Here is a 72,089-nt window from a genome sequence, read left to right as displayed (position 1 = left end):
GGGGCAGGTACCTGAAATTGGCAGTAATAATTTTTTTGTTTATATTGAAGAAGAAAGCTTAGGATGCTAATGTAGCGTGATTTAACTCTCCAGTTAGATACAGGGTGTGATGGGACAGTGGCACTGCTTCTGGTGTTTATGGAGGATGTGACTATTGACACAGTTACAAGTCCTTGCACAAGGTGGGTTTTCCTACTGAACTGTGTGATTTAAAAACCAACAACACGTGCATCCTACGCAGGACAGATCGTAATCCAGAAAGTATTTTATCCTTTTTCTCATAGGAACAACCTCCTAATATCTCCCTCGCAGAAGATTTCGGGGGCTCTGCCTTGTGTTGTTGAAGGCTGCTTTTTGATACCTTTGGTTTTAATAAGCAGCATATTATCTCATCTGTGTGTGTACAGCAGCATATTTCAGAACATAGGTATGGGAGGAGTGAGCAGAGCTGGCAGCAGATGAAAGCAGGCTGCAGTGCTTCAAAGCGCAGGGGCTGACAGCGCGTGCGAGAAAAGGGTCTGGTAGGCATTGGGATGGGAAGCTTTTGAAATATAGATAACCTACAGCAGAGATGAGCTCTGTTCTTCTGGCACTAATAATTACAAAGATAAGAGGGTAAAAGTGAAAGGCAGCCAGGAGATGTGGACAAATTGAGGATAACCCATCCTTGGAAAGATGAAGAGATAGAAATTTTGCTTTGGAAAATGAGAGTAAAATTAAGCTCAGGTGGGAAAAGTAAAAAACAAACATTTTTCTACCTCTTGAAACATTTGTAGTGAACTTGGAGGCATAGAAATTTAGGTCAAACCCAGTTGTGTTTAAACACTTGGAGGGTGTTGTAACAAGATTCCCCAAAACCCTGCAGGACGAAAGTAATGGCTGTAACACCAGACAGAGGATCCTGGGAACAGGAGAACAAGTGGCACCAGTGACCCAGAAGCTGCAGGAGACCCTGAAAGCCCCGCTCACTGCAAGGTGCTTTGTCCCTGTGCTGGCTGGGCTGCAGCCAGGTCCCAGCTCTCAGCGATGCACAGTAAGATGCCATGGGAAGATCATGGCATGGGTTGGCACGACTACATCTGAGCTGTGAGGCAGGTTATAGAGCCAATCCAAAATGGTTGTAACAGATCTGAAAAGGAGAACAATCAATGTGCCTATGGAGGAGCTGCCTCATAGTGAGGGAGATGGTTAAAAGGAAGCTGTTAAAAGGAGTGGCTGAAAGAGGAGCGCGTTTGTCGGCAGCTCAGATGCTTTAAAAACAACCACTAATTTTATTACTAGGCACAAATATGCCAGAAATAAAATACAAACCAACATACAAAAGAGCTATTAGCTTTTTTTTTTCCTTTTTTCTTTTTTCTTTTTTTTTTTTTTTATATGAAAAAAAGGAAAAAGAGGCAACACTCAATTTGAATGTAAAAGACAAGCCAAACAGATTTTGAGCACTTAGTGAATGTGGAAAAGCTAATAATAAAAACTTATTCAAACACACCAGAGGCAGGAAGCTTGCCAGGGAAGCAGTCAGACTGATAGATGATCAAGGCATAACAGGAGCATTAGAGGAAGATAAGACTGTGGCAGGGAGTGAGATGGATTTGCACTGCTGTGTGCTGCAGCAGAGGTTAAAGATGGCTCTGTGCAAGGGCTGCTTTGGTAGGGACAAGCTTAAGGAGCCACCCCACATTAAAGCATTCACTTGGAGAGCTTTGAGAATAAATTGATAAGCAGTGAGAAACTGCTGGGGACAAACACACAGATGAAGGCTGTACAGATTCCAGATATGCTGCTCTGTAAAGCTGATGAATCTAAAGCATAGGCAAAATCCCAATTTAGAACAGTTTCAGTGGAGTAAGCTCAGAAGACAATTGCTATAATTATGCAAATTTAAACAAGTGAAAAGCCTTAACACAGTGTATACAAAATAGTGGTTTAGAGGAATTAACTTTGGGAATTAGCAGAAATTGGTCATTTGTGTGTAATAATAGGAATGGGAGCTAATGATCCAGGGTGGAAGAGTTGTGCCAGTAGATGCTTAAGCTTAGATAATCCTGTGTTCAGTACCTTCATACTTGTAGTTGTTTTGGATTGCAGCCTGTGCCAGTGTTATCGTATTGAAATTCCAGTCACTCACCAGTTCTTAATTAGACAATATTCCTGATACAATAATCGTGCCATTAACAGGTGATTAACTAAAGTCTATATCATAATAAATAACAAAGTTACTGAGTATAGCATAAATAGCACAAAAGCAACATAAATGTTCCCAAATTGGCATTATCACACGGTGGCCATGACCCAGAGTCTAAGACATTTACATTCACTGCTGTCCAGTCCAGTGCTTCGAGTCTTTACAATTAGCTGCCGGTAGGAGAAAATTCATTTTGTTATCAAGGTTTTTTTCCAAGCTGGGAGATTTGAGATGTCCTGTCAGAACAGTCGGCATTCTGCAGGGCTGAGAGCTGATCAGTTGTCTTCTACTTTTTGGGCTGCTTCATTTTTGATGCTTAAATCAGGAACAGTACCAACAGAGTCTGTATGCATATTTATGCTTGGTGTCCACTTTGGTGTTGTAGTATATAATGTATGTACGTCCAGTGTGCTCACCTCAGTAATTGAAAAAGAATTATTACACTGGATATGTTTATCAATATATATATATATATATATATTCATTGCCTGTATCCTAATATTAAGAAAAAACCCATTGTACGTAGTATTCTCATGGCAGAAGCTGATAAAATGTGTTACTTATGTTGTGGAATTGGGGACCTTCTGTGCCAACCACAGGCAGCTCTCTACAGACCCAGCCCTTCTGTTGTCGCTCCTGGTTTAATGAACCAGCAAAAGTGAGCTTTAGGAATAACCCCCTGGAAGGTTCAGATTGGATGTTAAAAAGAATTTCTTCTCAAAAATGGTGTTAGGCTTGGAACGGGTTGCCCAAGGAAGTGATGGAATCACCATCCCTGGGGGTGTGTAAGGAAATGGTTGGTCCAGTACATATGGACGTGGTTTTATGAGCAGTTCTGGAGGTAGGTGGATGGTTGGACTGGATGATCTTAGAGGTCTTTTCCAACCTTAATGATTCTGTGATTCTGTGAATAGCCCCACCAATGACAACTGCCTCTCACTGTCCTCCCAGTCTCACCTCGTGTCCTGCGCTCACCTCCAGTGCTCAGGGAGGAGCCCCATGCTCCCTGAGTCACATCTCATTAACCTGCCCTGGCTTTAATGTAGGCTGAAGTGGTGGGGAGAGCCAGAGGACTTGTTATCGTGTGACAGGGGTAAGGTTACAATTTCACTGTCAGAGCTGAAACTCAAGCTAATTAAAAATAATGAGAGTGGAGTTACCTGGTGGTGGCAGCTGCCTACCCAGGAGCTGCTCGGCTGTGGTGTGATGGTTCAAGAGGACTCATCATTTCTTGGCATCTCTTCCTTTTTTTTGGGGTGGAATTTGCATTTATCGTGGATGAGCTCTCTGTGTGGAAGAAAGGAAGGGGAGTCTCAGCTGTGTTAAAGCACAATTCTATTGCTGTTATTTTTTTCAGTAGGGCCTGCTGTTCTTCTCTCAAAATGATTCTTCAATTTGAACCGTTTTTCTTCCATGTTATGATATGCAGCTGACCCAGTGATGTCTCAGCTCTTCATCAAAACAGGGGCCTTTATTCATTGCAGTCTGGTTAGATGTGGGGAGCTTATTTGGGTTGGAGCTAAATCAAATGTCAGAATCCTTCCAGAAATGCAACATCTGTCCCCCCACACAGCTGTTGCCCAAAGCAGCCAGAAGTGCAGCCTTTCCAAGGTTTACCTGGTAATTTAAGTTTACATTTTGCAAAGGTAAACAGGAGGCACCGACCTAGGTGGGTTTATTTGGGTTTGGGAATCTCTTTATCACCCCGGCAGGTCTCAGATAGCTCCAGCTTTGAACTTTTTTGGCAGAGAAATGGTAATTGCTGACTTTTGAACGCGTTTGGCAGTTGGGTGGTCAGAATTTTCCCTGCAGTATTTTTTACTTCACCAATATCAGAGAAAACAAAGCCCAGTTTTGGAGTGGGAAAGACCTGTAATCCTCAGCTTTTTCTTCTTCCACCCTGATGAAGCCATGGCTGGTTGTGAATGTTCCCTTTCTCCTTTCTCACTCTGTAAAGAATCCGCAGGCGTGGCCGCTCTGTTATCCTTGCCATGTGTAGCTGATGCCAGTGGCACCAGCTTTATTGGGCTTTGTTGCAAGAGACTTTTCCTCAGATGTATGTCATATTAAAGCCAGACCTGTAATTATGGAGGTTAGATTCAGTGGTGGTGTGCAACAGGGTGAGATCCTTTCCTTTCTTTCTCCAGCCCTAATGAGCTTCAGGGTGTGTTCCTTGCTCCTCCTTACCTGGGTTCAACATGTTCTGATATGGCCACTGCTCCTTGCTGAGGGCTTTGCTGGGAATGCCAGGCACTTCCATCTGACAGAAGAGCATTTCAGAGAAAGGAATTCAGCTTTTCCTAGCCGTGCAAGAAATAGGTACCAGCTTTGGTAGCTCATCTAAGGGAACATCAGATGCTCATCATTCAGCTTGCTTTTCTCTTGAACAAATCATGCTGTACTCCCAGGAACACACATATGTGCCAGCAATCTTCATGTACACTCAAAGAAAGCCCCAAATGTCCCAACCCTAAAATTCACTCCAGCTATGATTTCTGGGAGGGATTTCTTGCTATTGTTACCTTCTGTTAACAAACAGGTTTTATTAAAGCCTTCAGGAGAAGGCATTCCACTCCTGTCTATACAAACAGCTACCAACTGAATGCATTTTAACAACTTTTTTCCAAGGTATTCCATTAAAATGTCAACTTTTGCTTTCATATACTTCATGATTCTCTTTTTTCCTTCTGCCACAAATATGTTGTTGCCAACATCATCATGACACAGTTTGCTGCCAAGCCTCGGCAAAGTTAAAAAAGGAAAGAAAAATGAATTTCGATCGGCTCTTTAGGTAAAATTCTTCCAGCACTACAGGCTGAGAAAGCAGTCAGAAATATCCAGAGTGCTGCAGACGAGTGTTGGAATGCCAAAGGGATGGCAGAAAAACCTGGAAGTAGTACCAGGGGGATTGATTCAGTGTGATGAGTGATCAGCCGTGGACATTTCTGCATCCATCGTCCTCTATAGATTTCACATGGCTCCTGTTGATGTGCTGTGGAGATGAGGTGTAGCACTGTGAGCGTGCACACTCTGGCTTTCAGGGTTTTAGCAGAGCAAGTCAGCTCCTGCCTGCAGGAAGCAACGTGCCTTTTCCACCCAGCAGCCTCTGAAGGCTCTGTGAGATCCTTTGTGACCTCCCGCACCCCCCAGGGACTCTCTTTGAAGCACATCAGCCTGCTGTCACTCAGAAGGTCCCCAGGCCCAAGTGCAGCCAGGTGCCAACCATCTGCTGCTGGCTGCTGGCAGGAGGAGCTGCTGAAAGGAAAGAAAAAACCCTGAGTTTTGCTTTGAGAATTGTCAGGACAGGTGGCTGTGTTTCCTGCTCAGGTGCCTGAACACCTAACTGATGACACAAGCCTGGCTTTGCGTGGGTAGTGTCCCCGTTCCAACCCTTCAGCAGTGCAGGTCCTCGCTGGAATTTCATTCTTATTTTTGCTATCCAATGATTACGCTTGGCTGGAGCTCCCGAGCGGCTTGGCAGATCTGAAATGAGCTCTATGGTCTCAGCAAATCTCTTTGTGGCCTTGTGCAAATGAAGAAAAGCAAAGGGGAGCTGTGCTGTCAGGGGGGGATGTGAGTGCTGAGTGCCCAATTACAGTTTGGAACCAGCTTAACAAACTTTGAGTTCCTGGGTGATGTCCCAGTGATTTCCTGCCTTCCTTCCCAGGCACTGGACATCATGCTTTGTGTGCAGCTGGTTGAGTTTGTTGTTATTATTAAGCAGCAAAGCATCTCTTTCTTGGGATTTGCTGTTTCTCAGGTGTTGCCCTCACCCCAGAGCTGTTTCCTCTTAGAAGTGATTTGATTTCTCTCTGTCTTCTCATAGGCCACGGCTTGAATTTGCCTGTGCTCCTGGTTGTTAAAGCAGTTTTAAAGGAGAGCCAAAGAGCTGCTGAATGTAGCTGTTTTGTTTACATTATGTAAAACTGGGAATGTGCCAGAAGAGAGATCCCACGCATCCCATGCAGCGTTGAAGGCACACAAGGGTGTGGATGCATCAGATAAAGTGGGTGGAGTTTTTGAGCTAAGGCCTACAACTTGCCCAAACGAGTTAATTATACATGCTGCGTCTCACTTTCCCAATACAGAAACATTTGTAATTAAAAAATAAATAAATAATATATATATATATAAAGTAGTGTAATTAGGAATTGGCCTCAGGCTGTTCCAGCTCATCCCTGACTCTGGGACCCGGTCACGGTCCCATCAGCAGCAGTTCAGCAGTGATGCAAGCAGCACGGATTGTAACCTGACAATTTGCTTACACCTACTGCTCTAATTTAGTCTCTCATCTTATGTAAATAATAGTGGCAAACATTTCCCATATTTTGTGGAAATTCAGTTGATGGAGAAACAGCACACATGAAATAGATTTCAAGTTCTTTGAGTCGTATGTGGAACTCTGATTTTCTAGTACTGCCTCATGCAATGCATTGCGATTGTGAACTGCGTAGTGCATATAAAAATCCATATGCCTGTATTTTATTTTTAGTCCCAGCAGCCTCCATGTAGCCCGTTTTCTGTGTCACACGCAGCTGGAGTCAATGATTCTCCCATGTATCTGAGGCCATCAGCTCTCCCCGGTGGAATATTGATTTCCAGGAAACAATCTCCACGCGGCCATCCTTGCTTAAATATAGCATTAACTCCTGTTCGAAAACGAAGCACGTTCCGCCCCTTTTCCACTGGAATCTGAATGTGTGGCTCTGTTTAGTGAAGCATTTAGATTGTAAGGCAAAAAAAAAAAAAAAAGAGTGGCTTCATATTATGGAACATTTTACTGTTTACATCCCAGCTACCATACATGACTAGAAATTTAACGCTTCTGAAGCAGTTGTAACTGTGAAATCGAGCAAGAAAGCACAGGGCTAGCAGCTGTTTTAATGCACTGTGCAGCCAGGAAATAGTGTAGACTGTCATTGAACGTGGCCAGGGTACTGGGATGTGTATTGGTCAGAAAAGAGAGATCTTTAGAAAGCTGTCAGATCAAGAACATATTTTACAGCATCAAATATTTAATATTATCTAAGTAAATAAAAAATAAAGGGGGTCAAGGTTAAAATCAAGCTTTGCGGCTGGTCTCTTACACTATTAAAGTGATTGTAGCAAAGGTAGAGGGGGTTATTTTTCAGCCCACAAGAAAGTTGCAGGCTGCAGGTTCAGTTTAACCTTGCAACCTTGCTGCTTTGTGGCGGGGAGATTGTTATTTGTACTACATACGGTTTAATAATCAGGTAAGGAAAGCATTTAGTTCCTAATCATTTCATTGTAGGCTTTTTGTTTGGGGTTTGCTTTGGGTTGGCTATGTTTTATTTATAGATGCACCTTTTTTCCTGTAAAACACCTTGAGGTGAGTCATGTTGTTCGTGCTATTGGAGGTGCTGCAGAGCTGCCCTTTAGCAATGAAACATTTGTGCTTCTCCATCTCACTTCCCCTCAAAAAAGCATTGCTTATTTCCAGATTTTAGCCTGACAAACACTGCAAGTCGGGCCCCGGATTAAAACCCCATGGGGTTAAAACACCTTTTAATTCTACCTTATAATTTTTGCCTTGGAAGTGCTGTCTGAGACCTTTGCCCAAGGAGATGATGGCACAACACCACAAAATACAGCTTAGAAGGGTATCCGAAAACCATACAGGTGCATTCTTAGTATGTGGAGGAAATGCTTCTTTTCTCCTAATGTTCTTTGTTTCAAATGGGCAGTAGAGGTGGAGCTGGTTTCCACCTGAAGAACTGCTGTGCCAGCTACGTGGATAAGTGATTGCATATTTCTTACATACAGCCAGTCACTGTGACCCCATTTCTTCCTCCACATCACCATCAGCGTTTATTTATTGCTTTAATACATGGCTGAAAGTCTTAATAGGAAAGAGTAAAATCTGTAGGAAACGTGTAAAATCTGGTGAGGGGCAGGTGTGATGCTTTGTGCCCCTGCCAGAGAGCAGTTGAACTTGGCTCCAGTCATTGTTTTCAGTAGAGTGATTAAACTCAAATCTTAGCCTTGAAATGTGGAGTCAGCAGAACTTAGCAATGAACGGCACTTTGCGAGTGCTTTTGGTTCCCTTTTAGGTGCAGCTACCAGGTGTGCGTCCACACAACCTGTGCCCAGTGGCAAAGGTAAAAAAGAAAATATCATTTCTATTTCGATATCATTTGCCCATGAAAAACAGTTTTCACAAACTTATACAAAATGGGGCTATCTGACATAAAGACAACAATCCCGGTTCCAGTGTGATTAACCCCCTTCTTCCCCTCCAACAATGATTTTTTATGGACCAGTGCAGCTGCCGCAGCAGCCACCCATAAAAATTATCTACTGCTTAGAGAAATGCAAGACTAAATGACATATTTTTGGATTTTTAAGTGTCACTTGAGTGAAATGTACTTGTGTATGAATAGCTCCCATTTATTTTTATTTTTTTTAGGAATGGTTAAAAATGAGGAAATTGTGACAATTCTTGAACATTTTCAATTGCTTTTCCTTCTGTTGGTCTTGCTGAATGGGGAGAATGTTTTTATTTTTGGATATTTTAAGGGGAAAATATTCAGAATGTTTCATTTTTCATTACTTCACCTCTTTTTCTCCTTCTCCTATTTGCTACTGAAGAAGAAGAAAGATCAGGAGTGGGAAGGGAGGATGGAGGAGGAAGAGGGAGAGAGAGAGCAAGAAAACCTCAAAAGCAGTTAATTTTGATGGAATGATAAAATGGAAGGTTTTGTCTCAAAGTTGATAGGAGTGCTGAAGAGAAGGAATGAAGCACAAAGTGCAGACATTTGGGTTTGCTCAGGTTGAGGAGCAGGAGGAAAGCTCATGTGGGGCACAGTGCTCAATGGCCATAGGCAGAAGCATCACCAACACCTTGGTTGCCCAAGGAGGCTGTGGATGCCCCATCCCTGCAGGCATTCAAGGCCAGGCTGGATGTGGCTCTGGGCAACCTGGGCTGCTGGTTGGCGACCCTGCACACAGCAGGAGGTTGAATCTGGATGATCATTGTGGTCCTTTTCAACCCAGGCCATTCTGTGATACTGTAATCTTATGGAATCTTATGGAAGCATCAGGGCTAGTGTGGGAAGGAGATGAAAGCTGAGCCATGGTGTGCTGGAGGATGAGGGCAGTTCCAGCAGCAGGGTTAGCTCAGAGAAGCCATGGAGACAAGAGGGAGAAGAACAGATAAGCGCAGTATTCATGTGATCCAAGAAGAAAGTTTATAAAGCATTAATGAATCCCCCAAAAATGTCTTTGAAAATACCAACAACTATGTAGATAAGAGTGAAAATGCCGCCTTCTTTCAGTCCTTGTTTCAAAAGAGCCATAGCCACCCCATGACACAGTGTATTGATGGGGCTTTTTAAGTTTAAAAATAGCTTAGGAGAAGAGCCATTGAAATGGATTATGAGCTTGCTTACGGAGATGAAACAGAGGGTGTTGGCAAGAGGGGAAATTGAGAGAAAGGAAACAAGTGGGGTCAGTGCCATGGGCCTTGTGATGAATGGTGAATGCAGATGCCCTTGGTGAAGGTGAAACTTCCAAACAGGAGTGACAGTGCTGAGCCCAGGGCACCCGGCCGCCAAGCACAGCCAGGCGGGCAGGCAGTTCCAGAGCGCTAAAGCTAATTATGGAGATGAACATGCTATTCGTGTAGTTCAGCAGATGGCACCATGTTCTTAAACTCTTGAAATGAAAACTTTTATCTAGAGGATAACAGGGGTTTTGTGGTATTGGCTGAAAAGGAAACTTTTGTCAAAAAATACCATTTGGAAAACTGAAGCAAGGGGAACGGTGAGAGTTCCGGATTCCTTTTTAGGGTCTGAGTGAATCCCTTTGTACACTTGGCTGCTAGAAAATGTTCAGCGGCTTCATGATGTGATGATGCTCTTTAACGGGAAATATTGTGTGATCTTAAAGATGGACTTCATCCAACAGATCATTTCTACTCTCTTCTGTGACATGCATGAGATCTCAAAAGTTTGGTTGCCTTTTTAAAGTCCCCAAAATTCTCAGAGCAGCCAGACTGGCCAGGCATTTCATGAGGGGTGTTTTCTCCTCGTGTTTTCAGAGCCCTCGTGGTTCTGGACTCAAATGCTCTCTGAAGTGAGGCTCAGGACTGAGGCTGAGCTCCATGACTTGCTCGTTTCTTCTTGCCTGTGGTCAGTGATGGGCAGAAATGGAACTCTCCGTGCCCCACTGCCCTGGGCAAGTGCCTGGAACTGGAGATCTGCAAGAAACATGTGAGGTAAAAATTATCTGAGCTTTTCTGCAGACCTTAAATTTGTTTTAGCTTCAGCACATTTTGTCCAAACCATTCTGTCCATCTCTAATGCTGTGTAAACAGTATAAAGCAGTTGCTTTGTGAAATAATGTGATGTTTGTAGAAACGTATATACCAACTGGCTTCCAAAATCAATATGGTAAACCCTCAGTACTGCATTCTGAAGTTCATTTCTGCTTTGACGCATCTTCAGAGTAAGACATAGAGTCCATTACTTCTCATGTTTTTTAAATTTAAAGGCAGCAATTTAAGTATCAATGAAAATGTGAAAGTCGTAATCTTTATGAACAGCTTATGGAATCCGTTTGCCTGAAATCTCTGGTTGTATGCACTGTTCTGATTGCTTTTTTGATTTAGAAAAGAGTCTGTAAGTTTTTGTGTTCTTGGACAAAGCAAACGGCTGAACAAACATCTTGGAAGCAGGGACAGAGAGCCATTGCACATACTGCCTGGTGATAGCTATACAAACGGCATTGCTTGGATCCCTCTATGGCCTTGGCCGGTCCTCATCCCCATGGAGGTGCCCCATGCACAATGTGAAGAACACTTATATTTGGGAGGGCTCAGAGGTCTGACTCCAAGACTGCAAATCTAATTTAAGTGGTTTTATCGGCTGCTTTTTTAAATTGAACTTTTTTAGCAGTTCTCACAGACCTGAGAAAGAGAGAAAATAGATCTCAGCCTGCTATGCGGGATGGTATGTTCTCTAAATCTGTTATTCAGAATGCATTCAAAGTGCTTACACCTCTAGGTTTTCCAAAATACATGAAACCGTTCTTCAAAGAGAGCTTCTGATGCTTTTTGGCTTTAATCTGATATCAGGATCGCCTCTCAGCATGTGCCATGAGAGCAGTGGTTCAGGCAAGGACTGCAAAGACAAAATGGAGACAGAAGCAAACTTCTGAATTTCTCTTTGGCATCTCTTTAACCCAGGGTGTTCTACTGGATGGCTGATAAGTAATTAGAGGGAAGCCCAAGTTTTCACCTGTGCAACCCACTTGGCAAACCAAAGGCTCACAGTCGGAGCAGCCTCACTGCGGCTGTGCCTGCACTTGTATCTCTGCATGGTGCTGGGTTGTGCTGAACCTTGCAAAGGACTGTCGGCAGAAGTTTGCCTTGGGGTCTGTGTGTAAATCCTGTTACTTCACCACTTCATCAGTTCATCCCTTTCCCTGCTGTTGGAAAGTAATAACAAGCGGAGTTTGGGACATGGAGTGCTTGCTGCAAACTAAATTGTTGTCGGTGCTTTTTAATGACTAGACATTGAAAACACAGTTACTGTTCTAATCGGGATCTCCATTAATTTCTTCCTAGCTTTCAAATGTTATAACTGCATTTCTCCCAGTATGTTGGCATCTGTGCTGGTATTTATGAAGTTTTGCGTGCTTCGACTGCCATGCAAATTGTTCCTGAAAGTGCCCTCTGAGGAACTGAAGTGAGAGGGAGCTCAGCAGTCGTAATAATCCTGCCTTTTAAAAGATTATTTTGCAGTTTAATTTGTGATGTGGTTATAAAATGGCTGTGCGGTGACTTGCTGGCATCGCTAACAGACAAAGGAGGGTTTTGCATTTGCAAATAAATGAACAGTTCTGTTTCTCTGAACTCATACATACAGTGTTGCTTTGCATTCTGCCATTTCCTTTAGATTTGCCTACAAGCCTATCAAGAAGCTCATGTGCTCAGCATGGAGGCATCCAGGCTGGTGGTGGTTGTTCCGCAGGGAGTACATTCTCAAACTCATATCAAGCAGAATAATTATCAGCGAGGAGTTACTTAACAGAAGCAAGTGGGCTTTATGCATTCTTTTTGTATATGAAATATTATGCAAATTTATCTGTGCATGTTATTAATCTTCTGCATGTTATCCCACTGATGCTGATATTCTCATCTCAGATGGAACCCAAGCGGTGTGTGGCACCTTGCAGCTCACAGGCCTTCCTTATTTCCCCTCCCTGATCTCGTCTGTGGGTTTGAAAATCCCATTGGTATGTGTGTGAGAGCAGCTGCTGCTCTGGGAGGGGCAGAACCTGGCTCCTAAAGACAGGGAAAGGTTGGCATTTGGCTCACCATGCATCATGGCCAGCAGGTAGCCTGCGAGGGGCTGGGAGGAATGAACCTGTCACTGCCCCTCCCTCTGTTACTCGATCGCTCCCAAGCTGCAGATATTCCTTCTCTCTCCTGTTGTGAGCTCCTGCAGGCTGGATGGCATTCCAGTGCTCTGAGGTCTAAATGTATTTAAACCCAAACATTTAAGGATGAAATATGATCTATTTATTTTGCTTCCTAATGTGTTTCTAACCAAAGAGATGTAGACCCGCAGTGGGGGTATGACTTCCCCTACTGAAAAAGGAAACAGGAGCTGGGGAAAGTTCTGTCTCTGCCAAGGTAATCAGGAAAAGGATTAATACAGGGAGATGTAAAACCCACTGCTGACTATCCATCATAAGGAAAAGACCAGAAGGCCCATTACTACTTGCAGCCCTCCCCATTGCTGAGAACCTGGCCTGTCCTTCTCTCCATCAAAAATAAATTTGCCATAACAGAATTAGGCCTGTCCAGCAGATTATTAGCCAACAGAATATATAGCTCAGTCTCTGAGCTCATCTGCTAAAATCACTATGAAATACTGGCCCCGACGAAATTGCTGGGAATTTTGCCATTGTTTTCAGAGGACCTCAGATGTCTTTGCAGGTATTTACAAGACTTTGAGGTTACTTCTCTAAAATGACCTGTTTACTTTTCTGTCAGTGGAATACATGTACCTCATGTACATTTATATTACCGTTCTGTCAAATGGCTCCAATCTATGAGCAGTTAGAAGTAGAGATGATGCTAAGAGGGTTCCATGTGTTCTCTCTGCTGATTAAAGTTTAAACTGTGCTTAGACCAAAGCAGATACATTAATGCATGAAAAAAAGTTGAATATTTAAAACCGAATACATAAACTGATGGCGGAAAACAACTCAGTGAAGAGATGTGTCCCATATCATTTATTACTGAGCCTTTTGGCACATCCCAGTTTGTGAAGTGCTGGGGAACCAGCCGTGTGTTTCACGACGAGGTTCTCTGCCCACCAGCCATTGCGCTGTCCTGTTGTGTGCTCTCCTGTTGGGAATGGTAGCAGCAGGGCCGTGGGGGCTGACTGGGGAAGTTGGGTATCCTGTCTGTGAAGTTCTTTCTGCTAGGAGTTAGCGAGGCGCATACATGATGAATGTAACCCAGTTGTGCCTGTGTATCTGTCAGCGCTCCGCTCAGATTGCAGCCTCATATGGTCTTAAAATAGCAATGAAAAGACATTAGTGCATAGCATATACCTCTATACCATATGCTGGGGATAAAGGAATCTAATTGGGGGCCTTTTTGTTTCTTATTTTTCTCCTTGCATGTATTGTAATGCTTCAGCTTCGGTTCTGCAGGATACTTTTTGCTTTCAACAGAAACTACTGAAATGTATTTGACTCCTGTTATGCAAACGGCGATTCTCAGCCTGCTTTTGGTTTGATTAATGCCCTGAACAACAAAGCTCAGAGGAAGTTTTATTTAAATCTTCAGCTATATATACATATGTATATATATGTATTAATTTTAAAAACTATTTTAATCATGGTATCAACCCTTGTGGAATGGGTTTGTCATCTGTTGAAATCAGATCTTTCTCTGCTACTGCCATCGGTAGAATTTTCTTTGAATAAATTCCATAAAGATAAAGAGGATATGTATCTGACAGAGCTTATCAGATGCTCTCGTGGTGAGCAGCCAGCACCCTGTTGACCACTTCCATGTGCTCTAATGCTTCCAGAACATACAGGCAGAAACGTGTGTGGAAAATGAGCTCGCATTTGTTCAGGCTTAATTCAGAGCACGTCCTTGGGTGCGGATGGGCAGTGCCACAAGGCAGGGCAATGCCATTTATCCCTGATAGCCTTCGCACAGCAGTGCTTTACATTTGTGTGTGATTATGTCCACTTAGAAATGTTTGCCCACTCGTCTAGGCAGGAAATAAAGCACTTGGATGCAAATTATGTGTCACACCGCTCTTTGACAGCACAACTTGAATATCAGATTATGCTTTTCAGTTAATCCAGAACACAAAAATCTGTCACAGAATGTTTTCTCAATTCTCTTCTCAGTTATAACTGTTATTTGAAGAAATGATCAAATATGAACAGGAAAATGATGAGCAGCATCTGCTTAGAAAATAAGCAGGGACTATCTGTGCCTCAGTATCAAATGAGTTCTATGTGGTTGGCCTTTTAGGCATTGCAATAGTAAACATAATTAAAGTAGCAAAGAAAAACACTCATAGTGCTTGAACAGTGTGTGAAATATGCATTCTCTTGCTTTGCATATAACATGTATGAAGCACCTCCATGGTTTTTGTGATGTATGTCCAGCTTTGCGTGCCCAGCTGGTGCACTGGAAAGAGCTCAGGGCTGGATCCAAGGGGCTGAGGCAGTGTGTAAGTCTAGGAGGGCAGTGGGCCCACAGCAGGCTCTGTTATGAGCCCTGCCTTTCCCTGCAACCTCCATGCTCCTCTCAAAATGCTTGTGATTTGTTCTTTGTTTTTCTCTTGTTATTTTTTTATTTTAATTTTTTTATTTGTTTTCTTTGTGTCTGCATTTTCTAAGGTGATGCTGTCTCAAGGTACACACTGTCTCGCGACACAGCTCTTCAGCGCTCTTATACCAATGCATTTACTCCTGCTGCATTTTCAATACAAGCCAGTTGCACAAGCAGAAGTTGCTGAGCATCCTAGCTTTTAAATGTTTCTGAGATGTAAAGCTATTGATCAAACAGCCTTAGGAGCAGTAGCTGTGGCTGAATCACGGTGTCTCATGGAGGAAAATCCTCATGCCTCGCACCTCTGGGGATCTCTGTCCTTATGTGCAGGAGTTTTGGAATCCTCCTTCAAACCCATCTGCTCTGAGCTAGCTGGCAAGTGAGAAAGCCAAGCATCTGCATGCCACTTGTTTGCGTGCACATCAAAGTATTTAAGCGGTCAGAAGTTCTGTCTCTGGTGTATCCGAATTTATTACTTTGTTCTGCTTTTTCGCTTCCTTACAAATTCCAAGTAGATCCAAAATATAATTGGGAACATTGTACATTTGTAGGGAGGCCCTTGTGCTGCCGGGTGGGTTGTTGTGGAGGCTTTGCTCTGAAGGCAGCAAGATCCCCTCATTGCATTTACCGCTGGAGCCGCCTCCTCTGATGTTCCATTTTGTCAAAGGCTGTGACAGTTTGGGTGAAGGGAGGAGGGTTTGGTGCAATGACCTCAGCCTCAGCAGGAAACGTATTGACTTGCCAGTTTGTGATCATCTAATTGACATGGAATGAATTGGACTATGTCTCTAGATATCCACCTGAAAGCAATGGTAACTGTCATTACTTTGAGCCTCAAGCAGACAGAAATTGAGACAATAACTGAGAGTGTTTCATTGCAGAAGAATGAGAGCTGGCTGCTTTGCACAAGCATTGCTTTTGGGGATGGAGGAGGAACATGCAAGGGCTGAAGGTCCCAAAGCTGCTGGGCTGCTGGGAGCATGGCGGCAGTGGGCAGCCTGGGCTCACTCACCATCAGGATGTTGAGCTCTCCCTTGCCCAAGGTCTGTCTAGAAAGAAAAGTGCTGTTCAGAGAGCCCTAAGAAAGAGGAAAAACCCACTCTTTCACGCTCAAACCCTTAGAGAATTTAAATGTAAAATGTTTTGAGCTTCTACACTTTTAGGCGTAATTAACTAAAAATACATTTACGTAATGACATTTAAGTTGAGGATGTTTTTATTAGATTTTATACTGTGTGTAAAGCTGTGATGTGTCTAACAAAGCTGAACTTACCCAAAAACAGAGCTGAGGAGATGGCAAGACGAGGGCGTTCCTGCTTTCCTTGCCCTGCTGGGTCTGGTAATGCTGATCCGACCCCAGCCCAGGAGCCTTTAATGCAATTATACCGAACAATATTTAAAGCTGTGAACAGATGCAGGCCCCCCGACTCCCGGGCACGTTTCCCCATCTACATGATCTCTCTGACCGCCTTTTGAAGTCCTCCTCGTCCTGAAGGTGGAATTTGTTTGGTATGAACTGGAAATCTAAATAGCTCGGCAAACACAATGACAGATGGCAAAATCCCAGTTGGAACGTGTGACCAGCAAACTGGCTGCGATTTGTTTTCACTCCAGGGTAGACAGCAGACATACTGTGTCTGTGCAACAGCTGTGACAAATATTTGATTCGAGAACTTTCTAAGAGCAGGCAGCATTTCCAGTGAGAGAGGAGGAGATGCTACCTGTGCAGTTTTATTTCAAAGAACGAGAGAGGAGAGCTCTGTTAGAGCTGGGGGAACAGGAAGGCTCAGGAAGTACAAAAGGAACAGCAATGTATATAATATTTATGCTCTCAATTGAGCGCGGTTGCTGCGTTAGTTTGGAGAGCACAAGTGGGGATTCATCAAGTCAAGATGTTGCCTTTGCAGTGCCAGAGAGATTTGTTAGTTTCCGAATGCTGAACAATGCATATTCTTAAGGGAATTTTTTTTTTAATTTATTATTATTTTCTAAGATATTTTTAATAAGTGACTTGAAAAACGACGTGCTCTCATATGAGTCCAAGTCAGCACTGTCTGCAGACCTTTGAGGTGATTTCTTTATCATCGTAATGATTTTTGATTCTTGGAATGAAAAATAAATACATGCAAATAGAATGAACGGAGACTTTTCCAAATGAAGAGAACAATCTGAGCAACTTTCCCATTTAAACAAACACCCAGTGTTTGTAGTAATCTATAACCTTTTGAAAGCAACGTGTGATGCATATTCAGCTTTTCCTCTTCTTTCTCACTGCCACGTTAAGCTTAAAATGAGCGGTTTGCTCAAATCCTGGGCCCTTTAAAGCTGATGGTAAATTCTACATGAGGGGAGTATCAAGTTTAAAGGACGGGCCCCCATGTCTATCATATCCTGCAGCCCTCTGTGTCTGCCTTGTTTTTCCTACATCTTTGTGTACTGCCAGATTCCTCAAGTATATTATTTTGGCTTTCAAGCCCAACTTTCCCCACCCAAGGCCTTAAAGAGCAGCGTATTGTATTTCAGAGCACCATAAAAAAAGTCCCAAAAGTGCTGTTCTGTGTAAGTTATGCAGGAAAGGACCGTGGTAGACTTTGAGGAAAGGTTTCTCTTTTTTCAAAGTACATGGATTTAATTGAAAGCTCGGTCCCTAAGAAGGGATGCTGAATGGGGATGTGTAAAGCTAACTCTTTTAAATGGAATGTGGATTGCCTGCAAAACTTGTTAGCACTAGCATGTGAGTGTGAAACAGGTTGTGTGTGTGTGTGCATATGCATGTAGATAGCTGGATAGATAGATGAGTATGGAGGAACGTATTTAATCCTTGGCTTCTTTTACTTTAATAACTGAGGTCCCAATGCAGAAAAAAAAGCCAACACCACACTAGTTCATCAACTCAAGTGGTGCATACTTATACTTCTGAACTTTAGTAATCACAAAGGATGATCTAGATCCTTCTTTTCGTCCTCTGATATGCAGCAGAAATAGATGAGAGTTATATGGGAATCCTCAGTAGAAAAAAGCTGAGTTCATTAAAGTATATAGGATCAGTGGAAAGGATTTCAGGCATATAGCGAAGTTTGAATAGGGATAAGTAAAACGAATCTCATGGAGAATGAAAAATAACTGTACAGCACCGGGCTATGGCAGTTTTAACCAGGATATTGATTAAAATCTGTTATTCTACAAGATACGTAAAAAGGCAAGTCTTTTACGTTGCAGAGAAACTGTATCACTCCTTTACTGCCGTGACTTTTTGTACATTAATTTTTTAAGCTCTTTTTATATTACCAAAGTGTTGGTTTTTTTTAGCTGTGATAAGGATAGCCACTGGAAGATGGTTTAAGAACAAAAACTAACACAACTCTCCCAAATCCTGCTGGTGACTCATTTATTCTGCTAATTGTTTCGTTGTATAATCACTCCAGGAGCCACGGCCAGGTCAGACCTGATGGTGGGAAAGAGTCCTGGTGTACAAAGGATGTTCTCTTCTTATGCATTCCAAAACAGAGAGATGGTCTTTTCAGAGGGAGAGCTGAGCTGGGAGCTCCTATTCAACTCCATGCCCACAGTATCTGGCAGACTGCTTGCGAAGTCTCTGTTTCCTAGGAATCCCCCATCCTATAAATACGGACAGCATTCTTTGTTCCTAGAAGTACACCCAAAATTTCATTGTGCTGAAATGAATGTTATTTGCTAATGCCAAGTCAGTCACTTGAGGCTGTATCAATGACCTCATTGTTCATTTAGTATGTTAAAGACATTTAACTAATTATTAATGAACCTAGTGAAGTTTATGTTCACTGAACTTTTCATAATATCCTTCAGGGAACATGTCCCACAACATGAGAAATTGGCTGTCCCTCCTGCTGGGAACAGGCCTGGGGAGGGATTCCTAGTGCCAGAAAAATACCAACTTCCACTTAGGGCAGAAACTCATAGAAATAGACTTTATCTCCATCTTAGCTGTGTATGCAGAGCAACGTGAGCATCATTACTCTTGTTGTTATAGGTACCTAAAATGAGTAATAGAGAGGTCAGTTACACCTCCAAGATGAAGGATTCTTTTAAGCAGTGAAGTCAAAGCTCAGTGACTTGTCTTCCTATTTGATTCTTTGCAAAGCAGGGATGGTAGATCTTTCCAAAGGACTTCTGCTTCAGATTAACAGGTGGTATTCTGTTAAAGGAAGCACACATGGATGTCCAGCAGCACAGCTTTCATGCAACACCTCACACTGGAACAAAGCATGACCAGGCTGCATGCTCTGTGGAAGTTTTAGGTAGTCTGAGAGCTGTGTGCCCTCAAAGAGGTTATAAGTTACACTGGGGCGATGCTGAGCTGTCAAGCCAGCTTGCTTAGAGGACTAGATGAGAAGTTAGTGTAAAATTGATTTTGTGTTCAGAGCTACCTAAAAAGAAAAGAAATATTCCATCTCAATGTGCTAATAGATGTGTGTCTAGAGAGAGAATAGATGTGTGCCTCAATGCTTGTGGTTTAGCACAGATGCGGAGACAAAGTCATGAGGCCACGTTAGGAGCAGATGTGCTGTGTGCTTTATAAGCCTTGGAGGACTTCTCAGTGTGCTGGTGGACATGCATCTGCACCTGCATCCATACCTAGTGATTTCTGGAGAGCTCTATCATGGATTTCCAACAGCTCCTTTGAGGTCGCCTCCTGTAGGTTAATATCCTCATGAAGGCACCTGCGCGGCAAGCAGAAGAATAATAGGGTGGCCTAAATATAGCTTTACAGAGAGGTATATGAGACAGCTGAAAAGCTTTGTTTTCTGGTGGAAAATGTAACGTTGGAGAAAAGTATCAGAACAAGCTGCATTGTTAGAAAGAGAAGAAGCTCAGTTCACTGAGGTTCAGTGTGCGATTGGAAGATGGGCAGCATTGTATAGGAATAGGAGCAGCCAAAGAAGTCCCACCTTGGCCCAGAACCTCAGTGTCCCTGCAGGTCTCTGCCCAGTAGTTCAATGATTCCAGCCACCTGGGACTCTGAACCAGCTTCTGTGTCTAAGAAATCATTTGGGAGATGCCGGGAGCAGCTTTTTTCCTAAATTCTTTTCCTCTCAGTGCAATTCCCAGTCTGTAGATAGGTAGCAGCTGTATGGAGGGCTGGCCACTGCCCTTGCACAGCATCCCATGCACTGGGACGCTTGTGCTCATCTCAGGCCTTTGCTATATATTCTGCAGCATAAACCAAGTCATCCCCAACCGATTGCTGCTCAGCCCCTGGTTAGTCAGGCATGCAAAGCAATTAATTAGTTATGTCAGTATCACAGAGTTACCTGCGGACTTGAATGACAATGTCATAAGCGGAGAGCTTGATGAAAACCTGGAGAGGAAGCTAAGTTTGTGGAATATGTAAATTGAGGTAGATGCAGACCTGGAAGTAATGGGTGCAGCAGCACACACGTGCAGTGCACGTTTTTCTCCTCAGCAGGGTGGTTGTTTTGCAGATTTCTTGTGGAAATCAAATCAATCTGTAGCTGTGTTTCTGGATGGATATCCTGAAGTTGTCACTCCTTCAGTATCTCAGCTCTCCCAGTGAGCTGCAAATTGTTCTAGATAAATGGCTGCATTTATTTTCTACCCATACTGTGTCCAACCACCTGCTTTTCTGTGTTGCTGTAGGAGCTCGTAGAATAACTCCACACTTCCTTGATTTTTGAACCGGAGCCCATAAACATGGCAGAGCAAATTTGGAGCTAATTCAACAGTGGCACAGGTTGCCAGGAGGGACCATTAATTAACAAAATCTTTGTCATCTACGATACAACTGATTAAAAGTTTTCTCTTCTAGATCTTTCAGATCCGTACCTTGTATGAACTTGCATGGTCTGAAATAAAGCTGAGGGGGCAGAAGGTGTGTTTTTCACCCTTTCATAAGTGCTCCAAGCTAAGAACTCTTCATTCAAACTTGGCAAACTTTGCTCATTCTCTTTTGCCTCACAGGGTTGCTTTCTGGAGGAGCAAAGTTTGGAGCGCTGTGACATTTGTGACATACATTAAGTTAACTGAAGTGTGTGGAGTTATAAATCAGTAGGTAGTATGGTATGCACATGCACTGCTTTTGTGCTAAGTATTAACTAAGGCTTTTCTTTGTGATTTACGTGCTAGAGAGTTTATTATTTCTCAAAATATGAAAAGTGGTACAGTTTCAAATGAGGATTTGATCCTGCTGTTTAAACCAGTCGTAATTATCAGTTTCAGCAGAGGATTATAAAAAATGTTTTGTTGGAATAAGCCAAAGAAAACCACTTTTGAGGCCTGCCCCTAAGCTGGCTGTTAGCTGTAGATACAAGTCTTTAGTAGATGTTTTTGCTTGTTCATGGTGGCAGGACTGAGACTTTCCTCGCTGCCTCACCACTGGAGAGGGCTTTTGCTGAGCAACACTTCATTCCACTCATTGCTCTGTTTCTATCTTTGCTCACATTGAAAAGGGCCTCCTTGAAGTTTGGAGAACAGTCAGATACGCAGCTTCCCTTCGAGCCAGATGCCATTTTGCAGCCAGGGAAGGTAGCAAGCAGCCACTCACAGGAACAGCTCTGAAGAGGTTCTTGAGATGTGTTACTGCAGCAAAGGCCTGCTGTAAAAATAAAGGCTTGCTGCAAAGTCAGAAGTTCAGTGTAGAGAGACACGTGGGAGAATCCAGCCTGTAAACAACCAATCCAGAATAACTCTTGTGATTGGAGAAGAGTACACCAAATCTTCAGCATGGGTTACAGTTTTACTGAGACCAAGCATTGCTAGCATTATATATATAACAGAAAGGAGATCCAATTCTATTTTGAGCAATTTCTGTTAATGGCTACTTAATTGTAATACATGGGGTTTTTTAGAATTTATCACTATTGTTACTCCCTTTCTGTGCAGACTTTTCCATCAGGTTGCTGTTATCAGACAGTTTGCTCATCAAATGACATCTCAAGTAGCAATTTTCCATTTCTTTAAAAAAAAAATCTTTCTGAGCTACCTTGGACTTAGAATAAATAATTGCCCTTTAGAAGAACCAGAGAATTCAAATATAAGCATGCAGTTGATTTCTGCAGGTGGACTGTTCATTGCTTTTAAGCATTTGAGAATTTAGGATTGGACCGTCATTTTATTGTTTCTTTAATGGTTGATATCCTTGGGAATAGTTTGCCCAAGGAGGCTGTGGATGCCCCATCCCTGCAGGCATTCAAGGCCAGGCTGGATGTGGCTCTGGGCAGCCTGGGCTGCTGGTTGGTGACCCTGGACACAACAGGGGGTTGGAGCTGGGTGAGCACTGTGGGCCTTTGCAACACAGGCCATTCTGTGATTCTGTGATCCTTATTCTGTGCTTTCTTCTAGTAAGTGACATGAAGATTTTTGTTTGGTTTCAGCTCATAAGCTTCATATGTTCGTAGCAGCTGCATATTAAATTCCTAATGCTATCTAATATTGGAAAGAGATTATTAAGTGAGATAAAGTGGGTGGGGGAGTGCCCACGTATTTCACAAGGTTTTGATGCTAGGTAATAAGGAAGGTAACTCATGTTGGAGTACGACTTTCTACAGCTCCTGCACTAACGGGAGAGGATAGCATCCCTTTTGTTGAATTGAACTGATGCAGAACGCTAAAAATACTCTCTGTTGAACTTAACAATTATGTTCTCTATCTGGCATCTATAGCAGACTTGCCCCATGTATTTAGATCAACAATGAGGGCAGTGAGAGATCTACTTTATATTTATAGCTCGTTATATTTAATTTGCTGGTGTGAGGTTCTCAGCTCATAATTGAAGTGGTAAGAATGACTTTTCACAGAAGGGTCCATCACTGTCACCCTGACCTCGCTGACATTTTCTTTCACATCTCTGTCTTCTGCTGTATTCATACGAATACATGATGAGACATATGAGATGTTTCCTCTCACTGTGGCTTTCTTTACTGCCATAGCACAGGAGGGTGTTGGGTAATGGTCCCTGCACCCAGCCCCAGCTACAGTTGTGGTCATCCAGAGCCCCCACAAGTCAATTAGCCATTCTATAAAGCAGAACATACTCTCTTCCGCTCTCAGAAGCATCTCTGGTAGATAAGCATGTTCAGGCTGCCCTGGGAACTCGCACAGCACTGGGTTTTATGAAGGAGCATATCCTCACTGCCCTGCTTTGCAGGATGCTTCTCACTTTTGCAAAGTTCAGCCAAACTCCTCCTCATCTTCTGACAGCTCTGGTGGTTCCAAATCAAATCACTTCTTATCTCCTTCCGTTCGTCTAATTCTACTTTTCTCCTTCCACTGACACACTTGTTTTGGCAGAGGAGCAAGCTCTGCCAGTGTGCCATCTGGTTCTCCCTTGTACAGCATTGCTTTACTGGAGAGACTTTCCTCCTCACTTCAGAAACTTCTTCGATCCTCACCCATCTCTTCCAGTGTTTGTCCACTCATCTGTTAATTACATTCTATCGACTCTTTATCTCCCTTGAGAACACACTCAGAGTATTCTTGGAAAGCAGCGAAAGTGCCGCATTTATTTTGTCATACTAAACTGTCAAATCAGTGACAGTTTTCCTAAAATAGGCAACAATTAAAACTCGCTATAAATGTACGTTCTTCCCATCCTTGTCATATGCAAAGGTTCCTGCAGAACTGCAGGCACAGCTGGATGGAGGCTCCTACTGTGGCTCCGTGCTGTAGAAAATTGTTGGTCTTTGTATGTTCAGTGTCTGAATGCAAACAATTAAATGTTTATAATTGCTTGCTTTGCTCTGAAGCTTTAAGAAAAGCTGTTCTAATCAACGAGGTGGTCTTAATTTAATGTCTGCGATTTCAGCAGCCGTCAAATAAAGCTCTGCCAGTAAATATTTACTATTGAGTTACTTTTAGAAATGCTTTTTTTTTTTCTGATTTTTTCTTACTCCTTAATGAGCACTTAAATAAAAGATCCACATAACATTAACTTCTGCTCTGTTACATTTAGGCAGTGAATTAAAAAGTACAAAGCAGAACAGAAATGCCCCTATTATGTAGAATTTGCTGGACCATTAGATATAGTTTGTTTAAGTCTTTCGACGCTGAGTTACAGGTCTGAAAGTCATAGAATCATATCATGGAATCACAGAATGGCCTGGGTTGAAAAAGGCCACAGTGCTCATCCATTTCCAACCCCCTGCTGTGTGCAGGGTCACCAACCAGCAGCCCAGGCTGCCCAGAGCCACATCCAGCCTGGCCTTGAATGCCTGCAGGGATGGGGCATCCACAGCCTCCTTGGGCAAACTGTGAACAGTGTGTCAAAAAACATTCTGTGTTAGTTTCTATTCTTTAATGTGCTTTAAAACTTTTCTACTAAATGACTTGGCCAAACTATTTTTAAAAGAGCTTGCATTCTGATTCCAGAAGTCTAGTTCAATGTTATAGTGAAAACGAAGAAATCCAGAGATACATTTATATCCTTAACTGCTAATCAGCTGCTTTCTGCTCTGTGTCACTGTGCAGCATCAGTGTCCTATAATGGTGATAAGTTTTAAGGAAAGGTTATCATCATACATCTGTCCTCATGGATTCACAGGATTCCTAGTGTGAACGAAGAAAGAAAATAGTCAAGCCAAATTCTCCTTGTGTTCTAAGTCTTGAAGATAAAACAAATGCTGCTGAACATACGGTTTTAAGGCCAAATCCAAAAAAAGGATTTTCAGTAAGGCAGACTTCAGTGCCTAAGTCCAAAACTGCTCAACCAAAATATCATCAGCTCAACTGTGGAGGTTATGAAATGTACCGGCCGTCCCCTTTACTCAGGAATTGTCGGCTTCTCAGTGTGCCCAGCTGCCTCAGCCTGCCGGCGGGCTGTCTGGTCTCACTGGAAGCTAGAAAGGAAGGGGAACAGCACGCAGATCCTTGGAGTGCATCCTCCCACGTGCTGGCAGGCTTCAGTCTGCACAGGGTTTGATTGCAGCAACTCTCTTCTTTCCAAATGTTACTGATGGAAGCAGTGGTTGGGGCTCTGCCTTCTCCATGACCTGCAGCCACAGCTTTAAAGAAGTGGAGGCAAGAAGTGGCTAACCTTGCTTGTTCTTACCCTTATGGGTGGATCGGTTCTGTGAAGCTTTTGTTGGTCTGTGAGGTAAAGCAAGGTGTGTTGCACTAGGGGTTAAAAAATACAAACATGGCTGCGGCTTCATCTCTACCATGTGTGGGCACAAGAAGAATGCCCTGTGGACTGGGCTTTTTGCCCTAAGGACATGGTGTTAAATGCATCAATTCTTGCCAACAAAGTCAGACTGAGACTTTAAGACATGATGTTGCAGAGCCCATTTACTTTGCACACTTTCTAGTTCTGGATCCCATGACACCTCCTTTCCTCTCTGCATGGCAGAATCAGAAAGCCAAAGCAGAGCATGCCTTCTCTCCAGCAGGCCTGTAGCACCTGCCTAGGGCACTTGGTTCTGAAGGAGCTCCCTCTGGCACTGGAGGACATCAGCATCTTTGGTCAGGACATCAGCATCTTCTAGCTTGGAAAGAAAACACTGGAAAGGTACTTCTAAAAGAAATTCAGCTAAGGGATTTCTGCTTCTCTTGGTATTCTCATTAGTTTCTTAGAGAACCCAGAAGGGATTTTCTTTAAAATGCTCTTGCAGTGCTAGTGATTGATTTCCTGTCAAACCTATGGGTTGTGTAGGGGCAGCAGGTGGAGATTTTTCCCAGAGGATGCCATTTGTTGTTGGGAGCTCAGATTCTGTTGGACTTCTGTTTGAAGAAGGAACAGAAATTGGGAGCACTACTGAGCCACATCCAAGTTACAACGTGATGACCTTTCAGCATCTCTGTGCTGCACTTTTTCTTTCTGAAGACCAAGTTCTGCCTCTGTCACTTGCTGGACAGCAGTTCTTCATTTCAATGGGGTCAAAATAAGGTAATGTTAAGATGTTAGGGCCTGAAACGTAATTACTTACATATAGTAGATCCACATCACACACCCCTGACTATAAAAAAAATTGCCCCTTCTTGTGCATTTACAAAGTCTGCTGTTGCTTTCATTCCATTTAGAGAACTGTGTTCTCAGTGCATGACTCGGGTATTTAGCTCTCCAGAAAACTACCTTTGTATTTTCATGTTGTGACCCTCGGGAAGCAGCATGCCCATGAACCAAGGTAACTGTCCTCAGAAACTACTTGGCCTCAGTTCTCTGAAGAACCATTATGTGCACCACATATCAGCAAAATCCCAGTTTTAGAGACTCTGTTTCCTTATTGAGAGATCACAGCACAGTGACCTTCGATGAATTTGTGCTAAGTTGACATCCATGTCAAGAATTCTTAAGTTTTGGTTTTCTTTCTCCTTGGAGAAACCTTCATAAGGAATTTCATGTATGAGGCTGATGTCAAATGAAATGAAATGAAAAAAACAAATCTTTTCAGAAGTGATTTATGTTACCTTGGGTATGTGTGTAAGGACTTGCTGGTCCTTTCCAGCAAATCCAGCTGCAGGACATTAAAAAACAGTACAGTGGAAACAGTGAGATTGCTTAATCCAAGAAGAGATAAACCAGACAAAACCAAACTAAATAGAAATGACATTAGATAATTTGCACTGTGCTTGGTATAATTAGCACCAAGTACATTTTGTCAGGCTTTGTCAGGAGCCTGTAACATTTCTGCCCACAAGAGACAACGTCTTATAACTGCAGGACTAGATTCCTTCAGGACTTTGGGATCTTGTGTTGCAGTAAATGAGAGAATGTCCATTGAGTTTGTCTGGAAGTGGATCAAACTCTGTATAAACATGGAATGAATTGGCTTTCTGAAGCCTATGAACTTGAGCCCAGTATTTATCAAGCCTGTGTCATATTCTGTGTTGAAATCAAGCAACAATTGTATTTTCACATGGTTTTGGCAAGAAACCAGGAGAAGCTTTGGGACTTCAACTGACTTTCTTGTGAACTGAAACCAGAGGAAATATTTTTACAACACCCTATAGGGAGAAATGTGGTAGCTTGGTACACCGTTGTTTTCCAGCACCTTTGGAAAGCAGCAGGGTTCCTTGCCATGGTGCTCTCCCTTTATTTCTGGTTAGCATCCTCATTGGTATTTCTGGGTGGGAAGAGCCTTCACTTCTTCGGCAGCAGGATAATAATACATCTGTCAGGTGAAATATCCCAATATATGTGGCTGCGGATTCAAAGTCCTGAAAAAGAAGTGGGAAAATGTTATTTTTCCCAATTTTCACCATGTCCCATTAAAATGGTGCGACTTAGAAGCTGAGTTTATATGAATTTAGTCACATATAATCCATACCCACAGTATAACCTTTATATTCACATGCTTACTGTAGTTGTATGCAAGTCCACCGAGATCACTACAGTCAAGCTAATGTAAGTATTTCTTTTCATCTGAAAATGTATGTCTCAGCTTTGTCTCCATTTGCTTTGGCCAAACACTGAGGCGTTCATTTAACATCAGGCAGCTTGTATCTTATGACAGAACTTATCAGTAAACCTGCTTCTTGTTTGTTTGGATGTTATCTTCCGCACGATTAATTAAGCTTCCAAAATCTATGCAAAGTATATATTGAAATGACAAGCTTTTAATCTGTCGGCAGTCAGTCAAGTGCTGGCCTGCGTGTAGGCATTTGCACGCTTCATAAGCTTCCTGTAAACTCATGCAGAGTCTGAGAGAAGACAGAGCCAGCTTCTGGGACGAACCACCACATTCCTGAAGGTTTTTAAACTTAAAAAGTTTGATGTCATTGCCTCAGTTTTGCAACAACAGCAGTGGAAGGGAAAGTGTGGGAACACCCACAGTACTGCTTGCCGGAATACTTTCAAACTGCCTGCAGGCAAATTCTGTTAATTAAGAGGAATAGGAAGCAGTGCAGGTCCCTGCTTCCGTGGGAGTTTGGGCATGTGTGGGGCAGGCGGGTTGGTGTGTGTGTGCATGTTGTGCTGTGTGCAGGAAGCTCTCTGAGGCTGGCTGCCCACCGGGGCTCCTTGGTTTCCCATTGTGGGTCTGCAGGCACAGCTCAGCCTTGGTGTGCAGAAGGGCAGGGAGATCAGCCAGCTTCCCTCTTGTCTGCCTCCTGCAGCCCCCTGCCCTTTGCGTTGGGGATTGTCAGCCCAGTGCCTGGAAACTCTCTTCTGTGTCTTCCTCTTATCAACAGAGAGCGGTGGGCTTATCTCCGCCAGCTTGCATTGATCTGGCTGCTGGCTGTGGTGGGTGCAGATCTGTGTGTGGGCTGCCCCGGGAGTCACTGGGAGCCGATGGCTTCTCCTCCTCTCATGGCACTCCCCCAAGGCGGCCCCAAGGCATGAGGCCTTTGGCCCTCCCGCTCCCCTCCTGCAGCTTTACCAGGCACCAGAAGCTCCAGAGAGGGGATTTTTATAGACTACATCGTCAGCATGCTCCTAAAATTTGGCTGTCCCTTTCCTACCATATGTCCCTGGCAACTTCCTTCAGCTGAAGCGAGCCCTCCTGACAGCCAGCACAGAAGCTGTCAATCACAACCACATCCATCTCGGCACTTGACAGGCCCTGGGACCACCTGCTCCTAGGCATGACTTCTCCCCACATCCCCCTGCTCCCATCCAACACCTGCTATTGCCCGGCTCCCTGGCTACTGCCACTGTTTTCTGCTATCCCCTTTCTCTTCTGACCTTCACTTAGAAAAAGAGTCTGTAAACGCTAACAGCGGACAGCCATTTACTGCCTGTAAATGGTGATAGCGCATGGAAAAGAAAAACTCTTTAAGTAGTTGGTAGTTCTCATTGCCCTCACTGGTGTAAGTGGCATGAGCTTTGAGCCACAAACCGTGTTGTTTCACATGTCTGAAGTCACAACCCAGATCTGAAGTAGTATTTTAAACTTCAAGGCATCCTCCATGTTTGTGAACTCCCAACGTTTGTATGAGGATCTTGCTGTTCCTTGGGGTCTGTAAGAGTTATTGTAATGCACTCTAAAACTTCGGATGTGAATGGGCCCTGGAGGTGATAAACACTGCTGCAAAGTGCTGCTGGTATTTTAATTAAAACTGAATTGATGGTAGATATCGTACTTACCTTCATTTCAGTGCCTGAGTCATTGGTTGCAGTGAAATCAAAGAACAGCCACTTCTGGGTCTCTGCTGCGGCTGTGGTTTTCTCTCCTTTGTGCATAGCTTAGATCTTAATGGTAAGAAATGGAAATTATTGAGGATATTTCAACCTGTCTTCAAAATTTGATTGAGAAACACTATTTTGATTTACCATTAAGTGGAAAAAGCATCCAACGCAATCTTGATGTTTTTAAATCTTCAGTTTCTAATTATGACTCCTTTTGTGTGTGCTATAATAATATTTCCTTTGGTCTTGTTTAAAATGGTTTTCCTGGTCATAGGTCAGATGGAAGTGAAAAAGTGCTATCAGAAGCAACGGTAGTAAAGCTGATACATATCTGCATCTTTTTGACAGGGTAACTGTTGAAAACAAGAGTACAGAGTAAAGCGTAACATTGATTAAATGAATTTGATGAGAAAATTAGAAGACTAAGAATTATAAATAGAATTAAAGGCCTTGAACACTCAATACTTAGAAAATAAAGCTGACCCTTTTTCTTCTTCCCAATCATAGTTTTGATGGTTCTCTGAAAAAATTATAAAACTTCTCTGGAGCATTTTGTTCCTTTTTAAAGTTCTCCACGTTTAAGTAAATCAAGATGCAGAGAGTGACATAACTCTACTCAAACATTTTTACCACTACAGAAAGCCATAAAACTCTGTTTTCTCATATTTTAGTAATCAATTTTTAGTTGATGCAAAGTAAATGAGCCTCATCAGTCCTCCAAAGTGCTGCTGTTGTCTTGTGTTGAATTGCCCTTAGCGTGATTTAGCCCTCAGCCTGTTGCCACAGTATCCTCTGATGGTTTGGTTTCCCATGTGATGCACTGCCGTTCCCCTGTCTTTGAGCATGGTGAATGCATGGTTCCATACCCTGCACATTCATGAGAAGATCCCGATTGATCCTGTGTTATCTCCTTAGCCTGGGGCGCGCGCCTGGCTGGCTCCTTCCAACAGCTTTCAGGATCTGCTGGAGCCATCCTGGGCCGTGGCACAATTAGGCATGGTTTGTCATGAGGTCTCTTTGGTGCCCTTTGAGAAGTGGGAAAAGGCAGCTCCTCATGACCCGTGTTGCCAAACTTAATATTTCTTATTGGTATATACAACAGTATGTCAAACATATAAAAATGGCCTTATTGTAACTCCCTCAATCTGCTTTCCTATCATGTAGTCTTGGCATACTATGAGTGAATCCCATGCCCCAGCAGCTTGTGTTTTTCCATTTACTTCAGTAGGGCCATAGCCTTGTCCTGGTTTTACTTGTTTTTATCTATCACGACCTACTTTTTACTGCGTAGACCCTGCGTGTATGAAGTTAGAATTCAGTTCTGACTCAGGCAGCCAGAAGAAGAAAATTAGCTGCAAAAACTGGCTGCCAAATCTTTGTTGTTTAGTTCTGCGTGACTTGGAAAGAATCCAGAAGTGGGGTAAGTTTGCACAGCTCGTATTAAAGAAAAAAAAAAAAGCCAACAAAAAAACTTCTTTACTTATGGAGTGACTTGATTTCATCTGGAAATTACCAAGATGCCATAAATATGAGAACCTACAGCACCAACTTTTCAGAGCCGCTTTTCAGAGGAGAGCTGCTCTTAAGGGAAACTTGATATTATAGCAGTAGAAACCGGTTTAGATTTATATTTAGTGACTTGCATACTTACTTAGTGATTAGACTCTTTTCCATTTTCTGGCATGGGTGAAATGGTATGTTAAGACAGGATATAATCCTTTCACACTCTGCAGGCAATGTCACAGTATGATGTTGGCACAATGTGAGGCTTCCTTAACCCCAGAACGTGTTGCGTATTCATTCTATTCTAGAGGCTAAAGGCAGTAACCCAGAAGTAATCTTATTACCTACAATCAAGTGTATCTACATGGAATGGGGTGCTGACTACTGAGGGAAGCGCAGTTACGCTCATTTGGGATTCAATTAAGAACTGTTGGTTCAGTCATTTCTATGTGTCTGAAGCAGATTTCTTCAGCCTCCTTCTGGAACTGACAGTTTCATTGAGAATTTTGTGAAATAACAAACACAGATTGCTGGGGTTCCTTCAAGACACCAATTACACTTTAAACAAATTTTGCAGCATGTTTATGTAGACAAATGTGAGCAGTGTTCCTGTTTATCTTGGGTAGCGGATGCTGTTTGGAGGTATTATTTTTACAGTCGTGATCAAAAGACTTATCTTTGAGAAAATATGCCTCCTTCCACCACTATATCATTGCTATGAGCTATTTCTGCAAGTTTATCTTCCTTCCCTCTTGCACAGCACAGCCCATCCAGTACCACTCTGTACATGCACACTAATAACTTGGAGATGGAGACAGGGCTCAAACCTTGTTGTGGAATAATAGCCTCCTCTTGCTAAAAAACTTCCCTGGGAAAGCAGAGCACTGTATCAGCAATAGCCACTGAAGCAAAATAGATTTATTCTGTGTCACCGTTCTGTTTAGATATCTTTATTTCTAAGCTATAAAAGTAACTCAGAAAGCAGATGTAAATGTTGCAGCTGCTACGTAGGTTTTGTAACAAGTTCTGTGTCAGGCAGTGTCGCACATCTTATCACCGCTGTTTTGGAGCACTTAGGTGCAGTCATCACTCCTAACAGATTAATCAAGTTCATATTTGAGCTATTTTTGCTGCCCCGAACTATTCAAGTCCATTATTTACTGTTATGTGTAATGAATCAATATGTGAAGGGAATGGGTCAAACTTTACATTCATTATGATTCACAGAGATTTTTTAGATAATTGCTGGTGTATTTTGCAAGATTTCTGCTGTTCCAGTTAACCACAGAAGAGCAAAATGTAACTGCTTGAGCCATAGGGGAGAATTTCGGTGACATAGCTGTTAAGGAATGGTAGGAAAAAGACAAAAGACATTTCTAGACTTCTGGCTCTTCTTGGGCCTGTCTTCTGATGTCAGTCCCAACAGTGAAAGCTATAAATCATGTCACAGTATTTCGCATGATCCTTAACCGCAGCCGATGTGTTTCGTGTGTGATGAGTCACAGAATGGTTTGAGTTGGAAGGTATGATAAGATAGAGTTGCTATTTCCTTAGCTAGAAGCTAGGAGAGAGTTTTTCTTCTTTATCCAGGCACCCTGTTTGCTTGTGGTAGTACAAGAGAATAAAAGTCAGTGAGATCCATCTTGTCTGAACTGAGTTATAACTGGAGGACCAGGTCCTTAATCTGCTTATATGTGTTGCATACGTGTAATCAGATATGGGGGTAAAAAGTAACCACAGAGAAACTGGGAGGTGAAGTGGTTAAGTTGTTTGCTTTGATGTTTTGCATTGTTCTAAATCACTTCCTGCTCCTCCTTTGAATTATGAAAATCAACAGAGATCCCTTCCCCCCACAGAACCTGGGCACAAAGGCATTATTTCCATCAGCAGATCTTTGTGTGGACTTTGTATCTGTGGGCCCAAATAAGCTGTGATTTCAAGTGCTTATGTGTCTTTGTTGTTGGTATGATGACAGATCTCAAATGCAGGAGCTCAAATTTGCAGTGTTTGGGAGTGGAATCTCTGGAGTCTGGTACCCAAAGCAATGCAGGGTGGGTGGGAGAGTTGGTGGAGCTGGACGCCCTTTGCCATACAGTGGTGTCCGTTCAGTTCTAAGCCATTTGGCCCTACCTTCTGTCAGTGTAGAGGGTTTTCTAGGCTGAAAATTGGAAGGTAAGATATGCAAATACTGGAAGGTCTGGATAGAAACAGGAAAGTTTTGTGATAGAAATAACTACCAGTGCAATGACTGTAGTATCGACATGGAAAACCTCTGCATCTTCATGTGATGTGACAACATATGGCCACGTACTGCAGTGCCCAACCTTGGATGTGTTCTCTTTTCACTTCAAAGTTTAATTTGGTTAGGTTTCGGTATTTGGGGTATACTAGATGTTGGGTAGATGTGTTCCCAGCGCTGCAGCAGGGCCACTGAGAAGTTCCAGCTTTGGTAAGCAAACACCTCTGGGTTTGTTTGGAGAAGCCTTGGTGTGAGTACAGCATCTGGGCTGTGTGGGGAGGACCAGACCCAGCATGCCCAGCATCTGTGCAGTGTATTGCTATGGGGAGATCCGTTTGTTTTATCGGAGCTTGAGAACAGCCTGAGGGGAAGGGGAGACTGGAAAACTCTGTTTTGTTCAGGAACATATTTCTCCCCTATGGAGAGTGCAGCTTGGAATAAAGTGCTCCCTGGGCTCTCACACTTGGATACCAGATGTGGTTTTCCTGTCTTTTCGAGTGCTAATTGTGTCCCAACTGGTGTATTTTATGGCTTTGCCTGTACCTGTAGCAAAACAATTAAGAATGCAGTGGTGCTGGAGGGAGGGAGGTGACAGAGGTGGGGAGGAGCACAGTGCCCCAGGGAAATGGCAGGAGGCATTTACAGGAGGCGTTACAGGGCACACTGCCTCACCTGCACTAATACCTGCACTGCATATGTTGTAAACACCCTGCCCAGACCACCAGCACATGTTTCCCTGCTCAAAAGGCTCCTTTTAATGCTGCTGGCATTGCTAATCTAAATCTGTTATGGGGAGGTGGATTATTGCCCTATGTTAGCGTGCACAAGCAGGGGGAGAATTCTCTGCTAACCTTCAGGGCTTGGTGTTTATCTCATCTGGGAAACTGATTCATTCTTCTGTTGGGATTTTGCAGGTAGCTGATACAATGGCAAAGTGCATGGGAACAGTGTGGGTCTGCCTTGTATGCATTAGTGCCACTGCCTGTCCCAGCAGTGCTCCCTTCCCATCGCTTGGCTCTGGTTTGAGCTGTGGGCACAAATGTACTGGTGTTCAGTGTTCAGCCTGGCTGGGCTGTAGGGACCTGAACCAGGTGTCTCCGAGCCACAGCTGTGGGCTGCTATATATGTACATAAAGAACCATAATTCATTACAGATGTGATGTGATGGAGATGAGGGCTTCTCAGCAAGAGCAGTCAGGCAGTGGCGTGGCTGCCAGGGAGTGGGGGGTCACCATTCTTGGGGGTGTCCCAGAGCTGTGGAGATGTAGCACTGAGGGACATGGGCAGTGGGCATTTGGGGTTGGGTGGGGATGGGTGTGGGGATCCTAGAGGCCTTCTCCCACCTTAATGATTCTATGGTTCCTGGTGGTATAATATATTCCCCTGTAGGTTAAAGTCAGTCAACAGGAGCATCCCCAAGAAGCCTGGTAGTGTAGTGATGCATTGCAGAAAAGCTTCCTTTTGTACCAGGTGAAACACCTTAAGGAAGGTCTCTCTGAAATCTCTCAGACTCTGTGAGTCCCTCATGCTCTCTGTCACAGAGAAAACTTAATTAACTTTTACTTTTAAGGAAAAAAAAAGAAAAAAGGAAGTCTTGGGGCAAGAATTTATGTCAGGCAGTCAAGAATGTTGTGTGTTTGTTTTTTAATATCTATCAGCAGTGAAGAGGATTTCTCAATACCATGTGTTGCATATGATTGCATAGGCTTGGAATTACTCACCCAGCCTTCAGGTCTGCTAGGCAAACAGTTACACGAACCAAATCCCAGAGCTCCCTAAAACACGAGGAGCGGCTGGAAAGGCAGTAACAGAGTTAGCAGAGAAGCAGCAGTAGGAATTTATCTGGGAGGTGAAAAATTGCCCTTTGGGTGCCTCCGTGATATTTTCTGACTTGAAAAAGAAGTTTTCTGCTCCCTCGGACTGTCACCTGGCTGCACAGGGAAACGTTTTAATACATTTTTAAAAGGAGGAAGCAAAAAACTGCTGTGCTCTGTTCTGTGTTGCATTATTAAAGAGGAGATGTTGGGTCGTTACTAATGCAGCCGAGCACCTGGACCTTTGCACTTTGCTTAAACATGCATACATTGGAGGGGAGATTACCGCGGGATCAAGTACAATATTTTTCAGACTTAAGTGAGCTCAGGTTGAAAAGAACCCTCTATTAATAATAACTAAAAATCACAAAAGCCACTTATTCCACTTGCCAGATTTAATTTGGGTTTGTTGACTTTGTAAAACCAAGGGCCCTTTCTCTGCTGTTGAAGATCTGTTGGTAAGAGGCAAGGCATGGGGTGAGCCCGCGCTTCTTGCTGCAGCCTGGAGCTACTCAGGGCTCTGGCAGCTCCTCCAGCTGCTGAAGCACAATTTAAGGCAGCGTGGCTGGCAGGGACACATTGGCCACAGCTGCCATGGAACTCAGCCAAAGCAATGCAAAAAATGCACAAAAACAAGAGAACAAGCAGCAGGAAGACTCCCAGCCCCATGGTGTTGCCTGCTGGGATCTCCTCACTTTTCAGGCACACTTCTCCATACATCTGCAGCCTGCTCGGTCTCCCAGACCTGTAAAGCTGCATGACCAAGGCTGTTTGCTGAATGTGCCCAGTTTTGCTGTGTAAACACAGATGCTGCAACCATGCAGTCAGAGGCACCGCGTTATTTACCCCTTCAGCACGTCACAAAACGTCCATCGCATTGTAGCGATTGAAATTCTGTGCTGAGACGTTCCCAGGCAAATGGAAAATGAACGTGCTCACCCAGATGGATAAAAGAGCCTCTGGTAATGACAGACTAACTGTATGACAGGCCAGGAATGTCATGCATGATCAGGTATTTCAGCTACAGCAGTCCGTTTTTTTTTTAATTCTCCCTTCAACTCTTTTGGGAAGGTGGGTTCAGCAGCTCAAGAAAAGAGATGCCAGAGTTTCTGACAAGTTAATTAAGCTTTCACTTCTGAGTATTACATGTATAGTGAAGAAAAGAAACTTAATTGTCTTTGCAGAACCTGACAAAAACCAAGAAAAATGCTTGCATATTTGCTCAGTTTTGTCTCTATTTTTGATACTTATTCAGCACGAGCATTATACTTTCATGGCTTTAATTAAAAGCAAAGTTTTGGAAGCTTCTCAACTGTTAGTTTTGGTACACAGATGTATGTATGCATTGAAAGAAATATTGATGTGAAATATAAGGCCTAAAAAGAACGAGAGAGGCTTTAAAGCAGATCAGCTGCTTCGCTTTGTAGCTGTTGTCTGATTGTCTCCCACCAATGTTAAGAAGCAAAAAGAAGTGCATACATGTAAGGTGTGATTGATGTGTAGCTCCCAGTGCGGCAGATTGGCTGTGGGAGTCATGGGTTGTTCACAGAGTTGGGACAGAACGATGGTGTTGAGTTGTGGCTGTAGGTGCAATGATGTGGTGGTGGTGGCTGGCTCAGGGCCCTGCACTGCCTGCTGGCTGTGGCTGGAGGGCACAGGAGGAGAGGACTGCTGTGCTCTTAGGTAAGGTATGAGGCTGAACTGAATTCATCATCACATCCAGCAGAGCTGCTTTGAGGTCTTCTAGTATTTGCATTGAAAGTGTTGGAAAATTCTTTGGGAGATGGTGGTAAAATGTTGAGAGATGATAGCTGCAGGACTGCGAGAGAGGGGAATGGCAGTGGTTGGAGGTTTAGTTAAGGGGATAAAAAGAATAACATAGCAGCAGCCCAGGTCAGATGGAAGCTTTGCTATCTCAAGTAGGAAGCAATGATTTAATTAATGACCTCCCTCAGTGGTTATCAAAGGGCAGTGTCCATGAACGTAATGGTAAAGGAAACTATAAAAACTTATAAATGTATCCGGAGAGATCACTTTACAGAAAGGGACTGCCTGTGGATGTCTGCTGGTGAAAGGGGGAAGGAGTAAGCTCTTCTTTTCCATGCAGAAGGAGGGTTTTTTCCTAATTGCTGCCGAGTGCTTCCTTATGCACAGAGTATTTGTGCTGCTCCGCACTTGAAGAGTTTTTCCTGGAAACCCCTGTTGGACCTGGTGCATTAAAACATCTGTGACTCAAAACTTACTGGAAATCCAGTTATCAGCCTCAGAGAGAGATTGAGATCTAGGGCACGATGAGCAGAAATTTGGCTGAGCCCTGAAGTAGCAGAGGCTTATTTTTAAGGAGTGTGTGTGTCAGCAGAGATGCTCGAGGCAGGAGGAAGAGTTGCCTAGTTAGTTAATTACCTTTGCCAAGCCTCGAAATCAGCTAGAATATTCAGCCGAATCCCAGAACAAGCTTCTTTCTCTCTATTTGTATATTATTACGTTCCTATTGCTAGAATGAAGCACTTATCCAGCCTCTCAGGCTGTGGCTGCCCGCCCTGGCTTCGTTGTGCCCAGCTCTGCTCCAGGCACCACCTATCGGCACCGCTGCACAACGCACTGCAGCTGCCAGCAACGCTGTGGCCAGAAGAAGGCTGCACAACTTAATAGATCAAATACCAGGCCAAAAATGTAATAGCTGGAGGGAGTTGGCCTTCGTTTTTATAGTACAATACAGCCCCGAATGCCCAGGATATTATGATTTCACCGTGGAAATGCATTATACTACAAAGTAACCATTCATAGCAGCAGACAGAATGCCAGGCTCAAACGATTTGCCTAATAGAAACGGGGAAGCCTTTACTGTTTAAAACTTCTGCATTGGAAGGGAAGCACCACACTTGATATTTCCCTTCTTCTTTTAACTCCTTCAGCCTTTTTAGAGAGAGGGAGAGCAGTGCTGGAACATTGCTCCTCTTGGCTTCGCTGCTTCCTGAGTGAGATTTTTGCATCATTAAAGCATATCAGATGTGCTACTCCCATGCTACAGGCACAGCTACAGATAATTTGATAAGGCGAACATGCATAACACAGGCTTCTATCAATAATTAATTTTTTTTTAATGCTGAGATTCTGGGGAGCCTGGGAACCTGGCTTTCCCAATAGCCCATCTGAGCGGCTGTCTAGCAGCCAAGGCTTCTAGTAAAACAAGTAGGCAAATGGCCTGACAGGAACAAGTCCTATCAGATTGATACTTCCCCAAATCATTTTGATTTCAGCACATCAGCATTTCCGAACAAAGGAGCATTTCATCAGAAACTCCTGGAACAGCTTTAGCTCTGACCTCAGTCGTACCTCCTCATGGCTGGAAAATGCCATTTATTTACTCTTCCTGTCACTTTTCCATCCTTCCCTCTGCTTCTTACTTCATGTATGTCCTTCATCACGATCCTACTCTGCCATCTCACATCGTGCAGGTTGGAGGCTGCACATACCCCAGAGCCACGCTCCTGTGAGCACAGCAGGCTCTCTATCTGAAGAAGGAAGGAAGGGAAGAAGAAGGACTGTGGCCAGTCCACATCAGCTCCAAAGCAAACCCAAGAAGATGTGAATTAGGCTTTAAAAAGTATTGATTTAAAACTATCTATCTCATCGTTTTGGGGGCAGAGAAAGAAGCAGCTGTGGTTTTTACATCTCTGAGGCCCAGTCTTTGTTGGTTTTGATATTGCGTGAAAACTCAGACGTTTAAATGGAGAAGGTGTAGGTGTTGTGTGTGACGTGTAAGGACTGGTTTGGTGCACCTCAGGAGTATCACAGACCAGACACTGCTGGATGTGAATGCTGCTTTTTCTCTCTGCCTCCCCTCAAACATGTCGAAATGCACTTAATTTCTAAACCTTGTCATCTCTTCAGAAATTAAAGACCAGCGATGCTGCAGGTATTTGCTGTCCCTGAAATCAGCATATGTTTCCAGTTACAGCTCATTAGGAGGGGTATCTCAGCCTCAGATTAACCTTTGTTCTACACAGTTCTGCTGTTGTGCAACCTTTATTGCTATGAATCAGAGATGCTGGACCATGAACTTGAAATTATATGAATTTAATAATGAAAAAAAAAAAAAAAGGTAAGAGATTAATTCCAGATGACAGTGAGTTTCCTGAGGAGACAGGGTGTGGGGACAGTCTGTCCATCCCCCGCTTCATGCAGTTCCCAGCATGAGTTATGGGCCCACTGAGAAGCAAAAGAAAGTTGGGCTTTAAAAGGAAATAATAACATATCTGTGTTGTTTTTTGAATCACACTCACATTAAATGCACACAGAACAGGGAGTGGAACATGTTTGGGTTCCCTCGTAAAGGAAGCCCACAATTACACACCTTCTTGTTTGCTGTCTCTCTGCTTGAAAGTTTTACAAATTATTGCTGAAGTTGCACAAATCTAATGTCTGCACTGGTCCATAGCCTGGGCTTCTCACATGGGAGTTTCATCCAGGGTTAGAAAGGGATTAATTAATATAATTACTTTATCTAGTGTGTACTGCAGCTCTGCCTGCATTTCTAAGCAAAGCTGTCTCCCGTTGGTGATACCTGCTGCCCTGGCCACCAGCAAGCACCCGCTACCTGCAGCCCCTCCAGCATGAGTTTGTCCTGAGCAATGTGTCCTTCCAACTGCAGGGGAGAGAGGCTGTCCTAAGTCATAACCAGCACTCATCGTCCTGTGCCTCAGTTGTGGTCAGGTGCCAGAACTTCTGAGCAGACAGCGAATGGACAGCTTAGGGTGTAGATGTTACTTATGTTTTATAAGGTAATATTTTCTTCTTTTTTAAGTTTTTGAGATAAAAAGTAGGAACCAATCAGTTCCAAATGAGATCTTAGATTTTTTTCAAGTGCTGTTGTTGTAAACGTAGGAAACCTCCCTCCAAAGAAGTTGTGTTTGGAGAGCACGGAGCTACCTGAGCAGGGGCACTCATTCCTGTGGTTTTCTCAGAGACTTTAATACTGTTTTCAGTCTATCTGGCAGTAAACTATTTTTAAGAGGTTAAGTGCTCATTAAGATAAGATGGAGCAAAAGATTGAACACATTGTAAGGGAACATTATCCATAAACTAATTTAGAGCTCAGTCACATGAAAGCCAAGCCCAGCTTTGCTCACACAGTACACGATAATGATATGTTTCAGGATTGCAGCTGAGAACAAATTTGACAGATCTGTGCACCATGCAATCACATTTGCTAATGTTAGTTTTAAAACAGAAAAAAAAACCACAAAGAAACCCACACCAATCCCAGTTGGAAGTATTTTCTTGGGAAAACTGAGAGTGTATCTCACAATTGCCTGGCAGTGGGCACTCATTCCGTAGGAGTAAGGCTTGGCCATGCAAAGACATAACTGCTGGTGGCCCTGTGATGGCTGCTGGGGATGTGAGAGCTGGGCCAGGAACCGCTGTGATCAGCTGCTGTGCACATCAGCTCGTAGGCTGGCTTGTCTCTCTTGGGAGCTCCCAGAAAGGGCACTGAGAGTGGCCAGCACACGCCACCAAATAGGGATAGTGATGTGCAGCAGCCATAACCTCAGCTTGGAGATCATGGAGAAGTCACCATAGCTCTTTCTGAGCTCTGTCATTGAATCATCATAGGATCATAGAATTGTTTGTGTTGAAAGGTACCTTTAAAGGCCATCTCATCCACTACTAGCAATGAGCAGGGACGCTTGCAGTCCCTCAGTCAAGTAGTCGGAGCCCCATCCAACCTGACCTTTAACATCTCCAGGGATGGGACACCCACCATCTCTCTGGGCAGCCCATTCCAGTGCTTCACTATCTCGTGTGATAATTTATCTCTGCATAGAGTTTATGGCATTACATAGGTTTAAAGCATTTTAGGTTTTATTTAGTCACAGCTGGTGTTGGAGGGGCAAAATCACTGCTCTTCCCCATGCCTTCCATTTCACCCACTCATCTTATTGATGGCAAGGTGTGTCTGGGAAAGCATTCCCTTGCAGGGCTTTTAGATTTTGGAACGTGCTTTCTCCAAGTCTGAATTTGATAATTTCTTTATATGCTGCAAGACATTTGTTGCAGGGGATTTTTGGATGGTGAGATTGCTTCCCATAGTGATGAGTGAATTGAAAGAAGCTTCCATAGGTGTTTTGCTGGCTGAGTTCCTGCTGGAATGATTATTTCAGTGCTGCTGGGATTTCATTATATCGTCTAATTAGCGAAGGTGTCAGGAAAATTCAAGCCTGAGATAAGCATGTTTTTATCATTTCCAATCTTTATGTGTAAATAAGCTGAGACCTTAGCATTGCAAGTGGTTTAGGGATGCTTGGAACTGGGACAGCTGGTTGTGTATCCCACCCTGTGATCCATCCTCCAGCCTCTAGGTCACTTAAACACACGTTGCTGTAACAGTCGAATTTTGCAAAAGTTCCTAAATCTTTACAGCGTCGTGGAGAGTTATGTAAGCTTACAAAACAGCTACAGATGCCTCATGCAGACAGTGTGGCTGTGTTTATGCTGTACTCCTGCCATCGTACCAGGGGAACTTTATGCTCATGAGCAGACTCCGTGAATCCTTGTGGTTGTTATTGGGGCCTTGGAGTTAATCAAGTTTTGAAAACATTATTTCTTTCCTCTTCGAAATGCAGGAAACAGAATTCTCATCTTGTGCTTTTCTATTTTGCTTCCAGTGTTTCAATTTTCTTTTACTCAAGTGAATTAATTTTCAAGATAAATGCAGCACCTCCTCTGGAATGCCAAGCAGAGGGGAATACTGCAGCACGTTTTCGTCTTGGAAACAAAATAATTGCTATAAAAATAGTCCTTTATTTCTTCATTTTATGATGCGCTCCCTTTAGAATCAATAATCATCCCTTCTTGTACTTGAGATACTTTCCCTCCCCACACCCACTCTGTCCTATCCCCTGAAAAAGGGAGAGAAGCTTGAGGCAGCCTTACTTTCATAGAAGCATGGAATGGCCTGGGTTGCAATGGACCATGATGCTCATCTAGTTTAACCCCCCCTGCTATGTGCAGGGTCGCTGACCAGGCTGCCCATGGCCACATCCAGACCAGCCTTTTGTTACTAGCACAGGAGTTTAGTATGATTTAGGGGAAGTTTATAAAGCTTTTTAGTAAGGTCTTAATGGGTTTAGCCTCCAAAGCCACATTAGGATGGGCCAGTTGGCAGCTCCTCAAGCAAGCAGTGGGGAGGGAGCGTGTGTGGAGCATGGGCTGCTGGTGGGGGCTCTGCTCCTGGTGCTTTAGGTGAGGGCATTCTGCTTTATGAACAAACCAGCCACCCATGTTCACCGTGGGTGCAGGGGTGGGGGAATTATGGGAATGTGAGACGCTCTGAAGTATCTGATCAAATAATAGAAATTAATTATTTTGGTTTCAGCGAGGCTGACAGTTGGGCGCTAAGTTGGCTTTCTGAAGCATACCTCAGCTATGACAAATGGTGAAAGCAGGTGGAAACAGATCCATCCAGCTGCTGCAGCCCAGGGGAAGCTGGAAGTAGTCTGAATTCAGCAGGTTGCTACATGTTGCACGGAAAGCGGTTGCTCATTCGGGTTGCAGCATTGAACGGCGCATATTTGCTTAATGCTCTTTTAATGAAAAAATCAGATCTGCGAGAACTTTCTCATTCCTTCTGTTTTTATATCGGCTTTCAAATGGTTCTTAGTTGTCTGGGAGGTCGCTGTAATGCTGGGCGATTCAGAAACATATGAGGCCCACTTAGAAAGTCTTTCTGGGGAAGGTAAAGGCTTTTGTTTCCTTATGAATGACTTTTGCAAAGGGAGTTCATTCTTTACATTCTGTTCTTTGTTGTGGCTCTGCCAAGTTATGAGTAAACAAAGCACTTAATGCACTTTTTGCTGTGCACGATTTGATGAGAATGACGTACAAAGTCTGAAGGGAAAGTTAAACCTTTCAGGGAGAATGAAAAACAAGGCTTAGCAGCGATGAATGCCTGATTCTGAACTCCTGTGAAACGGCGGGTTGTGCAACAGCTCTTGAAAAAGACAAGAAGAGAGGGAGAAGCAGCGCTTCTGTGTATTCGCTGTCATAGGAAAGGGCTTAGGAATGAGCTGCTCTCCAGCTGGGTGTGGAACGTCTCCTTAAGCAAACGCGTATCCTGTGTGTTTTCAGCCAACTTTCAAGGAAAATGTTTTCCGTCCGTTTCAGTGTCAGAACCCCAAAGAAGGGCTGAGGAAGGGACTGCGGAGGGTGATTCTTGTTCACCGCGAAATAAGAGGGGAAAATGGAAACACAGTTGAGGTTAATCAGCAGCTTTTTCGGTTTTTAGGTAGTTTCTGTCCTGTTCTGTCTTCGGGCATGGAGAGCTCCGAGGAGAGTCTTTGCTCTCTTGCAGCTGCAGGGGAGTGCAGGAAATCACCCTCATCACAGCTCCCCATGGGAGGTCGGTGGTGTAATTCAGACTGAGGTACTGCAGAGCACTTTGCTTTCTCTCTCACAACTGAGAGACAACAGAGTTGTTTCTTTAGGGGAGCAGATAATTCTCATCCCTCTTCATTTCCTCTCTCTGTTTTTTTTCCCTCTCCTCTGACTGCACACCGGTACTCCAGCTTTCCCCAGAAAGTGTTTTGTGGACCACTGCAATTGTTAAGGATGTTATAGATGCTTCCAGAATTAGAACTTTCTTCAAGTTTCTGGAGCCTGTTTTTCAGACTGTGGCAAATATTATTTCATTCATCATGTAAGCTGAGTGAGTTTTCCTAAGAAAAAGATCTGCCCTTTCTCTAAGCAGAACAGTGGAAGCTGTTGCATGCAGAATGCTTTGAGAAGTGTTGCCCCAGGGTTTAGTGACTGAAGGGAGCTCTAACTGTAAAACCTGTATGGAGAGACCAGTTAAAGCCACATTTGACCAGTGTTAAATCTTGGATTTGGCTCTGGGCAGCCTGGGCTGCTGGTTGGTGACCCTGCACACAGCAGGGGGTTGAAAATAGATGAGCACTGTGGGCCTTTGCAACACAGGCCATTCTATGATTCCAGTGTAATAAATACTAGTGAAGTGTGTACACCACTACAGGGCGGAGATCTTTTCTCAATAATTCTTGAGCATGAGTATCTACAGCAAAATAATACTCTCATTACAGCATCAGATAGGGTTTCTGGTTATTTACCTGTAGATCCCTGCAGAGTTCCTGTAGCTGTACTTAGTTGAGAGGAGACGAGCAGAGGTGTAAACTGGGCTAACTCTTAGAGTTGTGCTGAAGAAAGGGGCTGGCAGGCTTTTATGCTCAGCCTAAGTGAGCAAGCATCTGCTAAAAAAGATGCAGTGAGCTTGGCCAGCCCTAGTATCTGCAGTGCAGGATCTGGTCTGGCTCTCAGATACTTTGAGCAGCATCATGAAACCAACTATAAGAAATAAAGCTGAGAAAGTAACAGAATTTAAGAGTTGAACTACATCAGAAAAGAGCAGAGGGCCCATCATGATGTCATCCTAATAGTTCCTTAGGAGTTACTTTAGGTGTGACTGTGAGGTACTGAGAAGTACTTAATTATAGGGGTTTTTTTTGGAGAGGCCTCTGATGCCGTTGAGCTTTGGATGGAGCCAGGCTCGCTTGGCACTCACTGCCTTGGCAGGACATTGCAACAGCCTCTTATAGCCTTTTCTAAGGAATGCCTCCTTCACTCTAAGTGGTCTGAAATAAGCAGATTATAACTCTTATTCATGACACATTCATTTCGACTGTTTGTGGAGGGTGGTCACTCGCAGCAAAATCTGAGTTACTCTAAATAGTGGGAAAGATTGTGGAATAGGGCACTTGGTGAATCAGAAATACGGGAAAGCAAGGCAGACTTTTTTGCACAAAGAACAAGGTTCAACGTCAGCTAGAAATGAGCAGAACCGAGGGAACAGAGCTGAGCAATTACAGCACTTTGCAGAGTCAGAAAAAGCAAACAGACTATGAGAGCAGGCACAGTGCTCCTAGTCGTTCTCAGAGAAAGAGCTAGGAAACAACAACATGAGAAAAGCAAGAGGAGAGTTCAACGTCAAACTGGCAGACTCTACAGTGTCATCTGTAAAATGATATCATCTGCCAGAAAGCCTGCTGCCAATTCAGACATTTTTCTGCATTCACAAGTTACAAGTGTGCAGCTGTGAGGCTATTGAATTTCATGACTGTACATTTGCAGCTTGTGAATTTGTCAGTAGGCATTTCCATCTTGATAATATTTGTGGAGAGCTGTGCAGTACGTATTGCCTTTCTATTAGATATGCTTAATACAGTCTGCAAATGCTAATCTGAGGATCTCTGTTGGAATGCTGGAGAACTACCTAAGACCTGCTGTTTTCTTACTGTTTTGCATTTATATTTCTTGGGTTTCCACAGCTCTTAATCACGGCTGAAACCTCCCTGTGAAAAGAAGCTGAATACATGTATATTGAAATGGGAGAATGTCAGTTTTATTCACATTGTCATTATTTTCCATTGTTTTTTTTGTGTGTTTAGCTTGGAGGAAATATCCTCCCCCAGCCTGCAACACTTGAATATTGTTGAGCTGTTATATATGTATATACAATTGAGCTTTTTTGTTTGTTTTTTTTTAACATAAAGATGCTAAAAATACAACAGCAGTGGATTTTCCTGCAGGTTGATTCGTTTGCGGATCATAAGGGAAGCTCTTTTTTCTTTGTAAATGGAAGAAGCAGAAATGTCTGTTTGGTGGAGTTTGCTGAAGATCATATAGAAAATCTCAATTTTAGTAATAGCCTATAAACACATCTCTCTGAAAGGGAGTTTACTGGAAATTGTGGAAGAAAATTGCATTTTATTTGCTCAGCTCTGGAGGAAAGAGATGGCTGTGCAGGAAAGGGTAGCCCTAAGAAAAAAAGACTTTTTCATTGAGCGGAGTTCACTTTGTAATATCTGGGCAGCACACTTTGCAATGGGAAGGCTGCCAAAAGCCTGGTTGTGTAGTAAATAAACGTAGCAGGGAAAGGCAGGCTGAAAGAAGATGGCTAGCCAAGCAGGATCCTCAGCGTCTGCTTATTTATTTCTTTATTCATTCAGTCATTTTAATTCTATCCTTGTCTTTGACACCTCTATCTTTATATGGTCAGTGAATGACAGGCTCACCCGCCGGAATAAAAATGTAATTAAACAGCAACCTGCTGTGGTCAGCTCCAAAACCTGGGCTGAGGAAACTCTGCTGTCACTAAGAGAGTAACTCCAAGTCTCATTGCTGTGGCCAAACACACACTCCGACCTTCCCCTGTCCAGTGCCCCCAGAATCCTTTCTGCGGGCATGCAGAATGGGGATTTATGACTTTTTAGGTGAAGCTGACCCCAAAACGTTTGAGCTATGCTTAGTGGAAGTTGGGATCCCAGTGCACCAAATGGGGACATGCCTCTGGGAGGAGGCCAGCCTTGCTTAGGGCTGGAGGATGAGCAGCAAGGGCAGGAGGCTTGGTGTGATCAAACTGTGCCGTATGGTGATAAATCCTACCTGGAAAAGCTCCTCTGGCAAGAGCTGCCGAGTGTGATTTCTGTCCTCCCATATACTTCGTGCTGGTGAGCACAGCGCTTCTCTCTTAGGGTTGACCCGGGGCACCCTGCTGCACAGCACACAGTTACTGGAGAATGTGCTGAAGAAAACCAGATTGTGAGCTGGGGTTTCCCAGTCTGTCCCAATGTGTGGCCGCAGGAGCGGTGAGCTGATTCCAGCACAGATCTCTCTGGGATTATTTATCTCTTGCTGATGTGTCTGCAGTGCCTGAGGAATAACAGAACTTTCTCCATCTGAGATTTGCTTGCCGCAGAAGGTCCAGGTGCACCTCTTGCTTTCCACGGAGGTGAACCTTATTTCACTTTCCTCACCAGCGTAGGGAAGGTAATGATAAAAACCTTTCCCTGGCCACAAGTAAACAAACAATCTCTGCAGTTCAATCATGCGTAGCATCTTGCTTTTCCATAGGCTAAACAAACGGAGTGGTCCTTTTCCCACTATTTCTGGGCTTTTGCAAAACATTGCCAGTCGACAGCATAGTAGTAATATTAACACATGCCTGTTCAAAAACGTGATACATACTTTTGGGTCTTTGAGATTAGTTCCTCTGAAGTGCTTTTTCTTCAGCTGCCTGACAAGGTTTTTGGCTCCACTTCAGTCTGGTAAGGAGACAGCTGCTCAACTTCTGACACAAATGAAGCAAATTGATGGTATGCCATCTCCAAAATTCTCTTTTCCTGCCAGACACACTGAGATTGAGTACCAGGAGTCATTCAAAGCTTGGGGATTTTTATAAAGATGCTGGGTGGGGCCGAATGTGGGGCTTGTGCATTTGGCTGGGCTGCTTCTGCTAGCATTCAACACTTGCACGGAGTCTGCATCGCTGCGAACATAAACAAGTGTCAGATCGTTAATACTTACACTGCTAATATGGTGCTCATTTTAACTGCTGTTGTGTACTGAGCTGTCATTAGCATGGTTTTGCATAATGTCTTAGAAATTACCTCACAGAAATGCCCTCACCTGGCAGGGGAGGTGATGTGCTCAGGCAGGTGGTCTTCACAGGATGAGCAGATCCTCCTGGAAGGGATATTAAAGCATGTGTGAGTTGTGGAGGTGACATGAGACAGTCAGCATGGCTTCACCAATGGTAGATCACACCTGACCAGTCTGGTGGGCTTCTATGATGAAATGGCAGCACGAGCGGGCAAAGGAAGGGCAGCTGATGTTATCTGCCTGTGCATGTACTGGGCCTTTGACATGGTCCCCCACCCCATCCTTATCTCTAAATTGGAGAGGTATAAATTTGAAGGCTACACTATTAGATAGACAAAGAAGTGGATGGATGGTCGTAGTGAGAGGGCTGTTATCAAACAGCTCAGTGTCCAATTGGAGGACAGTCATAATTGGTATCTCTTAAGGATCTGTCTTTGGACCCGTGCTCTTCAGTATCTCTATTAGAGATGTAGAAATAGGATTGAGTGGTGCAGTAACACCTTGTCTTCTTCTGACTTGTAGTTACTGTTACCATTACTTCATGAAGAGACCTCAGGATGGTAAACGTTGTGTTCCTTAGATGCAGCAAAAGCCCTTATCTTAAGCAGGAACATTTGGCAAACTTGGAGAAACTGTCAGCACATTCTCACAGTTTTATATGTAGGGAAATGCTAATAAAGGTGCTGCAATTAGGTTTGTCATGGCAATAAAAGATGGCTGTCTGCACAGCTCAACTCAATTTTCTTCATTAGATGTGGAATTAATAACTACTATCAATTTTCATTGCTCTGTGCTGTTTTCACTTTGCAGTACCTGAAAGCTTGCTTGGGGTGGGTTACTCTGTTATACTGTGGAGATGGGGTGGAGGCTGTGCTGGCACACCATACACTTGGGCTGTGCTTACTGAGAGCCCCTTCTGACATTTTCTTCTCCAACAAGGCCGTATTTTTGTTGGAAGAGAACATGTGAATCAGGTTCTGTCCAGCAGAGCTTTCCCCGTGTGCTGGTTCTGTCTATGTCCCATACACTTCACCTTTCAAGAAAGTGCAGCTAGCTGCTTTGTCTCTTAGGCAACTGCAAAAATAACTCCATCAAGAATAAACCCGCAAACAAGGGCAAACATAATAATAATAAAAAGAATAAAATAGCAAAGCTGTGAAAAGAAATGAAATATATTGATTTAAATAGTCCTGTAAAGCCATTTCCTCCCCCTGCACCCTCTGAAAGGCAGTAATGATATGCTCTGATTCCTAAGCACAAGTCCTGACTTGCATAAATTTGGAGATTTCATCTGTATAGATCTGCCACTTGCTAAGATATTAATACCTGAATATTTTTACGGCACATCCTTAAGTCAATAGGCAAAAGGTTTCTGAATAAAAGCCTTAAAATTACCTTATGAATTATTAACTATTCCCTATATTACCTTTGAATTATAAAAGCATGGAAAAATGGAAAGCAGAATTGAAAAGCATCAATCTCAGGTTCTTTAAAAATGTAATACTAATCATTTGAGCAGTGTACAAATCTTTTATTAAAGATAAAGAGGAAGCCATACTTTTTTATTAACTTGAGGATATGTTCAATCCGCATGATTAAAAATCTCATTACTAACTCAAGTCAGGGAAGTGATTTATTGCTGAAACAAAATAGAAGGCATTCTGCCCATAGCTGTATTTACGGTGAGGAAAGCGCTCAGGTTGTATCTGCTTCGTGTTTCTAAGGGTGGATTCCACTTTTCTGGGAACAATGTTGTTTGAATGCAGTCTGTAGCTGAAGAGCCACCTTAAGAACGAAAGCCTGAACTGAAATTATAGGTACCAAGAGATCTTCTTTGCGCTCGTGAATCTAAATGAAGCAAATGATTTTGTCTGATTCGGTAATAGGATGTGCAGAAATCTAGCATTTTATATGGAGGGACTTGGGGGTGTAGTTAGTGCTGTGAAATGAGTATCTGACTGCGGGTATTGGTGTGATTCCTCACCTGTCTCATACTAACGTGTTTTATTGATGGATATACTGGGGCTGTGCTGTTCAAATAGGGCACTCCAACTGAAGTCTCCATTTGTGATTGTGACAGACGATGAACTCAGTGATGTTATTTCCAGAAGAACCATTCTACTTATGGACACGTATCCGGAGATCATACACATAATGTTTCTGTACTTACCAAGCCTTAAGCAGGTCAGGTAGTTTGTCTGAGTGTTAGGCAGCTCTATGGGTGTCTTGCACTTGAAAAGGGTATATATCTTAAAATATTGAATTATGCCCAGTATAAATTACAGTACTATTTATATTACATCCTACCATGTAAAATGAAGATAATACTGAATTTATTTACATCACAGCAGCTGTGGAAAAACTGTGTTATGAGCACTCGCGTATAGAGACAAGGCATTAAATGATGCCATCAATTCCTGCAAGCCAGCAGAAATAGCTTTTTGCTTCCTGATAAGCGTGCCTGGATGGCTCCCAAGGCTGAACGCAGCTTTTGCACATCTCCCAGGAAGTTTGAATTCTCTCCTGCACCGTGGGTGGAAAATGCCTGGTATTATCATGACAGGTGCAATAGGTATTGGAGTGTAAACCCTCCCCTGATCCCGGTAACATATTGCCAGGCCTGGGCTTTGCTCCAGGGGAGTGTTTGGGGAGAAACTGCATATCTCGAAGTAAAGAAACATTTCTGGAAATAGGTTGCTTCAGAAATTTGGCAGCTCTTCAGATGTTCAGAATGTTCGAAGCAGTCAAGACAGAGATTGAACAGTGGGTAGAGTCAAGGAAGGTTGTATAAAGTGAGGTTAAATGTATCGTAGAGCTGTGGGAGAGATGTGTTACACAAACACCGTGGTCATTTAAGGAAGGATCCATGTGACAATTAGTGTTCAATGCACCAAGCAACTTCACATTCCTCTCACCCATTTCCAGCCTTCGAATGTTAAAAATATAATCGGGGTGTCAAAGTATTTCCAGGTTCTCCACTTAAACCTGTGTACTTATCAGGACCTCTTTTTCCAGAGGATATAGGACAGAAATGTTTTTTGTTCCAGTGAGCAACAGGACCCCCCCTGTTTCTAGCAGGGTGCAATCGGTGCAGCAGGACACCAGCAGGCACAGCACAAGGAACACATCCCAGGTGCTGCAGGTGGTTTGCATGGCAGCAGTTGGCATCTGCCCTCAGTGCGCTGTGTAAATGATTCCTCAGTCTAGAAGTTCCAGGATATCAGAAAGCGTAGGAAGTACAGGAAACCCAGGTGGGTTGTGTGCTTTTGTTTCTGTTTAGCTTGTGCTAATTAGCCTGCATGGGGAATGGCGAAATTAAAATGCCACCAAAGCACACACTTCTAAAATCTCACTTAAATCTATCTCCAAAGTGGTTTTTGTTGTCACAGTTTTGGCAGTTGAGGGAGGATCCTCAAGAGAACAAGAACTTGTTTTCTCTGGAAAATCTGCTTTTCTTTCTTATTTTTCTCCAGTATTTGCACATAAGTGTTGTTATGTTTTCATTTCCATCTGGAAGGTACAATCTTCATCTGAAATCTTTATGTTGTAGCTTTATGAAATAGCATCAAAGTAGGTGATAACGAAGACATTAAACATCTTCTGATGATTAACAAGATACTTTTAAAATCTTCCTTTATCACATGAGTGTAAAATGGATGCATTTGCTTATGTAAATCCATAACGTGCCAATGTGTGCTCAGTCTGAATGCTTCCAAGATTTCTCCTGCTTTCAAAGGAGAGCTTAACTTTAGTTAAACATTGTGTTGGGAGTGTGTTTGTCTGCATTTCTGTGCTTAGTTTTGTACATAAAGCTCTTCTGCTCTACTGAGACGCTCCTGTTGGCCATCAGTGCTTGCTAGCATAGCTTAAGTTTCAGGTGCCATGTGCTGTGAATAACAAAGCATCAGTTAGACAACCTTAGTGCACTCAGCAAGTGGGAACTTTGTTGTGTGAATTTCATTGACCAGCAAAATTCTTGGCAACTAGTAAATGTTGGCCAAAGTTTTACACTCTGGATCTCATCTGCCAGGCTCTGGTCTTCCCTTTCATAAATCTCTGATGAGTTTGTATTCATGGTTGGTCTTAAGTTTATTTTCAACTTTACTGTACCTGTATTATATTATAACTGGAATGTAATTTATTATAAAATTATTGAAAAACCCGATTTTGAGAAGCTGTGGAAAAGACAACAGCTTGAAATAGGAAAAGGAAAATGACAGAGCTAAATCTGTACTCAAATAGTCTGTCTAGTAACTATCAAACTGATAAGTTTAGATTAGGATCTGATTTATGGCTTATATATATTGTAAGTTTTCTGCGTTTCTCATACGGTAGAATACCAAGTCAGTGTCAATGATTTGACACTGCTTTCAATAAGTACAATTATAGTATATTTCATAGAAGACTTATATTTCACAGTAGTCCTTTGTTATAGATGGCAATAAGTTTGACACAGCTTGGTTCGGAGATGAATATTTCTTTTTTTTTTCTTCTTTCTCAAAACGTCACCTGATAAGTCACTCATAAGACTGTAATGTATTACAAAGAAGCTGATCTATCCGAACAGTGTCTCAGTTGAATTTATGTGTATGTGCATGTATGTATTTTGTATGTGTAGGTAAGTATGAAAAGTGTCCAGGTAGGAAGTCAGTGCTGGAATATCCTCCAGACTGATGAGGTTTAACTCTGGTGTGTAGGTGATAACTCAAGAAATATCACTGCAAAGAGCCTAAAAGAATACCATGATGTTAGAAGGAAATTAAAATAAGTATATTTGTTAAAGCGTACGTTGTGCTTGAATAGAGCCCCCTAGACAAGATGTGGCCTCTTTGTGATGGGTAGGCTTTTCTTCAGGCTTTGCCTGGTGGCTTCTTTGTGGTCTTTTGTTGCATTTCAGGAGGAAATTGTAGGCATTACTGCCCCACTGCTTGGGATCCCACAGCCTGCAGAACAGCACACGTTACAAGGCTTTCCCAGGAGGCTGTGAATTAGCTCATCCTTTTGGATCTGCCACCTTAAAGCTGACAGAATATTTTGACAGCTTAAGTCAACTTCGCCACTGATCTAAGATTTATTTAAGGAGATACTTGATTACAAACACAAATGTTTTTGAAGAAAACAGTAAAAAGGAATAATGACATGTGTAGTTAATAGCATCCATAGTAAAAGACTCTGCCTGGTCTGCTTATAGCTTAGATACAGACAATCTGCCCCAGGTCTGGCCAAGCAAAAAGAACAACCCTAACCTCAACCCTCATCCTCACCTCTGATGTTCAGGTTGGTGTTCAGTATTCCAGGCTGTGTGACACAGGCTGTGGTCATGGTTGCCTGTCTTAGCTACTGTAGTTATGCTATCCTTGTGAGCATTGCAGAACACTCTTGCAAATGTAACACAGCTGCATACTTTAGTTTAACTCCACATGCCTCTGCTGGGAGCAGATTGGAAGAACTGTGCTTGGCTCAGCAAGAAGCTGTTTGGAACGAATGCTCAGCACTTCACACCACCAGTCCCTGGTGATAAACCTCATGTAATGGGCTGGCTCTGAAACCCAAAGTTTTCAGCTGTTCAGATTGACATACTGGATCAGAAGGAAGTTCTGGGGATGCTTCAGAGGCAGGGGCCTGACCCTACCCTGACTTAACCTTATGTTATTCGGTGATTCCTTTCAGGTTCCTATAATGGTATTGCCGTGGTGTAAAGGTGCTGGAGAATCTGGCTTAATGAAGTAATTGTGATGTATGCTACATGGAGGTTTAGAGCCCTCAGGCAGCAGTCTTAATATCATGGTCTAACACTTGATTTAAGAGAACATCTCGTATGTATTATTTACAGCAGATTTTAGACCTCTGCCAGTACCAGGGACTGCAGCCCAGAGGATTTATTAGAGCCAGATATGCTATTTATTTTGCAGAAATACCCAGTAATACTTGAAGCTACAAAACCAGTTTTGAAATAAATAGATCTTAGTATCATGTGAATGATGGATGAAGGCTAAGTTCAGACTTGCTCCCTGATAGATCGAGGCAAATTCTCTGCTGGATATTTAACTTTAATACAGCACAGCAGAGGATTTTTAGGATATCGTCCTCAGCCTGTCATGTAGAGCAGTTCTTCACAAGGCTTCTGGAGCCCTATTGCAGAGGTCTTCTGGACTTTGAGATACATCAGCTCTTCATGTTCTTACTTAAATAGACTTAGCTCTTTTTCATTTTCAAGTAGCCTTGAAAGCATTAATTGATTTCATTAATTGATAGGGCTGAAAGCTTAGGTAAGGATGGAGAACCACTTACAGCTGTGAAATGACATGACAGTCTTAGTGCATAGGTCTCAGAATTGAATGGGGGTTATTGAGCTGACATGGAAAAGGCAAATATCCTGCAGCCTCCCAGGAAGTCTTTCTGTAGTGGTAAGAGATAGTGTCTTCAATTGGGTTGTAGTTTTATCTTTTTCGTTGTTTCTCTGGAAATATTCTTATGCTTTGAGTTTGTTCCTCTCTTTCTCACATCGATGGGCAACGAGCAGCTTTCCCTTGTGGTCCAGAAAGGCTGAAATCTGGCCTCAGTGCAGAGTTTTGCTGGCATAGCTGTGTTTACTCCCATTGTGAAAAAATCGTGCCTGCAGGTGATACCACTGTGCAGAGGGGCAGGATGTGGATGTTTCTTACCAAGGAACTCTTTGTCTGCTTCAGTTATGTTGCTAAAAGCTGACGTTACTAAGCCAGCAGAAAAAATCCTTCCATAAGCACATGCTGCTGTTTACTCTGGGGGCTCTGTGTATATAGCTGTAGGGAGGTACAGAGACTTCCTTGTGCAGGTGAGGCATAATTTATATAGTAAGTATATTTTTCTATAAGTGCTTCAGGTGAACTTAGTACAAAGTATAGTTTTGCTGATGCTGCTGTTCTTAATGGTAGCGGTTTGTACCTCCTGAGCTGCTGCTGAGGCCAGTTGTTTCATAGTGCATAAGTGCACATGGCTGATTGTGAATTCAAAGCAGCTTAATTTCATAAAGGAGAGTGCAACTTGTGCATCATTTCTGTTCTCTGCTGTGGTCTTCCAGATAAAAAAAAGTACATTGTTAAGGTTGGGGACTAATAAACTCTTCTCTGTGATACCAAGGACTCCTTATGCACTGAATGACAGCATGGTTTTAGAAAAGGTTTTGGGCAAATACAATGCAGGTCTAAGCAGTTTTCTTTCCTCTTTCCTGGCTTTTAATTCTTATTTTTATTTTAAATTCATTTCTTTTCAGCACACGGGAGGAATACAGCCCATTGAGCGCCAGCTAACCAGCTGATTTATGGCTTACTTCCTATCCGCCCCAGTTTAATTAGGATGTTACTATTTCCTGCCCCTCATTACACAAACCCTGATCACTGACACAGAACTGGAAGCAAATGATTATGAAAGCACAGAGGAATACGAGCTGCTAATTTGTTTTGGTCTCTGCTGCAAAATTGAAACTGTACATACTTATAAAGTGCTTTACAAAGTATATTATGTGGCCTGACAGAGAGCTTGTGTAGCTAGCTGGTGCTTTTCAGAGGAGAAAGCTTTTGTTATATTATTAATTATACATAACTGTATGTATATCCATTATATTATCCCTTCCTCAAAGGAAAGAAAGAGGGATTCAGGTGGGCAGGTGGGTGGATGGGCTGCGGGCCAGCAGGGCTTTCACTGTTAGGCCATGGCTGTGCCTTGTGTGTCCCTGGAGAACAGTAGGAGAGCCATGGAGAACAGTAGGAAAATGCTTCCCAGAGGTTAACCAACACGTGTTCAGATGCTGAGAACACAGGTTGGAATTGTAGTGTCTGTCACCAAGCTGGGTTAAACCTTGGGTTTGGGGATTGCAACATTCACTCAGTATTTTGTTTGTCAGGAAGAAAAGGTGCCAATAATTACACGTATTCCAGCCCTCTGCATTATCCTGGGCTGATGCCTGTTCCTGTAGGATGTTGGTGTCCCTCCTCTCTGGTTCCAGATGATATTAAAGTAAGAGGGACCTTAGTCCACGTGCAGCACAGAATGCAGTCATGATACCCGCACAGATACTGGCTCCTCCACATGTTCAATGGACGGTTTGGTAATGAAGTTGCTTCCCTTTCCAGCTGTGTGACTGAAAGGGGATTTTCCAAAGAGGTGTTCAAAGACTTCTAAGTACCTGACCCTGAGTGATTTCTCCCTGATGCACTGCTGCTCTTTCCTTCTTGAGGTGACTCTTCCCCTGCCTGTGAGCTGCAGGGCTGCTAGGACAGCTGGTTTTTGACACGGTGTCTGAACCTGTTTTCAGGTATGAGCTAATCTGTGGGTCTGAATAGCACTTGATTTCATATTAAGAAGAAATCTGCCTTGAACGACTGTTTGCATAGTTTAGCAAAATCAAGCCCGTGCAAGAAAGGTAGGCTGGCAGAATTCCAGTTCTTGAACTAAGAAAGTTTGTGAATCTGGACTTGAGCATAATCACTTTTAAGTGAATATTGGCATTATTTTCTTTGTGATCTACCAGTGAGTCATACAGGGAGAACAGGATCTCAGATCCGGTTTGAGATTCTCCAGCTTGAGATAAGGAATAAAAATAGTATTCAGATTTACAGGAAGGGGTTGAATAATGTTTAAACATTTCTCCATCCTTCCTAGAGAGACCATGTGAACTTAAACAGCACTGGAAATGACAGCTGAGATTAAAACAGGTCGTCTCTTGCAAATGCTTTCACAATATCCCCACTTCTGTGACCCTGTAAGATGGAGAAAGTCTGCTGCTGGCACGCTGTCAGGGCAGAGCACATTTTGGAACGGGTTGTTTGCTGCTCAGAAGCACAAATGAGGACACTCTCAGGCTGTGGGAGCACACTGTTTGCTCGTGCTGATTACAAGAAAGCTCTTTTTTTCTAGGAAGGCAAGCCAGCCAAGCTGTGGCTTAGAGCTCTTGGTCCTGCTCTGTGCAGGATGGATGGTGGTCAGTACTACAGTCTGCAGCGTTTCATCCCTGAGTGCGTGCTAAATTCCTGTTCCTTCCCATAACTTTTTCCATCCTTGATCATTCTTAGGGAGCTGGTGCTGTGACAGGGCAAATAATAATGACATCAGCGACAGACCAGATTTATAGCTGCAGTCCTTTGTGCTGTTGTGAGCTGTGTTGAAAACATAACGAATAAGAAGGGTCTCAGGTTCCAGAACAGTTCACAAATAAATGTTTTCTTGGGCTTTAAAACACTGAACTTCTTCTAGAAACTTTGTGAGCAAAGTCAGGATATTTTCTATGTTCTAGATCTGTCATCATGGAAAGCAATAGTGTTAGACAAAAAATGTCTGCAAAAGAGATGCATTGTTCATTTTAAATTACACCCAGCATTCTTAGGGAAGCAAATTAAATCACACTTAACCAAAGCATACAGATAACAGTATTAAGTACAGCAGGACATTTTAATTACTAAATAAAACAAATGTACATGTCTGTAACTGTAATTAAAGTAGTGTTGTATTTGCTGTGCATTAAAGTGACTTGCGTGTCTGCAGTACAGTAATTGGCTTACTTCATCATTGGTTTACTTCATCATTATGGTTACTGTAGAAGAATTCAGTGCTGATGTGGGTATATGACAGGCTGTCTGTCCACCAGTGGAATTCAGATAGTAATTGTCTTCATCAAGACCCAGCCTCAGAGCTGCAGTTGTGCACTGGATAAGATGCTGATCACCTCTGAGCTCTCTGGTAGCTCTAGATGCCCTGCTAATGACACTGCAGCCCTGGTTTCTCATCCCTTGCTGTGAGATATGAGATTTCAGAGGCTCAGGGGCTTCCGTTGTGCTTTGGAGACAAAGTAGTGCCATCTTTGCTGAACTGAGGACTGGCATTGCACCTTATCCCTGTGACACTGTGTTGGGTGCAGGTAGTGACTAAGAGGGAAGCCTGAAGGAGTGATGGGAAGAATCTGAGAATGAAGAAGGTAAGCTTATTTCCCAAATCTTGTCTTTGTGCCATTTTCTTCTCTAGCTTCAAGATGCTCAGCAGCAGTAATGCAATCTTCAGATGTGTGAAATGCTGCTGTGAGAAGAAAAGAAGCAATCTGTTCTTGATGCCCCTTTTGTTAGAAGAGTAATGATCTCAAAAATTCACAGCAAGGAAGAGCTGGCTTAAAAAGTAAAGGAACCATTTGTAATATCAAGATACATAAATCCTGCAACCAATTCCCAGTGGAGGCTGTGAGAAGTTAATCCTTGAAAGTTTCAGGACAGGACATGGTGAAATGTCTCTTAGGAGCACTATAGTGGTGCTTTATAGGTGAATGTCTTTGGGTTTCTCCTCCAGCCTGGATCCTGTTATTACAGAGTCAGTGTGATGCAATTTAGGCAGCTGCATGGAAGGCAGAATCCCATCCTGGAGATCGCTTGGGGAAATCCCTCCTTAACAGGCAGTGTGGCCAGTATTGTGGGCTCAGATGTGTTTAATCATGACTTCTCCAAGATAAAGGAGCAAATCCAGATAGGAAATGATTCCTGGAGGCATAACCAGCTCCTGGTCTCTCCTAGGGCTAAGAATACATGGGGCTAATACAGACCTCTCTTATACCACTTCATTGACAGGCATAGTTTAAATATACGCATAGTAGTCAGAAACAGTACTTCACATTTAAAAGTACTAAAATATAGGAAACTAACCCCTTATCACACACACCTTTCACTGTTTCAGTAGGACAGCAAGATGGTAAAGAACAGCAGGTGCTGTTGGAGAGTGGACCTGTTGTTTTCTGCTTTGTCCTTCCAGGTGAAGATGGAAAATGGAGCAGCACAAGTCAGGATAGCTGCTGGTTAATAGTTAATGAACAGCCTTGGTTTGAATGCACATTCCAGAGGTGCCCCCGCTGGCTGTATTTAAGCAATAAAATGCAGCAGGCAGCGCTTTTAGAAGTGATTACAGTGGTCCTTGTGTGGTGTTACAGTGCACAGGGCTGAAGGCTGAGTGACTTTAATCACTGGAGAGCTGGAAAATTCACCGCCTGGTATTAGGAGATGAACTTTGAGTTAAAAAAAGGAAGTAGAGCAGGTAGGCCTGCCAATTTACCGAGCCTGATTGGCAGAACGATGACTTAATTGGCAGCCATTGGGAAATCACAATTGACAGAGAAGTACCGGCAAGATTTATATCAAAGGATAGATTATAGTTATTGTATAACCAAGTGATGTATTTATAAGTTTAATTACATAATGGTGGGGCTTTGATTACATAATGGTAAGGCATCCACCTCAGCAACATCGTGTGATAAATAATGTATATTTAAGATACCCTCACCTGTTAAGTTTCTGGGCAGCTAAAGTCTCAAAAGCTATGAATGATTATGAGAAAATCAGAGCTTTACTACCTATGGAGCTGCTTCCAGTGTACCTGGGCATACATTTCCAAGAGGTGGTAGCTGGGATGTCAAACAAGAGCAAACCATTCAGGTTGCTGAGGGAAGACTGAGGAATATGGGAACTTCCTTGATGTTTCACAGATAATAGTTTTTCTGGCTGAAGAAGAGAGTTATCTGAGAATTCTGCGGTGTGTAGCATGCAGTGCTGTGCCTGGAATGGGGATCTCAGCCCCACCAGAGGGGGCCTGAGCATCATGAGTCCATTGTGCGGCACGAAGAACCACCCCAACCTGAGTGAAAGGCTTCTCAGCAGCAGAAAGCAAAGGAGAGAGCTTAGCTCACAACATGAGATTTTGCTCCGTAAGCCTCTCTTCAGCGCTGGAAAATGTGTCATGGTTATCCAGCTGAGTTAGCGATAACGCCATTCCTCGGTGTACACGCCTGTGATTTGCTTTTATTTTCACTACCTCTGTGCTCTCGTTTCAAAACTTCTTGATTTTCTTAAGCTCAAAGAAAGCTGCCAGCTGTCTTGGGACATCACCCTGAGCCATGGAAATCTGAATGATTCATTAGCCTCCAAAGAGTGAGCTCAAAGCTTGAAACCCTTTTCAGATTCTCGGTAAAAGACATGGATTAGGAGAGATCTCAGTTTCCATCTCCCAGAGAGCTGCCAAATTCCCTTCCCTGCTCCTCCGGTTCTTATGCCACTTTTCGACATTGTGCATTAAATAACATGACTAATATTTGTTACTTGTCCTTTTGAGCCTTTATGGAGGAAGAAACATGCATTGTTTTGACTGGGTGTTTTAGGTTTTCTAAATCTAAACATATGTAACTGTGCATGTTAGAGATAGTAGGTAAAAGTGCATGGGGTAGAGTGTGGTTTGGGTCTGCATCGCCCTTCACTTCCAGAGAGAGTTTATTTCACTCTTGGGCTTATTCCAAGAAAACCTTACTATACAGAATTGCTCGGTCTTCGCTTTGTAATGAGCTTAAGGCTGAAGCAACAAATGGCGGGGCCCTCAGAGAGTAGGAGCAAGATTGTGCTGGGAGCCCTGCTGGCTGTATTTGGTGGCTTTGTGCTGTGGTTTGGTGCCATGGGGCGGTGCTGTTCTATGGGGATCAAGGAGATTCTGTGGGGTGTCTCTTACTTTTGCTTCATCTAGAAGAAACCCATCAGGGTAAAGCAAAGCTCTGGAAGCCAAGAGAACTGTGCTAAACCCCATTCCTTGTCTGAACTAAAACTGTAGTAGGTATGGCTGTGCTCCTCCAAAATGTAGAGAATCAGAGAACTGAAGCCTGTGGAGAAAGAAAAACCCACATTGAGTGCTTGTGCCCACTTCTAAAAGGTGTCATTGCCCCTAAGGAGTGTCTCAGTAGATGTTATTTATCAAATCCACCGTTGCTATTTTATTGCGCTGCGAATAAGAGAAACATTAAGGTTGCCAATTGAAGTTACCCTTCCATGTTTGCTGTGTGTGTTGTGATCTCTTGTTCTGTAAACTCATGGACACTGACCTTCCTCCCTGCATGAAGCAGCACATGTCTTAATGTGCCTTCTGTGCAAATTATTTTTGTTAGTTCAGCATGCCTCTAATAATCAGTCTCTATAATTTGGTTTTCTCCATTCATTGATTGCCCCAAATATGATTTTGTGATGCAGAGATCCCCTAGTCATAACTACAGAAATGACAGGCAGTACTTTTTGTAATCTCCATATTTGACGCATGAAAGAAGGCTAAATTCCTGTTTGAATAAACAACATAATAAGGTTATTGAGAATAAGACCATTACTATATAAAATTATGTCTAAGTGGCAGATATAATTAACATTGGATTGTAATTACACTAATTACAAGTCACATTAAGATACTCCAGTAATGACAAAGTGAGCACCCTATAATTGAATGGAATAAGCAGGGAAACATGCTGCTCACACTAATTACCTAAATGAGCTAATATGTCTTCAGAGTGACAGTCATGCTCAGTGTTATTACACAGGCGAGACAATTTTTTAAGTTAAAAAAAAATATCTAATTTCCTTCCTTCCCTCTCTTCAGGACCCATTTCAAATCATCAGCAGCTTCAGAATTTCTCTCTTGAGCCAAAAATAGAGAGATCCCAGAGTTTAGGCCTTTTCTAATTTTATTCAGCAAAATAGAAGTTTCAAGGCTACGCTGTGATTTTGACGTATTCCTGCTGCTTTGAAAGTAAAATCTGGCTTGTTCGGTGTTTATTGGTAGGCTCCTCTGACAAGCCAATCCTATGTGATTTCTTCACTTGTCTAAATTTGAAACAAACAAAATAATGTAACTTAAGCTCAGTGTGCTCTATGGCATAAAGCGTACTTATTTTGTTGGCTCCAGAGTAGCAAATAGGGCTTATAACAGTCTGGCTCCGGTTGTGCCCCTGAGAGTGGTAAAATTTGAATTATTCAAGGCAATTAGAGGGAGCATTGCAGTGGAACTCAAATTTCAGCTCATGCTTCTAAGGGTAAAAACTAATATAAGAATAGGAATTCTACATGCTGTGGAAAAAAATGGAGAATACTCTTTAAACACCTCCAGCTGTCTGGGTCTCTGGATTGGGAAGAAAAATAACACAACGGACCCTTTAACAATTTGATACAGTTTGCTAGGAAATAAAAATTAGAGCCAGCCTAATTCATCAGATTGCCATTACTTCAAACTTATCTGAAGAATATATTATTGTTATTTTTCCTTCTTGTGTGGTTTGATTTTTAGGGACCTGCAGCACCAGCAATTCCCATTTCTTTTGGTGATAGCCAGAAATGAGGAGCATATGGTTTCTTAGCAGTATGTCTGACTGTTGTTGCTTATTTTTATCCTGGGGTGTAGGAGGTTCACTCGCAGAGCAGTTTGATGAACTCTTATCCTATCATCAGGGAAGCTGTGAGTTTTGGGGAAACGCCTGAGAGAGGATGAAGAGGTAGTTGAGTGGGATGGTGCCCTCGAATATATAGATAAGTCAAAACTGCATGACTGCAAATGCCATGTATTTGTGTCTTGGAGGCTCAGCCTCCTCTATAGAGAGTGGGGTGAGTAAAAAAGGCGATGGAGGCTTGGAAGCAAAGGTCAAGGGAAAAAAGGGGAAAAAAAAGGAAAAGAAGTGAATTGATAGGTGGGCTAAAAAGAGATGAAGTCATGCCATTTCTTTTCAGATCAGGAAGAAGATGGAGAGATTTGCAGTCTTTGTAACCTTGAAAGGTGGTTCTTTGGTGGTTATGAAGATTTCCAAGCAAGGTGAGTTAGGGGGAAGAGATGCCAGGGAGAGAGGAAGGGCAGCTCCAGAAAACCCAGAAATAAAGAAGCAAAAAAGGAGAAAGGGTGATAGGAAGAGCACAGGTAGTTTTTAAGTTGACAGAGATGACTGGAACAAAAGAGAGCCAGTGAGGAAATGGGAGCATTCACGGAGGAGTAAACATGCTTTGCCTGTTGGCCTTAAAGAGAACAGAATTAGATTGGGTGTAGATATATGTGCTCTAGACAGTGAACTTTTATTTTTGCTTGCCAAGAATCACCAGTTCAGTGGACCCCAGTATCACCATTCATTGTTCTTACAGGCTTGTAATGGAAATAAAGGATAAAGTAAGAGGTTTGCTTAGACCTTTAGTCTGGAATCCACCTGATTTCTCTGTCATCTTATTCCTGATCTCTTAGGCATTTAATTAGTCACACAAGCACATATATATATTCTTTCTTGTGAAATACAAAGATGTCAAAGACATGACAGGTTGACAATACTGCAATCCATGCTACCTATGTGTTATGTCTAACTACTGTAGTGACTGTTGGAGTGATTCATTGATCTGCAGATATGATGCAGATATGTCTTACGACTTGCAGGATGACCTTGCTTATCTGAATTAATTCATTAGTGGAGCAAATAAGGAAGAAAGTGGTGTCAAAATGTGTAACAGCATTTAAAAAACCAACAACCCTCCAGTAATGAAGGGTTTGTCACTGAAAGTGTTATCTGCAAAGTTACCTGAGAATTTAAATTCCAAGGAAAATTGTGATCCAAATTCACAAAACCATCAAATGAATAATTTCAACAGATTCTCAGCTCTTCTTAAACAGATGACTGTGTGTTTGCAACTGAATGTTTGATAAATGAAAAGAGACAAAATGTTCTACTTTTCAGCACATTTTTATCCGCAGCTGGTGTGCAGACTGAGACCGAGTGTATGTTAGCTTTAGCCGTGATTTTTCAAGTTGAGGTTTACTATATTTAACTCTACATATATTTAGAATTGATGGAAGTAAATTTTTTAACTTCGGAAAATGTTGCTGAATGGAGACTTTGGTCCAGCTGAAAAATAACAGCGGCGCTCCCTGATCCTACCTCTCTGGAGCAGAGAATTACTGGTTCTAGGGACCCCGGCCAAACCCTGGGAGAGTTTTTAGTTGTTCCTAACGGCAGCAAACCCAACATGAGGCACATTCATTTGCTTCCCTGGTAGTATGTACACAGAAACCTGCACCCAGATACATCCTGTTTGTAGGCTCTGTGCTGTAGTACACGTATAACAGAAGGTACGTAACCATTTACTAGCATTGTATGGCACATTGGAGGCGTATCGTACCTGTTTAGGAGAAATAAAGATTCCTCGGGATCTGCTTAAATATTTTAATAATAGTTAATGTGTTAGAAAGTATTTAGCTTGGCAGAAAATTTTAGTGTATATTTTTCTAAATGGCTTTTTGCCGAACCGGTACAATAATAAAAAGGCAATTTCATATTCCCTTTCCTGTTCAGTAGGTGTGACTCTGCTTCCACACCTGCTGAAACATTCCTTGAGTCATCACAGTAATTACGAACATGCTTAATTTCATGTACATGCTTTATATATTCCCTGTAAAACATACCCTTAACTTTTACAGAAATAATTGCTATATAAGCTGTGCTAATGACTTAATATGTGGTTATGTAGAAGTCTTTCAATGTAGTGCTTGCATTCCCATCTGTAAAATGGGGGTAATGCGTTTTCAGCTGCTGATTGTGTTCTACTGTTTGTATCGATATTAGTTGAGTATTCTGAACTTGAGAACTGCTGTGCAAATTCTTGCTTATGAAAACATCACAATAAAGCTACTGATCAAAAATGTGATTTGAATGATTATAAAAGAAGCAGCTCAAGGCTTTTGCCATGCTAATCAAACACCGAGGTTAATTTAGTTGTTATTTACAATAAAAATTCATTCAGGTTGGCAAAAAAATAGCTCATCTGAGCTCTGTTGCACTGTATGTACAGTTGTCCTCTTGGCTTACACTCTAATTACATCTTCTTGGTGAGTCACTCCTTTCACATGATACAAATATTTACAGCTTGTAAAGAACATGATATCCAATCAAGGAACAGAAAGGGCCAGACTAGCTTGGAAAAGGCTGGACATCTGAGACCAGGGAACTCAGGAGATTGTGTTTGCTTAGGGGAATAGGAAGACTTTAATGGCACAAAACTTCTTCCAAAAGCAACACACTTTAAGAAGCTCAGCTCTTATATTAGAGAAGGTGGTGACATTTTAAAGCCCTGTGAGATGAAAAAAAATGTGCAGAAGTATTAGGTTTTTTTTTATTCAGTCACTTTGCATGGCAGTGTCTTAGTCCCTCCTGGGAGGTGCTGTACCTGAAATTCTGCGTTTCTCAGCCGAACTCAAGCTTGATTCTGCCTTTCTGATAGATGTGCAGTCATATGAGAAGCAACAACATGCTGCTCTGCCCATGCCCTCTGCCAACACCAGTCGCATTGCAGAGGACAGGACAGAAATCATGATTCAGTCCTCACCTGGTGAAGCACAAAGTGAGCTGATGTGTGCAGGTTCTTCCAAGCATTGGTAGAAATCTCATTCAGCTTTTAGGGTACGCAGAGATAGTCCAGCTAGTTAGTTCTGTGGAAGAAGGGATTGCAGTTTTTACCACTCCTTTATGTCAAAATCTGAAAACATTGAAAGTTTTCATTAAAGGAAAACATTGATTAGGAAACTGGTTCACACTGGGAATCCATCTGAAGGGCAATAGCTGACCAGTTCAATAATGTGTAGAACATGCACCTCCTCAAGAATAGATGGCTGCATGGTTAGAGCATCAATGCTGTCAGTCAGGCTTACAGGAAGCAGTGACCAAATGAGTTCAGTAAACACTTACCCAACTTGCTCCAGCCTCTTCTAGGGAGTTTGAAGTGTTTGTTCCAGGGCTGAAGTTGCTTTTTGGTAAGCGTAAACACAGGAGCCAGAGGGGATTCCTGCTTCACATTTCCTTTCTCAGTATAGAATTATACTTAACTCCTTTCTGTCCTGTGTGTATATATTTTCAGTATTGTTTGTCTTTTATAACTGATGTTAGCATATTATAAAAGCTTAAACCCGCTAAAACAACTCAACTCTTAGATTATATCCATATGCAATTAATTAATAAGGGTAGAAACTTGAGGCTGGAATGACACTGCATTCCTGCTGCTGGCTGTTTTGATAGATTTACAGTTAGTGATACATGGCCTGGCAGGAAACTTTTTATGGATAAACATCCCTGTGTGGTTGTGGGTTGCAAGTGCGATAGCAAAAGCCAGTATTCAGATGTTTCAGATAATTCAGGTAATTTCCCCTCAACTCCTAGAATTCCTTTGTACTTAAAAGTTAAAAATCTTATTTCTGTAAGTAATTGCATCTCTTAGGCTCATCTGAAATGTGCTTAGAATCCATGAGAAATCCAGAAACGTGGTGACCTGCTCTGAGTGTCCCTGCTAGAGCAGGGCCTTTGGACCAAATTATACCCAGTGCTCCCTGCCAGCTTCAACCCTTCTGTGCTTCTATTAATTTGTGTTACTAAACCAGAAATACCATTTGTATTGAATAGGGTTCTAGTTACATATGTTGTGATCACACTCTGAGATCTTGGTCCACTTATACCCAATCTGTAGAATTCCAAGACAAAAGCACTTTTAGGATAAAGCCTGTCAAAAAATGACTGTATAGAAGATATCCAATATTAATCTAATGAAATGAGACTATAAATCACGTCAGTGTGAAGTGAAACACTTCTGCTGCAGTTCTGCTGCATAAAATGGGACTGGAACCATCTTCCTCACTGCCACATGATGTAGCTTCTTCATTACAACAACAGCAGAGATGAGTAGTCTTTGGGAATTGGAATGAGTTCATAGGAGCACTTACATTATCAGGAAATAGAAGTAGTTTATTTATTTGTAGGACAGCTATCATCTTCTCACTGTTGGATTTTGATGGACACTTGGGTTGTCTCAATCCACTCAGAATTCACAATTGTTCTTTTGTGGAAGAGCGTTATGGCAAAAGCAATATAATTTAATTTGGTATAATGTCTTTAAAACAATGATGTTTGTTTTTTAGATGAATATTTTATATGTTGTGTTTAATTAAAATAAAAGTCTGCTACTGATCTAGGAAACGCAAAACAGACTTGAGTTCGTATTTATGAAGTGTAACAATATTGGCAAGGAACAACTTATCTTGTTTATGAGACATGCCTCCCATTACCGCTACAGATTGCAGACGTTTTATTGCTGAGTTTTACATGGTTTACAATTCAACAAATGTAGCGAAACTGTCATCATGAAAATAAGCCTATAAATGGAGGTTTGGAGGATTTTGTTTTTAAGGATAGTATTTAAAGATCAAAATGTGTTGCTGTTGTTGGAAGATTTTTTGCTTTTAAATTCCTGTAGAAACAGCAGTCTCAGTCCCTTTCAAATATGAATGGGAAATGGGGGACATTTTTGCATCTGTTTACAAGTTACCTATACATGACAAAGCTTGGCTTTACTCTAGAAAGTTAATCAGCATCAGAAGGGAAAGACTTGAAAAACCGAGCTGAGGTACTGCCTTGTGAATATTGAGATCATTGTGAGTCGGCATAGCTTTACTTTCTTTTAAGTGGACCTTCAAGCACTGATCAGGCCATCCCTGGGCTACGGGGAGCATCAGATTGAGCTGAGTTCCAGCTGCACTTTCCAATGGCTGTAGCAGTAGTTTGATGTAATTAATGAAAGAACATCCAGGTTGAAGTACGACTCAAAAAACGTCATTTTTCATTAAAACATCCAATGATATTAAGTACCTGCAACATCTAGCCATTTAGATGCATATGTTTCCAGGATACTCATTAGTGTGGCGGATCTGCATTTCAGTAATAATAATAACACTGTGAGAAGATGTGATTAATTAAAGCAAGACCCTTGTGATGCCAGCAGCTCTAATCCATTTTTCATAAGTAAAGATGTGAGGTAAGCAATGAAGCTGGATGAGCCATTCCCATGCCTTGCTGTGAGGGAACAGTGGTGACAGAAGGTTGTATCTTTCCCCTTCCAGACATGGGACACAGAAGATGCAAGTGCAGATTCTATGCTGTCTTCAGTCTGTTCTGAGGTAGGTTTTACACAAGATTTTTTTTTTCTACCATCCACATTAATTCAATGAAAACCAAATGAAGAGGAAGAAAACAATAAATTTCAGCTATGAAGTAGAGCGCTGCAGTGCAGGGCTGTTTTTTATGAGATCTTGTGCCTGTCATCCCTGCTCTTCGCAGCCTCATGCTGAGCATGTTCCACACTGCTGACTTCAGAGGTTTTCAGACTACTCAAAAGCCAGGCATTCGTTTTCCTCTGACTTCATCATTTTTCACGTAATAATATTTTGACCAGTTTAATCATCTGCATGGAGAGTGTGGAAGTCTTGGCAGCTACTTGGCATACTGAGATAGATTCCCAAAAAGACCAGATAGATAAGCTTCTCAATTGTTGGAAGAGGAGTGATGATGTATCATTTGCCTATTAATCTTCCAGGAGCACAGACACACGTCTTGACTCCTCGCTTCTTTTCTCTCTCTCACCAAACTCCTTCCTGTCAGGATCTCTGAATCACTTGGGATATACATTTATTCACTGCTCTTTCCTGTTTATTTGGATCCACGTGTTCTTTAGAAAGCAAAGCAAGAAAGGTTTCTTGAATGTTTTGCTCGTTTATTTGCTGTTTTAGTGGCTTTTAATTAATAATAATTTGAAGTCTGAAGTGTTTAATTCTTAAATGTCAGTAAGTAGTCGGTAGCTTTTTAGTTGCTGCACAGAAGATTTGGTTTTTCTTCAAAAAATACTGAACTGCACATTTAACTACTTTATGGTGTCTTTCTCTCTGTTATCCATCGTAAATTTGATGCTATTTTAACACCTTGTGCTTGTAAGGTGTTTGCTGAAACAAGTAAGAATCCCCTGCATTGTTGGATTCTTCTTGGTGGTAAATCTGGGAGAAACTGAGTTCATATCAGACAAAGTCAAATGCCTTTTCCATGTGAAATGGGAGGCGGTGTGAAATATCACAACATGCACAAAGCTCGATATTATGTGTTCTCTAATGTCTACACAGGCAGTGATGTATCAGTGCAGGAAGGGATTATTCCAACGTATTTCATATCCATATGTTTATTCTTCCTTTCTTACAAGATGGCAGCTTGCATGTAATGAAAAAAATGTGCAATAGGATTAGATCAGTTGCTGTGAAAGTGCAGCAAGGTTCTTAAAAGGGATGATCTTAATATTGGCCTGCATTAGAGTTGAGTACAATCTAACGTGCTTATCATAGAAATCTTCAGCACTGGGCACTGCAGATTAAGAGGAGCGCCATTCTGGACCGGGAGCAGACAGGTGGGTAATTGCATTGAGCTGGAAAACGTAAAGGGAGAAAGGAGATGAGACTATTGCAGTGACTGACAGGTGCTGTGTTATTTCTATCTTCCTAACTAGTTGCATATTGAGCTAGATAGAAAAGCACGAAGTACTGGATTGCGTGCCGAGATCTGCAGCCTGTTCTAGCCTGGCTCTTACCGGTGTCGGTAAATGCAAATGCCATGGAGGTGTGAAACATTTGTAGATGTGGATGGGCCAAGGGTACTTGGCTTTCGTTGATTCATAAGGTATTTTGTGCGTAGATAAGTGAACACAGATAATAGCTATCCGGTATAAAATGTGAAAACTATTATGGTAAGTGTTGTTCTCTGTACTGCATCTGTATTGATTGATTTATTAAATTTACAGGTATGTTATTTGGTCTACAGGTAGGTTGTAACGTAACCTGCTGGTAGAAGATAAAGCGAGTGGGTTGTGTTGTAACCTGTAACATAGCCTGTTGTAAAGAAGATGGAAAGCCTTAATGCTCACTTGGGAATTTAATACACCAGATCTGTAGCTTTCAGTTGAAAACACACATGAAATTGAAAAAAATATTTAGATCTTAGCCTATATATTGCCAATAACAGAAGAAATGAGGCTTTATTCCCCTTCCTTTGATAAACAGGTAGCAATTTTAACGTCACTTTTGTATGAACTACGATCAGTCAAGTTAAAATCACCTCAGTGAACCTTTTTATTATTACTCCTGTTCAAAAAGTGAGCTCAGTTATGACAGCAATACGTGGGACTCTTCATTTGTGACACTCCTCTAGTGCTTCAGATAGATACTGTACACTGCCAGAAGGTTTGTGATGCCGCAGAGGGGGATGAGAATTAATTGTTAACTGTTCTTTTATTCAATTGTATTTACTTAATTTCAACCTCTTCCTGGATTTGGATGTTGAAGTTTTTTTCAGATTTGCAGTTCTCTGTGGTTCATGCAACAGAAAACAGCAGGGATTGCATAAGCATCACCTAAGCAGTGCGTGCTCAGAGTTTGCAGCCATCACCTCTGACATCTGCAGACATGCTGGGTATTAGCAGACCCAGGAGCATAATGCAGTGTCTGGATACATCTCACATCCAGAGCCCATTAAGTTTTGCAGTGGCAGCTTTTTCTCCTAATGTAGCTCTAATCTCAGCTCTGGACTGCTCATAACTACCAGAGATGTCCAGGCGCTCCCTTCCCCTTCCCTCATTTTCTCCACTCCTGGTGCCCCCTCTTCATTCTCCCCCATCCTCAATCTTGGGGCTTTTATCGTCCACTGCTCCCAACTTGGGCTGCTCCCATCTTCTCTCCCCCCTGCCAAGTCATTGGCTCCAAAGACCAACTTCTCCAGCAAGAAAACCCATTTCCAGTGTCTGCTCTCCCAGTGTGCCTCCTACCAGGGCATTTTTTGATGACATTAACAGTGTAGGAGAGACCTGCTTTAATTTCGAACCCCTCGAGCCATCCAAAGATGCCTTGCTTTTATGTTAGCTGCTATGAGGGTGGGAGCAAAAAAGCTTTTACGCAGAAGAGATTTAGAAGAAAGGTCTCAGGGATGGTAAAGCTGTTCAGTTTTACTGGCACACAGAGTCACTTCTGCTAGCACAGCTCAGACTTTTGGCAGCTTGTTAAGCTGTGTAGCGGAGGAGCTCGGTGTTGCTGGGATGACTTCTATTACACTATGTGCATAATTATTTACTAAAAGGATTCTTTGTCTCACTTCCTAAGTCAGAGGTGCCTCGTTACTATTCATTCTGCAGTCACGATGCTGCCTTTGTGGACGTTTTAATGTACCTGGCTGGCAGATAAAGGCTTCAGATGATTTCCCCCCCCTCACAATTGGTGACATAAATGGTTACCTCTCCAAACATTTGAACATAAAGCAGCATTCAGATGTGGCAAGTACATCATATTTATTGGGGAAATAACCCTGAAATGTCATTTCAGATGTTTGGAAAAATTTACATTTGGCACAGTGCATCTTTGAGGTAATACTTACAGCTCAAATGCAGACAGTAATAATAAGCAAACCCTCCCACTTTAGTCTGTCAGCAACACTTACAACCATGCTGAAGCTACAGTAGCACACTGTTGTGCTTTCTAATGGCTGTAATTCATCACGTAAAGCTATTGGCTTGCAAATAAAATATTACTGCAGAGCTTGCAGATTGATAGCCATGGCTTGTTTATCGATTGCACTGGAAAAAGGAAACAGAAAGAAAAAGATGAATTTTTAAGCTGATAGCGCAATGATAACTGATTTGAAGCTTGCCATTTTTATGTAGTTCTCTATAATGTGGTGGCTATGTAGATACAGAAAATGCGGCGTTACGTTATCACACTGAAGCCAGCTTCACATCATTCTCCTTCCCAGATATTTTTCAACACATTAAATATTGAAAATAGCGTCATCACTCTTTGAGAATGAACCCACCTGCCAGCTCACCCCCATCAGCCCTTTCAGCCTTTCTCAAACTTTGAAGAGTCCTGACTTCTGTAGCAGAGAAATCATTTTGAAATGGGAGGTGAGTGCACTGAACAACATATGTGAAAGGACAGAGTGCCTTTTTGGCTGAATAAATCCAAAGAAGTCAGATTTTATCGCTTCACGTTATTCTGTGTGACAGAAGTGAGTCAGATTCCTGCTCCCTGGAGTTCCCTCTGCTGAGGGCAGGAGAAGCTGAGAGCAAAACCAAAGGCAGGCTGCAGGAGTGGGCAGTGAAGGCTCACATCAAACAAAAAATGGTGGCAACACTGGAACGGGTGCTCCAAAATGTGCTAGCAGCTCTGTTAATGAATTTGTTGCAGACACTGTAGGTCTCTCTTCCTTCTTTTGGAGTGCTTCAGAGAGCATCTGGGAAGGCTTTCCATAATTCTGAGTCACAGTTTTTGTGGATCAAATCGTGTGCATTATATACGTCTTTCTGGGTTCCAGTTTCAGCGGTTTTATTTGGTTCCAAATTTGGTAGTCATGGTAACAACCTCTCAAAAGCAATCTCCACTTTTGAGAAAGAAAAAAAGAATGACCTTAATGTCTTTTTGTGGAAGTAAGAAAGCACAAAGACATTTCCCGGTGTCTGTATTTGTTAAATTCCAAATTGCTTTTCTAAAAATACAGTTATGAGCTCCTTTGGAATTAGATAGAAGAAACCTATTTCAGAAAGGACATTTTAAAGCAATTTTATGCCAAAATGAGTCCTAAAATTCTGGCCTTTTGTTCTTTGTCGTGGAGGCATAAGGAGAGAAAAGCCAGTGATCATCCTCAGGTTACAGTGATCGGAATAAAGTACGTTTTCTGATCTTCCTTCTGCTTGAGCTTTTACCAACCTTAATGGAAATCCGCCTCTTTCTTCAGTTGAAAACTCAAGGACCACATTCTGCTCCTTTAATACCAGTGTAATCTGTGGAGCTTGTTAACAAATAATGTTTCAGACTCTTCTAGCTTGTGGCTGATTCTAATGTAGTGTACAGGCTTTTTAATTTTTAGTTCTTGCTTGTTTCAAAATTTGGAAATTCTTTATGACCTAAGGAAGACAATGAAATCAACATCATTAGTATGAGAGCTATACCTTAGTAGTTTGGGGTATTCTTCTGTTAAAGCTGGACTTGTGATTAGGCAGACACAGTCCAAACCCATTTGTAGCGATGGAACTTGGGTTGCTTCTTGTGTTCCACCTCGCTCCACCTTTCACACCAGTCTGGAGATGTTAGGAAGGTTTCTTCCTCTTTCCAAAATGGAAAGCAACAAGATTAAAATACACGTCGTCTATTGATACAGATATTTGAAATGTGCTGTGGGACTATCGTTTGTATTGAAGTCTGGTTTCTGTGTGTCATGGTTTTGTGGGGAGTTCAAGATGCTGTTGGTGACATTTCCATTTATGGCCCAAGGGCATTCTTGCTTCATGTTTTCTTTACTGCCTTTTTTTTCTCACAGATCTTAT

The sequence above is a fragment of the Coturnix japonica genome, chromosome 7 (assembly GCF_054131305.1).
Source record: "Coturnix japonica strain WE chromosome 7, WE-NBRP24, whole genome shotgun sequence".
Classification (NCBI taxonomy): Eukaryota; Metazoa; Chordata; class Aves; order Galliformes; family Phasianidae; genus Coturnix; species Coturnix japonica.
Note: the sequence above shows the minus strand (reverse complement) of the source record.